Here is a 72089-nt window from a genome sequence, read left to right on the forward strand (position 1 = left end):
CTTCTGCAATTGAGTGCTTTACCAAGTAGCATCAGATTTGCATGCTCAATTGGTGTCTGTTGATGTTGGAGTCCTCCATCTCAAGTGTTGTGACTTGAGAAAATATACCAAGTGGTATTAAAGGAGGAGAAATAATTCTATCAGTGATTGGTAAATACAAGGAGGAATGATATCTTGACAGTGCCCTTTGCCATTGTTATCAAAGGGGAAGAAAGATTGTGTAGTATATTGCATACTACATGAGTGTGAATCTATTGGATCATACAAAGGGGGAGATAGATTATGTAGTATGTTGGATACTACATGCGTTGACATCAATGCCAAAGGGGGATATTGTTGGCATTGTGTTGTCATTGATGTCAACCGATATGGGATGACTACTAGTATGAGATATGTATGTGCAACATTGTCATGGAGGAGTACAGGTTAAGATATCTTTGATATCACTTTGTGTTGTAGGACACTGGTAAGGTAAGGGTGAAGGACACCTATAAGGTAAGGAAGAGAATGTCATTTAGATGGATGACCACTTGTGTTGCCGATACATAAGTTAGTGCCCGACTTATGTGGATGAGATGGATAGGTTATCGGTACAACATTTTCATCGACAAGGAAAGGATGTCAACTAGTAAGTGACGTGTTGACATGGAGAAGATAGATCAACTAAGTGAGTAGCTACCAACCGACAAAGGTCATGACTAGTGTACAAGCAGGTTGAGCAAGGTGCTTGGATGTTGTTTGTGATGAAGAGGTAGAATGTTACCTAAATCACATCAACACTAGAGGAGAAGAATGAATAGGTCACCGATATGTTGTGAGTTTGCAGAACAACAAGACTCCCACTAGATGAAGATGCAATAATCATGAGAAGCAATGACTGACAGTGAATGTGCCCACACCAGATTACATGTGCCTATTTGAAGATATGTTGTACAAATAGGGAAGTCACATGAGTGCATTGCAGGATGTAGATGACAAGGTATCACTCCATCAGTAAGTGGAACTTATCTACTATGATGCATAGTGTGCATCATAGTTCCATGAGAAAAGGAAGATGAGGTAAAGGTAGGTGTTTGAAATCTCACACCAGATCTAAAAGTGAATCAAAGGAATGCCTCAAGTCATGAAATTAGGGATATGCACTAGACTAACTGAGAAGGAATGTTGAGATGCTGGTACAGATGGAGAGTGATGATTTTATCACTTTGATAAACTGGTGGAGATATGGTCTGAGCTTATCAAAAGGAAGACAAGGTTGAGCAGATGCAGATAGAGGAAAATGGCCTAATTGAAGATGGAGTCTGCGCAAGGTTGATGACATGGTGTCATCAAGAGTGATTACTAGTATGTAAGTCCACTTGTGATATGGAAAAGGTGTAGATACAAAAGACTCTCCATCTAATGAAGTTGTGCATAAGGCAGGTTAGCAAGAGTGATGACCAATTGTGTAGTCCACCAAAAGGGAAGCAGAGTACAAGGTTGATGACAAACCGGTTTGAGGGTTTAACCGAAAGGGTTATGTTAGATACTTGATCAGTCCCAAAGACATTGAGAGGGAAGGGTGAATTAGTGTCTAATCGGTAAATGAAATATTTAAACTTGTTTGCAACTTTACAACCCAAACTAATGTACCGGTAAACAAGCAATAAGGCAATAAAGAGAAATAAGAATATAACCATCAATGCACACCATAACATAGATATTTTTGGCGAGGAAACCTGGTAGGGGAAAAACCTCAGTGGGATTTGTGACCCACAATATTTACTCACTGGCCAATATGAATAAATATTACTTATACAATAGGGGCCTGCACATGTAGGAATTTCAACAACCTAGAGCTCACTGCTCAATCACAAAAAGGAGTCACACTAACTACAAAATTGGATAATTAAAATCTAATGACAATGTACTACTCAAAATAGAATTTGCAATGCTGGATTCAGTACTGGTTTAAGTTGTGTCAAATACCTCTGCCATAAATCTTTCTTCACTCTGCTCTACTCTTATTTGCTCATCAAAATTATTACATCAAAATTCATATACATATATTCACACTCTTTTACCACTTGCATTAATTACCTATACATATTTCACATACCTTTCACCTTTTTTCTCACTAACTAAATGACCTATAAGATCTCATACATATATGATTCTTTACAATACATCAGGTCAGCTATGCTATATAATTACAATACAAAACAATATAATTTCCATGTCGGCTGGGGTGGCAGTAAGATCTTTTGTCACTGTAGACTGGGTCCCAGTGAGAATAATCTATAGTGTCTGTCAATGTCGGTAGATGATGTCTATTTCCCGTGTAAGTTGTGAACCATGTTACCAATTGGTTGCCATCAATGACAACATCAACTATTATCATCTGAGTGTATAATTCCAATAATATCCCCCTTTGGCATTGATGGCAACACTCATGAGAAAAATCCAAAAACTGATATCCAAAAATGAAGTTCAAAATTGATCCAAAAATAGGAGTGCTCCCCCTAAGCAAATGATCTCTTCTGTGCATTTTTCTCCATGCTACTACTCCCCCTTTGACATCAATGATAGAGGATGTCAAAAAGAATCAAAGAATTCAAAATTCTACCTCATAGCCTATATCCGATTATGTAGAATTTGAGATATATCCACCAAAATCAGATTAAGACTGCATAAATTTGGTGTTGTCTGAGATAATGGTTTCAGTCTATTGGATCATACTAGTCAGATAATGCATTTGTTGCTCTAGTGATCTTTCTCCTTGAATTGTTGCTTTAGACAACTCAATCCGTTGATTTATAAGGTTGTCCAATCTAGGACCAATTTTATTTTTCAGCTCACGTGTCTTCATTCTTATCCTTGCTTTTTTCTTTTCTAGTTTTTCAATGTTTTCCTCAAAAATTGCCATTTCTTGTTCAAAAACTGAGGTAAGTTCCGAAGAAACTATCATGTTGTCTACTATATCATCAATCTCTTTTTGTGTTTTCTTTATCTCTTCCTCAATGTCTTATGTTAGGTTGTGAGGCTTTCATTCTTCCTTATACAATTCTTTATAATCCAAAATAGTGGAATTAAGTACCGGTAATAAAGAGTCAATATGCTAAGTACAATCCTTGATAGTTTTATCAAAGGATTCACTTTTCTCCTTGTTCACCCTTTCCTTAACAACCTCTTAATTTATTTTATCTACAATTAGAATATTTGAAGCAATGAATTTGGACAATGTGTCCAGTTTACCTAAAGATCCATCAATATGATCTATCTTACATGTCGGTGCAATCATTTTCAAAATAGGTAGAGAATCATCAATGCCCTTAAATGCTAAGGCATTGCAATCTGTGATCCTCTTTATTGAATCCAAAAGTACATCAGTCACATTTGTAGGCCTATAATCCATGGTGGAAGTGCTAGGTGGAGTGTGAAGTTCTGCAATTGGTTTCTTCTCATCTCTGGATGTCTGCACATTAACCACTTCAACTAACTTGTTTCCATCATTTACCTCTTCTTTGTCCACTGTTTCTTCCTTTTCCTCATTCTGTGTTTCAAATTTGTTTTTATCCTTATTGTCATCCTTACTCTCTATCTTGCTTACTGTCAATTTAGCTATACTCTATTCTTATCCTTTTCTGGTTTTAGTTTGTGCTTCTATTTCTGCTTCTACCTGTTTCTCATTGTTAAGCTGAGTAGCATCTAGGATGGTATCTATTTCCTTAACTACAACTAGTATCTCAATTTTATGAGAGTCAACAATGTTGACTGGTGACTCAAAGATTTCAACATTTCTAACTTCAGTTTGCTTTACCTCTGTGGTTTCCTTGACCATGACAATGTTGAAGTCCTGAGTGTCCACATTCATGGTAAAAAGAATGACTCCAGATTAGTATCATCTTGTGTCATCTCTTCTGCCTTCTCTTCTGGTTGACTCTCAGTTTGTACCAGTGCCTCTGTAGTTATTAGTGGGGTGTCCTATGTTGGTGGAGGAAGGTTATCCCTGACCATTATATCAGGTACACTACCAATTTTACTTTTACATTTATCCTTCTTTTAGACATCCATTTTCTATCTATCCTTTTTTTCTTTCTTCTCTTTTTCCACAAAGAATATATCCCATTTGTCTTCCATTTCATCTACAATTTCCTTTACTCGGCTTTCCATAAGGCTAACCTGCTGGTGACCACTCACAAAAATTGTTATGTTTACCTCTGAAATTAAGTCATCAATTTCCTGTTTGGAGTTAACAGGATGTACAACAAGTAGAGCCTCTACTTTTAATTTCTTATCTAATTCCATTACCGACATCCTTTTAGCTTCTAACCTCAAATACAAATCATTAGGTAGATCATCTACAACCTCAATGAGAACTTTATTGTAGATATCAAGGTGCAAAATAATGCTTTCCTCTATAGTGTTTTTATCTAAATCTTTGAAAGAATGATAAACTTTATTCACATTGCTAAGGTTACCTTCTTGTGTGATTTCACTTATCAACTCTTCCAGTGTAAGAGTATCTGGTGCCTTACATTCTGATTTCTTCTTTGGAGTTACCTTCTTCTTTGGACCACTAGGCTCTCTTATAGCTTGTTGCTTCTTTCTTTGAGTTCTTGTCTTCTTTGGAGATGGAGCAGGTGTCGGTGAAGGTTTCCTTTTCTTTCTTTCTACTCTTTTAAATTCAGCTGCTTTACCACTTTCCATCTCAGATGAAGTAACAACTGGGGAAAATGAGCTATTGGTGTTTGCTCTGATTGAATTTCTTTCATACTAGCAGAAATACCACCAAGACTCATCAACCCTTCTTTAACTTCTTTTACCATTTTAGAAGCATCTTTCATGAATTTGTCTCTTTTATTTCTCTGCTTCATCATGGCTACATCACTTTCAATTGTTTCAACACTACCAAATATTTTCTCTGATGGTTCCGGTGGAGCATCTAGAAGTATTTTTGCATATGACTCCAAAATGTGAGAGTCCGCCTCGTATCCCATTTTAGTAATCCATATAGTTATGGGTCTAAATGCTTCCATCCAGATTTCATCTCTCTTCACTACAAAGCATATATGTTTATCATAATTATCTACGATGCTTTGGGAGATCCTTTCCCTCTGTTTCATTTTGGTTTGAAAATTCTTAGAGTAATCTTTAACCAACTCGTCACTGTTAGCTCCCATAATGGTGATTGCCTCCTTTATCTATTTTCCAATAGAAATATCATAGGCAAAATCCTTATGACCCATACTGGGTATCTCCTTTGAAAAGTAAAGCATTAAACATACTAACAAATTTCCAAATTGAATGTTCCTTTCTTATCACCTTTTATCTTATCCAAATTTTCTAGCAATTCATCCTTCAACCATTCACAAATATCAATCTTTACATTGTTTACAATCATCTCATGTGCACTATGAATGCATGAACTAGACACAAAATTCAACCTATTTGTATGACCAACTTTATATCCAATTATCATGCTAGAAAATTTAACATTTTTATCCTTTATATCATTCACCCTAAGTGACCGGTTGTCATATGTAGCTCTGGTTAATCTTATAACTTCCTTGTTAGGGATTTTATTCTCCTTGTCAGGTCTAGAACTGGTGGAGGGTAAACTAGTAACAACTTTAATAGCTTCTTTGGTAATCTTGAATACTGAGTCCAACCACATAAATTCTCCGTGAACCCTGCTAAGAACATAGCGAACAACTTCATCTAAGAATTCTGGCATATGGAGGATGTATGTGAAACCTAAATCCTGAACTACCTTATGTTTCGGTTTCACTACCCCATCCTTGTCAGTAATTATATTCATGTACATGTTCATCAAATCTTCAAATCCTAAACTTTCTATGTTGCAATGTATGTATGCCCTAGGGTGTTCAATGAATGCGACTCCCTTTGGGATTTTGGAGAATGCACCAATAGAATCATCATATTTTTCTATCTTAGGAATGATCTTAAAAATGGGTCTAGGTCATTTGATGTTTTCCACAATAGTAGGGTTTGCTATGAATTCAGGAACAGAAGATGAAGATGCCATTGCAAAAAATAAATACCTTTTAACTGTGAAATTCTTGAATGCTCTGAAAAGACCTTTGTTGCTTCGCCTTTAGAATGCCTTTTCTTAATTTCACTCTCTTCAAATTCTTGGATGCTTGGTGAATTGAAATGAGAGGTTACAATATCTTTATAACCAAAATTTGACTTACAACCGCAATAAATGCTTCATCGGTGAAGGAAAAACTCCACATATCTATTGGTAAAGAAGAAATATAACTTCTTACCATCAACCAAGGGTAAATGCATGATTTTCAATTTGTAGCCTTACCCCTAAGGATTATTCCTTAGTTGGATGAAGAATCTCCTGCCAGTGCAGGATTACCCTATTCTGTTGGTGCAGTGACAGATTCATCACCTCTTTGATCTCTCTTTTTAATCCATTGTTTTGAAAATTCTTGCTTGATTTTAGTCACCTTCTCTTTGCCTTTATTATTAGATCCTTTATTGTTCTCCTGTACATTCTTGCTTCTACAAAATTTTGCAATATGCCTAATCTTGTTACATGCATAACAAGTTACATTGTTTCTCTAAATAGCCTTTCCATAACCTTGACTGGTTTGAGTTTTGCATTGATTAGATAAGTGTCCAAATCTACCACAAACATATCATTTCACATTCATTCTGCAATTGTCTAAGTTATGACCATTTTTATTGCATTTGGAACATTGACTAGTGGGTAAGTTTGTATTCTGATTATTTCTAAATCTATACTGATTTGCTCTATGACCAAATTTGTTGCAATTAAAACATTTTCATTTAAATTTATAAGAATTAGGTTGCCTTACCGGTTTTCTATGATCACGATTCTTTGTAGTCCCAAAACTTTTTCCATGTTCAAATCCAAGTCCAGTTGTTTCTCCATTAGGTTTCTGACTTTTCAACATATCATCAAGATTATCTGAACTTTTATTGAATTTGTCTTTGTATTCATTTGCAGTGATCAACTAACTTTCCAAGGTGCTAACTTGTCTCAAAATTTCCTCTTTGTCATGTTACATGTGAATCAAATCTGTTTTAAGCATATCATTTTCATAACTAAGCCTTTGAGATTCATCTGATCTTTCATTTAGTCTTCTAGCCAAATCTTCTTCATTCCTCTTTCTATCTTCAATATCCTTGCATAGTCTCATGGTTAAATCTTGCATCTCATTCTTCGTGTTACTGTTCTCTTGTCTTAATTTGTTTGCAATATCTCTAAGAGTTTCTTTTTCTTCATTATCTTGATTTTGCAATTGCACATGTAATTTTTTTCTCTTATTCTTTGCTATAACTAGGTTATCTTGAAGTATTTGATAAATTCCTGAGCAATTCTGAGTTCATCTTCCAGTTTGATATTCTTCAATTTTTCTGCATCAAAATCTTTAAGAGCTCCTCCAACTGTTGTCTCAAACTTTCCATTGGTACTGGTTTCAGAATCTTCCTCACGCTGTTAGGCTTCTGCAAATAGAGGACTAGGCTCTGATACCAATTGTTAGATACTTGATCAGTCCCAAAGACACTGAGAGGTGGGGGGGGGTGAATCAGTGTCTAACCAGTAAATGAAATATTTAAACATGTTTGCAACTTTACAACCTAAATTAATGTACTAGTAAACAAGCAATAAAGCATTAAAGAGAAATAACACTATAACCATCAATGCACACCATAACACAGATATTTTTAGCGAGGAAACCCTATAGGGGAAAAACCTCGATGGGATTTCTGACCCATAATATTTACTCATTGGCCAATATGAATAAATATTACTTATACAATAGGGGCATGCACATGCAGGAAGGCCAACAGCCTAGAGCTCACTGTTCAATCACAAAAAGAAGTCACACTGACTACAAAATTGGATAATTAAATCCAATAACAATGTACTGCTCAAAATAGCATTTGTAATGATGGATCGGTATTGGTTTAAGCTCTGTCAAATACCTCTTCCATAAACCTTTCTTTGCTCTGCTCTTATTCACTCATCAAAATTCATATACAGATATTTGCTCTCTTTTACCGCTTGCATTAATTACCTATACATATTTCACATACCTTTCATCTTTTTTCTCACTAACTAAATGACCTATAAGATCTCATACATATATGAGTCTTTACAATACATCATGTCAGATGTACAATATAATTACAATACAAAACAATATAATTTCCATGTTGGCTGGGGTGGCGGTAAGATCTTCTATCAGTGTAGACTAGGTGTCGGTGAGAATAATCTATAGTGCCTATCGGTTCTAGTAGATGATGTATATTGCCAGTGTAAGTTGTGAACCGTGTTACCAGTTGGATGTCATCAATGACAAAATAAAGTATTCTCATCTGAGTGTATAATGCCAATAGGTTAGTATACCTATAGATGAACCCAGTAATGGAGTTGGTCAGTGATCCAATCCATACCCACATAGTGGCTCAAGTAGAGGTGGATACCATGAAGAGATGAGGTGGCAAGCATGTAGAGGTCAGTAGAGTGCCATGTAGAGATATATGTCTCTACTGTTGTACATTTAATATGGATCCCATGATTTGTGGATCGGATCAGAAGTGTACGGCTCAAGGAAGAATGAGCGACAAAGAAAAATTAGGGAGTTGTTGGTGCCTAGATTTAAGCAAGAAGATCAGATTGTGAGAAGACCTCTATAAGGAAATAATAGAAATATTGATGGCATCTTGATAGAGGTAGGTTGAGAGACGAGGTCATGGTTGCTAAGATTAGAAGATGTGTATTGGAAGACACATTAATGACAAAGATGTACACTTGGCTATTTGGGAGATCATATCATACATGATCTGATTGAATTTGGTTTGCCTCGAGGTTGATGAGGAAACCCTAACCACCTAAGATTTGAATTGGCTTTTGGCAAGAAAATTAGGCTATAAATATGCAAGCCAAAGATATTGTTAAGTGCTTCTCAATAGAAGAAGATAATTCTACTACGAAGTGATTGAGTGTTACTTCTGCATGTGAGAGAAAATTAGTTAAGTACTCAACAAGTATCTGAGAAATGACTGAGTGTGAGGGAGACCCAAATTGAAGTGTTCAACTAGAAGCAGTGCAAAATTGGTAGTCTCCATACCAACAGAGTAGAAGTGAAGGAAGTTGCAGAGAAGGCAAACATAGAACCGATAGAGTATAGTACTAGTAAAGAGAAAAGTAGTGAGGAGGAGATCTAGTAGAGTAGAATAGAGGAGAGGTGAACCATTAGATTTTACTGGCAATACAATAGCATATGAGAGCAACAGAAGAGTGAACAAGTGTAGTAGAGAAGGTGTCTCACTAGTAGAAGGTAGTTGTATCCAAAGGTTGCAAAATGATTTTGTAACTAGGATATTACTTTTGTATTTTAATGTTCATTGTGGTCACTGAGTTATAGCTCGGTGCAGGGGTTGTAGCTCCTTTGGGTTGTAACCCATAAACAAGTAAGGGGTTGGTGCCCTAAATCAGGGGTTGGTTCTCCTTGGGTTGGTGCCCTAAACATTGTAACAGAGTTTTGATTATGAAGCTAGATTGGAGCAATAGACTCTAGCAACATTGCTCACCGAGGTTTTTCCCATCTTGGGTTTTCCTCATACATCTTGGTGTTATGTGATGACCCTTTTTGTGTGATTGCATTTGTGATTAAGTCTCCCCACCAACCGGTAAGTCTATATTGTGTTAGATCTCATAACTAGTATACACACATAAGTTAGTTAAAGAGATAACGATTAAGAACCACTAATTCACCCCCCTCTCGATGGTGCATTGTGTCTAACACTTATTACATGCAAAACATTTAAAAGGTGATTTTCCTTCCTACTTACTTCCTACCAATCCTTTAGGTACTCTTATAGCAGATAGTGCTTCAAGTTTCTCAAACTCATCATATTCTCTCTTTATATCTTCCAATTCCTTTTCATATAAAGCTTTCCAATCTTTCTTACCAGCTGCAGATGTAGATGCATGAAAAGTAGGTTCAGACTTCATAGCTCTAGAAGGTCCAAATTCTTCAAGCTCAAAAGTAGATAGTTTTCCAACCAAGGTATCTTTATTAACAAATGTATTATCCATTGTTCTCAACTCATTAATAGCAGTAGCCTTCATTTTGTAAGCCGGCGGTAGGGCTCTTAGAACTTTAGAAACAATTTCATCTTCACTCAAAGTTCCACCACAACTTTGAATTCTCATAACAATCTCATTTACCCTTTCCATGAATTCAGTAATCCTTTCATCTTCTTCTATAAGGCCTTCCCCAAACCCAGCTTTGATTAACTTAGTTGACCATGTTTGACCCTATTAATAAATTCTTTATAATTCAATAGAATGGACTGTGTTAGACAAATAGATTGGTGAGAAAAGTAATTGAACCAAGTTATAGAGTTATTGCACCTTGTGGTGTACATTTTGATGTGTTATGAATTTGAAATCCTAAAAGATCCATTGACTAGATAATCTTGATTTAATGTATGTCAGTTATGTCTAGATGTAGAACTTATATGATTCCATGATTGGATAACATTGATGGATGTTGATGCTTCATTTATATGCTTTATGATATAGAACTCTATATGATTCTAGAATAGGATAAATTTGGAGATGATGTATGTCATTATTGGATTTGCAAGACTTTATTATGATGATAGAATTAGGATGTATGTTTTATGTGTGGACCAAAATTATGAGAATTATGATAATTGCTTATGTGGATTTATTTGGGTATGAGATATAGTGAATTGTTCAAATGTAAATTGTATGCGATGTGTTTGATGTGTATTCTAATCCATGTGCTTAATATTATATGAGGTTATTGGAAATTATTAATGTGTATTTGAGTGGCATAGGAAAACATTACCCATGTGACCATGGAAATATTACGGAGAACCAAACCTAGACCTATGTATGTTCGTAAAACCAGGGTTTGTCTATTTGGGGAGACAACACCCCATTGTGTCGTATTTTATTTGTAATAGTAGATGATGCATGTGTGTTAAATGTTATTTATTTGATTTATTTAAATCTAACAAGAGACAAGATTTCATGTGCAATTTTGTAAAAGTATTTTCTTTGTGTCACTGGACACATGTGTTGATTTATGTTTGAGTTTTTTTAAATTCTTCTATTGGAGGGAATTGTTTAACTATAGCTTTTTCAATTAATGTAATGTGATTCCATAAATGCCTTGGGTAAAGAATCTTTGGGATGGTCAACATAGGTTTGACCCGAAAATAAACTTCAGAGGGGTTTAAAAAGGGTTAAATGGACACCTAGGGGTAGTTTAATAGGGTTTCCTAAAGCCCATAAGGTATACCTAAGGGTTAGGGGTAATTTTAGGCAAGTTTCTACTCCCATGTGACCTTTTAGACACCCTAAAAAGTGACTTTTCTAAGTTGTGCGAAAATTGAAGTTTGAAGACTTGAACTAAGTTGTGAACCTTCCTTTTTGAATGAGAGTTCCCTTTCCCATTTTACCTTACTTTCCTTTTCAGTTTTAGAAACTTGAGAGAACTCACACTAGTGTTTTCTTAAGCAAGGAAGAGATATTTTAGGGGTAATCACCCACTCTCCATTTTTGGAGACAAAAGAATTTTGTAAAGAAAAAGATAGATTTTGGATTGAGAATTTTGGCTAAAGGTAGAAAGAGAAGAACTGTGGAATTGGGCTGCTCATCCTCAACAAAACTAGCATACCTTTGGGCAGTTTAAGGTTGGTTTTTTTAATTTTTCTTATAATATTTTCTTGTTGCATGTTGTTTTGAAAGAAATGCTTGTGTATAAGACTTGTTTTCGTGCATGTATTTCTTGAAAATTTATTTGGTGTTTTATGCTTATGCCATGTATGTGTTTTGGGAGTAATCAAGACCTCCTACTCTTGGGAGAGAGGAGGGTCTTGTGGGTGGTAGAAGTGAAAGCCCTTGAGTGAGAGGCTCTTATCATAAGAGTGATCACAAGGGATTCTATATGACCCTTTCTGCATGGCTTGTTTATGCATTGGGGTTCATAAGGAGGGAAATAAGGCATGAATGCCTTGGGGGCATAAAGAATGTGGGGTTGTTACACTTGATGTATTTGGTTTTCCATGAGGTGGCTATATTTTTTGGTTTTCCATGAGGTGGCTATATGTTTTACCATACTTGTAGTCTCCTCAAGGTACTTGGTCCACTACCACCCTTGAAAAGACATCACATTGTGTGGTGTAGTGTAGCTTGGGTTGGGAATGTGATTGTGGTTGTTTTCTCTTGTTTATTTGAGTTTGCATGTGTGTTACCTGTCTATGGCTTGGTTCTCCAAGCTTGGGGGTGGCTACTAGTTAGCCTAGGCTGGGAGGTGAGCACTCCATGGTCATAGAATTGATTTATTTGTAGGTTGTTGAAAGGAAAAAAAAAAAGACAAGTAGAAGTTGTTGTTTTAATTGTTTGCAGAAAAAGATTTCACCCATTTAGGAAAGAAGATGTAAAAGGAAACTATATGTTGTACCCATTTAGGAAAGAAGATGTATCTAATTTAATTGAAGTTCTCATTCAATAGGAATGAGGGACTAGTTTAGGTATTTCACCCTCTTGTAATAATGTCTATATTGGATTCTAAGAATGCCTTAAATAACTGCATTATTTTTGTTAATTTAATATTGCATAAATGAAAAGATTCTGTTGAATATCAGTTTACATTGTTCTTAAAATTTTAATGCTTGCATGCATGTTTATTCTAAAAATAAAAATCAGACTATTTTCTATACATATCTCTAAGTTTTAAATTAATTAATAAAGCATTTACTTGTTAAAATTATTGAATTCCACCATTTATATAAATGTTGTTTAAATTATTGAATACTGTAAATTACTTAATTACAGAAAATAAAATCTAATGATTAAATGGACTAATTGATTTAAAATAATTTCATATTTCTATAGTTGCTGCTTATTTCATTAAAATTTGTCATTTGGATAGTTGCTATAAAATTATCAGACTCTGACATTTATTTAATGTAGAAATAAATTCTATAGTTAATCAGATTTAATGGGAATGAATAAATTCTAAAAATGTCGTTCTAAGTATATCTAATGCTGTTAATTTCTTATTTTTACAAAAAGAAAACCTATATTTAGTTAGCCTATTTATTTCCTTTAGAAACTAAAAATTAATGAGAATTCCAAAACATAAGCATATAAATAAATATACATTTGTTGTAGACATCTAAAAATGGTCAACACTTGCGGAGTCATACTTTAACATCTGCACATTGCCTTATTTTTAGGGTTCTTGCGTCGCATTAACATTTCTTCTATGTTGCGCACTTGGTCTTTATCATTTGCAAGCATCGAGTCCTTCTTCTACATTCCTCATTTTTCTCGCTTTCGAATTAGGTCTTGTCGATAACAAATCTTCAGTCATGATTTTGGTCGATCCTAGTCCTTGTTTATATCATCATTTTTGCGATCGATTTGTCATCAATCCTTGTCCTTGTCAAACCATGTCATTGTTGCGATCGATTCATCATTGATACTTGTCCTTGTCAATCATGTCATTTTGTGATCGATTTGTCATCAATCCTTGTCCTTGTCAATCTTGTCATTTTGCGATCGATTCGTCATCGATCCTAGTCTTCTTTAATCATGTCAATTGGCACCTATCAATTTGGTCTCTTTATCAATCTTGGTCAATTTGTCAACCAATCTTAATCATTTATCAACATTGGTCCTTTGTTAGTTAGAATCATGATCAAATCGACCCTACATCAATTATCTTTTGTCAAGACCTAATTGTCATCCTTGCATTTCTAATTCATCTTCTAGGGTTTTATGATTTATTCATTTAATCTTGTTTGTCATTTTCCCTTTAGGTTAAATAATTTATTTATTTATCCTAAGTCTTCTTGTCACAGTTAAATATTTATTTAATTGGCTAATTAATTCCCTCTCTTTTTGTGAATTAATTAATGAATGAAAAATTATTAATTAATTTACCTAATTTTCATCTAATTTCTTAATTTCCAATTCATCATTTCTAACCTAATTTTCTAATTTCTCCTAATTTCTATTTCTATTTTCAAATTTTTGTCATAACATCTTGCATAGCAATCTTGTCATAATTTTGTCATAATTTGTCAATCAATCAATCTTGCATAGAAAGTGTCAATTTTGTCATAATTTGTCAATCAATCAATTTTGCATAGAAAATGTCAATTTTGTCATAATTTGTCATATTTGTCATTCTTGATTTGAAATTTCCTTTCAAATCTCTTCATGCTAATCTTGTCATCTCTCCAATTTGTCTATAAATTGGATGAATTTCTTGAATCAAAGGATCTGATCAATCAATCACACTTCTAGTATCCTTATGCTGTCTTGTCAATCTTGCTTTCATATTATGCTTATGCACTTGTAGGTGAGATCCACAAACAAAGCAATTTGAAGGAGAAAGAAGGACAATGGAGAATTCTGGAGAAGACATTCACATTTGCGATGGTTTGCATTTGGTTTAAATGTTTTATTTTTAGTATCTCTATTGAATGTTTTTAGGATTGTTATCACTGCAATTGAGTTTTCGTGATTGAACTAGTCTAATTTGCTACTTGCTTTGATGATTTCCAAATTCCTATCTACATTTGTATATATATTTATTTATAAATTTAAGTTTAAATATATTAACATATTTAATATATTGGTACATATATATGTATAAATATATAAATACATACATATATATCTAAATATAAATATATTAATTTAATTTTAAATTAAAAAAAAAAATATAACAAAAAAAATAAAACAAAAAAAAATAGGGCTCAGTCGAGCCACTGTGCTAAGCACAGTGGTCGGAGGAAGGGCTGAACCACTCTGCTTAACACAGTGGACGGTGCGGCCAGGAGCCACCACTGTGGGCGACCACAGTGGGCTACGCCACTGTGGTGTCCCATAGTGGACGGCCCAAGGGCCGCCACTATGGGTGTCCACAGTGGTCGCCGCCACTGTGGGAGTCCACAGTGAGCGGTGCCCCCGGGGTCGCCATCTCTTGCCTTCCCCGTGCCCTTCATAAAACCCCATCTACGTGCCATGGCTGCCGCTCACTCGTAGCCCCCTGCACAATCCAAGTTTCAAATAAAATAAAAATATATAAAACCCTAGCCAGTTAAGGCTAGGGTAATATGGACAATAAGAAAAAAAAAATGAATAAAATTAAGAGTGCTCTATTTTTATAGTAATAAAATTAGGGTATCCATGGTTGTTTTATATAATGTGAAACATATTTAAAGTTTTTTTATATATATGTATTTAGGTATATATATGTGTATATATATGTATATAGATATATATATTTATATACACATATATATAACATATATATAGATTTAGAGCGAGATAAAATTATATGAGCGAATTGGGTATATTGTACCAACATTTGTTAAGGAAAAATATAAATAATTTAATTATATATATATGAGACTTCTTTTTATATAGTTTATTATATAATAATGTTTACCTTACCTTAGAATTTAATGATAATGTTGTTTAAGGATAAATGGTAGATCTGATATTTTATTAGGTGTTTATTTGTTAGACTTAAGGGTATGAAACAGAAGGATGTATTTAGATTTTATTACTACTTTGGAGTTTATTCTAAATACAGGTTTGTGAGATTAAACCTTACAGGATGAATATCATTATGAATTTAATCAATTCTTCAGTTGGTTAAAATTAATCATAATTTAATTAATGACAGACATCTATAAGCTAAGAGCTAGGACTAAATTTAATTAGTTCCTTAAAGCAATAAATGATTATTGGAAACAAATCATACCTTATCAATTTGTTTAGGGAGTGGATTAGAATAAAGTTATGGTTAAAATGGAGGAAATAAAATAATAATAATAATTCTTTTAATATTCCACATTTAAATTAAAATATTAAGAAAGGATGTATTAATAGGATGGAGGAAATTTGATATGTAATAAATAATTAATGATGAACCAAGTAATTATGTTAATGTCTAATTAGAAGAGATGGATTTAATTATGTACTAATAATTGCAACCGAAATAAAAAGGGGACTTTTGAGTGAATTTATTATTACTCTTATAAATTTTATTCGAACCGCTTGATAATAGGAGTTATCGTAATTAGTATCATTTAAAAATTCACTTGGAACATCTTGTTAAGTTGTCACAACTATTTAAGTGATGGTTGCATGTAATTAAGTGTTTCAAAAAAAAAAAATTGTTGGTTGTGTTTTGCCCAAAAGTTTGGGCATGACATCTTCCATCTTTAGGTTTTCATATCTCACCCAGAACCATCAAGTTTAGCAATCTTAACTATAGGATCACCTTCATTAAGAGTCTCCAAATTATCCCATATAGCCTTTCCAGATGATTTGTCGATTAATCCCATTATTTGTTGATCAGAAAGTGCACACAAGAGGGCTTATCTTTCTCTACAATAATTCTCAAGCTCCTTGTCCAAGTTTTCTAGAGGAGGATTTCCAGATGCTAGATTATGAGGTGTGACACCATTATGTGTGATCTCCCAAATCTCCTTCAAAGACATCTCAGATGAGTCTCCATCAGAATCTTACATACTGTGTAATTTGTTCCATCAAGCCTCTATTGGATTCAATGACAATCCCAAATACACTAAGAAGGGGTGGTGAATCAGTGTCTAACCAGTTGGATGAATATTTAAACTTATTTATTGTTAGGGTTCCCACAGATACTGAGAGAGCAGGGGGGGGGGGGTGAATCATTATCTGACCGGTTATGAAATTTTCTTAAAATTGAATATGCAGAATATAAAGTAACAGTATACCGGTATGCAAGAATTAATGCAAATAACAAAATCAAAAGCATCCACATGAAAAGAACACCATAACACAAGATGTTTTACGAGGAAACCTGGTGTGGGAAAAACCTCAGTGGGATTTGTGACCCACAATATTCACTTACTGGCCAATAAGAGAATATTACTTACAATAGGGGCCTGCACATGCAGGAAGGCCAACTGCCTAGAGCTCACTATTCAACAAGAAGTCACACTGACTTACAATGAGGATTTACATAAATCCAATATTCTGTACTACTTTACAATAGCATCTTCAATGTCAGATTCAGTACCGGTTCTTGCTTTGTTCTTTACATATACCCTTGACCTACAATTCGCACATTAGGTCTGCCTTATAATTTTTTTTTTTTCTATCTATGTCCTCCAAATGCCTACAATGATCTCTTTTATATACAAGAGTCATTTTACAATTTTCCAAGTCGGCTTACAATGATAAACAAAATATTACATATCAAAAATCCTGTCAGCCTCTGTGCCGGTATGCATATTTCCTTCTATGCCGATGCCGGTGTAGGTTGATTTTGTTGATGCCGGAGCACTATTGTTTGAGTAATGCTTTGCCAGTATAATGTCTTGCCGGTGCCATAAGATTGCAAGGTTGCCTGTGTAATGCTTTTCCAGTATAATGTCTTGCCGATGCCATAGGATTGCAAGGTTGCCTGTGTAATGCTTTGCCGGTATAATGTCTTGCCGGTGCCATAGGATTGCAAGGTTGCCTGTGTAATGCTTTGCCGGTATAATGTCTTGCCGGTGCCATAGGATTGCAAGGTTGCCATCAATGACAAAACCTTCAATCACACACAATGTCTCATTGGAGTGTCCATATGCCAACAATCTCCCCCTTTGGCATTGATGGCAACACTCATGAGAAATTTCAAAAATATATCCAAAAATGTGTATACCAAAAAAATGTTACCAAAAATATGAGGGCTCTCCCTGAGCATGTGATCCCTATGTTTTGAATTTTCTCATCTACTACTCCCCCTTTGGCATCAATGACAAAGTTTAGTAGATTTGTAGTTGTACCAATTCATAACCTCAACCTTGTAGTTGGGTAGTTATTATCTGAAGAATATCTCTCAAAATTAAGTTTATACCATCCATAAACTTCTTGCTCTCCTTTATTGCTATCTCAGTTCTGTGTGCTGTACCGGTGAGATGCTGCAAGTTCTCTACCGGTGTTTTGCGACCCTGTGTTAGTGCCTCTGAGATTTCCTTATGCAGAGATGCTAAATAGTCCAATCTTGGACTTAGTTTAGATCTCAAAAATTTTGCCTTGTTTATTATTTTCTCTTTTTCTCTTTCTAATTTGAGCAATTCTTCCTCAAAATTTGTTATCTTTTCCTCAAAAACTGATAATGTATTGGGTGAGTTAACAAAATTATTAGCAAGTTTATTAATCTCTTCCTATACCTTGCTCATCTTTTTGTCTACATCCATGGTCAAAAAGTTTATCTTACAGGTGTCTTTATACAAAGTTTTGTACTCTTTCAATAAATTGCACAATTCCGGTAGAAGTGTGTCAAATTCCTTGTTACACTTCTTTATTCCTTCCTCAAAGAATTTCTATTTCTCTTTTTTTACACTTTCCTTTATAGTTTCTACCTTTGTTTGCTCAAAATTTTTAAAAATATATTTACAAAGTGTATCCAACTGGCCTAAAGAATCTTTGTTGGCTATATTACAATTTGGAGCTATTAATTTCAAAATTGGAATTGAATCATCTATTGCTTTATAGGCTTGTGAGCTATAATCAGTTATTTTCTTGATAGATTCGAGCAATACCTCTATTACATTTGATGGTGACCTAGTAAACTGAGTGCTGGTGGAAGGGACCATGCTGGTATTGACCTCTGGTAGGTCTATTTGTGTCTCCATCTCTTTAAGCACAGTTTTTCCTACATCATTTCTTACCGGTGGCATCTATTATGGAGCCTTTAGCTCTGTTGGTTGCTCTATTTGTGTTCTAGATTCCATCTTTTTCTCTGAATCTGCTGCCAGTTGCTCTTGGTTTCCTGTTGTAGGTAGCTCTTTGTTATCAGATTTATTTGTGGTATCCTTATCTACCACTATGTTGATTTTTTGAGTATCAACATTCACAGTATATAGGACTTCAGGATTAGGATTGTTATCCTCTGTGTCCATGCTCTCAGCTGCCGGTTGATATTCTGCAGTTGTTTTTACCGGTGAGGTATTAAAGGAGGTGGGGGTAAGTTGTCTCTAATCTTGATACTTGGCGGTCCACCAACTTTACATTTCCCTTTGTCCTTTTGATATACTAGAATGGGCTTGGGATTCATATATTCTTCTTGTTTTTCTTTTTTAACTAAGAATCTATCTTGGCCATCTTCTATTTTAGTTGAAACTTCAGTAACTCTACTTGCCATTAATGATATTTGCTGGTGTGCAGTGGAAAAGACTGTCTGGTTGGCCTGAGCTATCAAATCATCAATTTCCTTAGGTGAGTTGACCGAGTATACTGCAAGTAATTTTTCTATTTTAATTTTCTTATCCAACTCAATTATTCCTTACCTTCTAGCCTCAAGTCTTTTATATAATTCATTAAGAATTTCATTTAGGACTTGCATCAAAAACTTTTTATACATGTCCATGTGTAGTATAACACTTTCCTCAACTTGTCCTTTCTCATCTTCTGATAGGGTGTCATAGATTTTCCTTATGTTTTTCAATTTACCTTCCTCTGTGATTTCATTCAGTAATATGTCAAAAGGGGCCAAGTTAGTGTCTGTCTTCTTCTTCTTTTTGGGGGTCAGCTTTTTCTTAGGTGTGGCTTTCTTGACTGGAGACCTTACAGCTTGTTGCTTCTGTCTTGTCCTTCTAGGTGAAGGAGTGGATACCGGTGAAGGGTCTTTTTTCCTAACAACTCTTTTGAAAGTTGCTGGCATATCTCCTTCTGAGTAGGTATCTACTGATGATAGATGAGTTTCAGGTTGTTGGGCAGCCAACTCTTCTTCTATTATGCCGGTTTTCTTTAATACATCATCTTTTAAGGCTTTTGCTTCCTGCTTCCTTTCCTCACAGATGCCTCAACTTTCTTTCCTCTCTTTTTAGATTGAATTTGACTTTCAATGTGCTCAGCACTACCAAATACTTCTTCCTTTGGTTCATTGGGGGCTTCCAGAAGTGCTTTGGCATAAGTTTCCACTATGTGGTCATCTGTTTCATACCCCATTTTTGTAACCTAGATTTCTCTTGGGATGACTGCTTCCATCCAGATCTCATCCTTTTTTATTACAAAGCATATATCATCCTTGTATTTGTTGATGATTTCCTATGATAGTCTGATCCTCTTATTCATTTTGACCTTTAGTGCTTGAAAATACTCATGGATATTCTTTTCTTTGTTTTCACCCATGTTGTTGAATAAGTCAGACAATTTTTTTCCTACCGGTATGTCAAATCCAAAATCCTTGTTGCCTATACCGAGAGCCTATTTGGTTATATGTAGCATTAGGCATACAAGTAAATTTCCAAATCTAAAGGTTCCTTTCTTATCCTTCTTGATTTTTTCCAAATTGTCAATTAACTCATCTTTTAACCATTCACATATATCAATTTTCACATTGTCCTTAACCATGTCATAAGCACTCTTTATGCATAAACTGGAAACAGAGTTAAGCCTATTTGCATGAGTTTCTTTGTAACCTAGAATCATGCTAATGAATCTCACATTTGTATCTATCACATCATTAACCCTCAATGATCTTTTGTCAAATGTTGTACCAGTTAGTTTCATTACTAGGTCATTGGAGACCTTCTTGGTTTTGTCGGGTCTGGTACCGGTGGAAGGTAACCCTGTTACTGCTTTCACAGCTACCTTTGTAATTTTTTGCACTAAGTCAAGCCAAAAGAATGAGCCATGTACCCTGCTAAGAACTATCCTAACTACTTCCTTGGGAAATTCAATAATGCAGAGGATTTCAGTGAATCCTAGGGTTTCAACAATTTTATGTTCAGGTTTCACATTTCCGGCATTGTCACATATAACAGATTTATATATCTTTTTCATTTCTTCATCACCTAATTCTTCTATGTTGCAATGAATATACATTCTAGGGTCTTCTGCATAAACAACACCCTTTGGAATTTGGGAAAAAGAACCTGTGTTGTCATCTTTCTTAGCTACCTCGGGAACTAGCTGAAACACGGGCCTAGGTCATTTTATAACCTCGACTAGTGTAGGGTTTGCTATGAATTTAGGTGCAGAGGAAGATGCCATGATGATAAATACCTTTTTCTGCCTTTGGATGGATTGATTGTTGAAGTGCTTTGCCTCTTTGCTCGGAATGCCTTAGCTCAGAAATCTTTGCACTCTTTGAAGGTTTGAATTCATAGTGAAATGAAATGGAGCCAAAAACCTTATTTTATAAAGTCTTTTCTGCCACCTACCACATTAATTGTTTTTCGGCAATGTATTAACTCAACTTTATTTGCCGGTAATGAAGGATTTTCAACTTCTTTTCTCTAACTGAGGGAATAATAGCATATGTGTCATTAAATTGCCAAACCCTCAAGATAATTTTCTTCAATTTGATGAAGAACATCCTGTCGGTGAAGCATTTGTTGGTTCTACCGGTGGAGGAGTAACCCCAATATTTAGATCACCTTTTCTAATCCATTGCTTTGAAAATTCTTGCTTAACCTCTTCAACCTTTTCTTTACCTTTCAAGCTAGTACTTTTGTTATCTACCAGTGTACCTTTACTTCTACAGAATTTAGCAATATGACCAATCTTGTTACATGCATAACAAGTTACATTGTTTTTCTTAATAGCTTTCCCATAACCTATGCTAGTTTGTGTTCTACATTTATTTGATAAATGACCAAATCTTCCACAAACATAACATCTTACATTCATTCTGCAATTTTTAGAGTTATGACCAATTTTGTTGCATTTGGTGCATTGACCGGTGGGAGGATTGATGTTCTGATAATTCCTAGATCTACATTCATTTGCCCTATGACCATATTTATTATATTTAAAACATTTTCCATTGAATTTGTAAGCATTAGAGGGTCTTACCAGTTTGCTTTAATCCTGGGTATTTGCAGTACTGGAGCTTTCTCCAACTTCAAGTCCAACTCCAGAAGTGTCACCTTTGGGTTTTTGATTCTTCAATAAGGTACCAAGTTCTTCTGAGCTTTTCTTGAATTTTTCTTTGTGTTGATTTGCAGTTTCCAATTCCCTTTCCAAGATCTCTTTTTGTCTCATTAGTTCATTCGAGTCATTTTGAGTATGCATCAAATTTGTCTTCAACATATCATTTTCATAGCTAAGTCTTGTGTTCTCATTTGCTGCATCACTTAGTCTTCTGGTCAATTCTTCTTCATTCCTCTTTTTGTCCTCAATCTCTTTGCAGAATCTCATAGTCATATCCTGCATTTCATTTTTTGTTGTCATGATCTCTTGTTTCAATTTGCTTATCATATCATTTAATGATTCCTTTTCATCATTTTCATTTGCAATTTTTCACAAAGTTCTCTTCTCTTGTTTCTTGTAATAGTAAGATTTTCTTGAAGTGCCTGAATAATGTCCTGAGCTGCTGTTAAATCATCTTCTAATTTGATATTTTTCAACTTCTCTACATCATAGTCAGTAAGAACTCCTTCAAGTTGCTTCATCAGATTTTCCATCTTTACCGGTGTCAAGATCTTCCTCAAGCTGTTAGGCTTTTGAAAATAGAGGACCAGGCTCTGATACCAATTGTTAGGGTTCCCACACATACTGAAAGGGGGGGGTGAATCAGTATCTGACCGGTTATGAAATTTTCTTAAAACTGAATATGCAAAATATAAAGTAACAGTATACCGATATGCAAGAATTAATGCAAATAACAGAATCAAAAGCATCCACATGAAAAGAACACCATAACACAAGATGTTTTACGAGGAAACCCGGTGTGGGAAAAAGCTTGGTGGGATTTGTGACCCACAATATTCACTTACTGGCCAATAAGAGAATATTACTTACAATAGGGGCCTGCACATGCAGGAAGGCCAACTACCTAGAGCTCGCTGCTCAACAAGAAGTCAGACTGACTTACAATGAGGATTTACATAAATCCAATATTTTGTACTGCTTTACAATAGAATCTTCAATGCCAGATTCAGTACCGGTTCTTGCTCTGTTCTTTACATATACCCTTGACCTACAATTCGCACATTAGGTCTGCCTTATAATTTATTTATTTTCTATCCATGTCCTCCAAATGCCTACAATGATCTCTTTTATATACAAGAGTCATTTTACAATTTTCCAAGTTGTCTTACAATGATAAACAAAATATTACATATCAAAAATCCTGTCGACCTCTGTGCTGGTATACATATTTCCTTCTGTGTCGGTGCTGGTGTAGATTGATTTTGTTGATGCCAGAGCACTGTTGTTTGAGTAATGCTTTGCCAGTATAATGTCTTGCTGGTGCCATAGGATTGCAAGGTTGCCTATGTAATGCTTTTCTAGTATAATGTCTTGCCGGTGCCATAGGATTGCAAGGTTGCCTGTGTAATGCTTTATCGGTATAATGTCTTGTCGGTGCCATAGGATTGCAAGGTTGCCTGTGTAATGCTTTGCAGGTATAATGTCTTGCCGATGCCATAGGATTGCAAGGTTGCCATCAATGACAAAACCTTCAATAACAAACAATGTCTCTTTGGAGTGTCCATATGCCAACATTTATAACTTTACAACCCAAAATAGTGTACCGATAAATAAGAATAAATGTAGTAAACACAAATAACAGAGACAACATAGAAACACATCGTAACACAAGATATTTTAATGAGGAAACCCAATGTGGGAAAAACCTCGATGGGATTTATGACCCACAATATTTACTCACTAACCAATGAATAAATACTACTTACAATAAAGGGGCCTGCACATGCAAGGAGGCCAACATCCTAGAGCTCATTGCTCAAAGAAGAGTCTCACTGACTACAAGATGGATAATTAAATCCAATAAAATGTACTGCTTAAAATAGCATCTCTAATGTCAAGTTTAGTACTAGTTTAAGCTCAGATAGATACCTTAACCAAAAACCTTTGTTGCCACTAAACATTTATCTTCTACCATACATTCCTATATCTCTATCAAAATGATCTATAAGATCTCATACATATATGAGTCTTTTACAATATACCATGTCGGCTTACAAAAGATAATTATATTACAATAAACAAAAGTTCATCCCATGTCGGCTGGAGTGTCGGTATGCTTTGTTGCTGATGTAATATGAATGCAGGTGTAAGCGCCTACCGGTGCCAATGTCTACCGGTACATGTAGAAATCTATTGCCGGTTGGTTACCAGTTGGTTGCCATCAATGACAAAATCAACTATTCTCATTAGAGTGTAGAATGCCAACAATCTCCCCCTTTGGCATTGATGGCAACACTCATGACAAAATTCCAAAACTGTTATTCCAAAACTGAAATCCAAAAAGATGTGTTCCCCTTGAGCAAGTGATCTCCTTTGTACATGCATTTTTCTCTCCACTACTCCCCCTTTGACATCAATGACAAAGGATGTCATAAATAATCAAAAGAGTACAAAAATGCTACCTCAAGGTCTGTAACCGGTTGGTTACTATCTGAAAAATATCCGTCAAAACTAGATTCAAACTCTACATAAACTTGTTGTTGTCCGTTAGAGTTGCCTCAGTTTGTTGGATCATACTGGTGAGATAGTGCATTTTCTTCTCTGGTGATCGCTCTCCTTGTACTATTGCCTTAAATAATTCAACTCTTTGAGTAATAAGATTGTCCAATTTTGGACCAAGTTTACTTTTGAGTTCCCGGGCATTGGACCTAATCCTTGCCTTCTCTTTCTCAAGTTTCGCCAACTTTTCCTCAAAAACTCCCATGTTGCTCAAAAACTGATATAAGTCCAGATGAGCCTATCATATTATCTGCAATGTCATCAATTTCTTTTTGTGTCTTCTTAATCTCCTCATCAATGTCCTCTGTCAAATAGTGAGGTTTACATGCTTCTCTATATAACTCCTTATACTCCAAAATTATAGAATTAAGTACTGGTAAAAGTGTGTTCAAGTGATCGGTACATTTCTTTATGGTGTTGATTAAGCACCTCTGTAATTGTTGGTTTCCCAAACTCAACATGAACCTTTGCCTCATATTGGATTTTAGTCTGTACAAATATCGGTTTCTCTGATTTTGGTTGCCCTGTATTAGTTCCCTTATCCTCTGTTGGTTTCTCAGTCTCCGGTTGCTCTGCTTGAGCCGGTATCTTAGTTTCCTAAGAGTCTACTATGTGTGTCAGTATCTCAAGACCTTGATGTCTTTGAGATCATCTGCCTTAACCTCTACAGTTTCTTTGTCCACCACAATGTTTATATTCTGTGTATCCACATTCATGGTAAAGAGTATCTCTGACTCTGGGTTAGTATCATCATGAGTTATACCTTCAGTAGCCATATCCAGTGGATTAGCTGTATGAAGCGATGATGTTGAAGTTAATGGAGGGTTGTCCTGAGCCAGTGGAGGGATGTTATCTGTTACTTTTATAGAAGTTACACCACCTATTTTACCTTTTCCCTTGTCTTTCTGATATACCTTGAATGTCTTTTCCACTTTCGGTCTGTTTCTTTCCTCTTGCTTTTCCTTCTCAACAAAAAATATGTCCCATTTATCTGTAGTCTCATCTGCAATTTCCTTAACCCTTCCACCTATCAAGCTTACTTGCCGGTATCCACTAACAAATACTGACTGGTTAGCTTTAGATATAAGCTCATCTATGTCTTAGAATTTACCAAATGTATAGCCAAGAGTGCTTCAACTTTCAACTTCTTATCCAGTTCCATCACAGATAGCCTTTTAGCTTATAATCTTAAGTATAAATCATTGGGTAAATCATCAATTACTTCTATCAAAACTTTCTTGTATATATCCAAATGTAGGATAATTCTTTCTTCAATGGTTTGTTTGTCAAAGTTCTTAAAATAATTATACCATTTATTTACATTTACTAGATTACCTTCTTGTGTAATCTCATTCAGTAGATCATCCAGTGTAGGGGTAACCAGTGTCTATTTCTTCTTTGGTGTAAGCTTCTTCTGCGATTCCCTAACTGCCTATTGCTTTTTCCTTAGTGTCCTCATTTTCTTAGGAGGAGGAGAAGTTACCAGTGGGGTTTTCCTTTTCCTTTCCACTCTCTTAAACTCAACAGCCTTGCCACTATCAGTATCAGAAGATGTTACAACTGGTGAAACATGTGCTTCTGGTTGCAGTCCTTTAAGCTCACTAGCTAATATACCAGTGATGTTCATGACATTTTCCTTAATTTCACTGGCCTTTTTAGAGGCATCTTTGATAAACTTGTCTCTTTTCTTCCTTTCTTTCTGCATAGATACATTACTTGCAATAGTTTATGCATTACCAAATATTCCTTCGGATGGCTCCCTAGGTGCATCAAGTAGGGATTTTGCATATGTTTCCAGAACAGGTAGGTCTACCTCATAACCCATCTTAGTAACCCAAACATTTCTAGGGCTTACTGCTTCCATCCATGTCTCATATCGCTTAATGACAAAAAAAAATTTCTTGTCATATTTATCAACTATGCTCTGCGGTAATCTCTCTCTTGTTCTCATCTTAGTTTGAAATGTTTTGAAGTAATCTACAATGTTCTTATCATAGTCAGTGCCCATACCAGTGAAAGCTTCCTGTATCTATTTTCCTATCGGGATGTCATAACCAAAATCCTTGTGACCTATGTCGGGTATCTCTTTGGTGAAGTATAACATCAAGCATACTAGAAGGTTCTCAAAATGGAAAGTACCTTTCTTATCTCCCTTAATCTTCTTCAAATTGGCAATCAGTTCATTTTTAAGCCATTCACAAACATCAATCTTAGCATTATTGTTCACCATTTCATATGCACTGTGAATACAAAGGCTAGAAACCAAATTCAGTCTATTGGCATGTGTTGCTTTATATCCAAGTATCATACTAATATATCTCACATTTGTATCCTTGACATCATTGACTCTAAGTGACCTGCTATCAGATGTGGCTCTGGTTAACTCCATAACTCCTTTGTTAGGTATTTTCTTGGTTTTATCAGGCCTACTACCGGTTGAAGGTAAACCAAGGACTACATTAATTGCTTCCTTGGTTATCTTGCAAATAGATTCTAACCATATGAATTCTCCATGGACTCTTCTTAATACAAGTTGTACAAAATCCTTTGGAAACTCGGGAATGTTCAGAACTTCTACAAAACCTAAGTCTTCCACAATCTTATGTCTAGATTTAATTGCACGTTGTTCATCGATAATAACCTCATTAAATATTTTCTTCAAATCCTCAATCCCTTGATTTTCTATGTTGCAATGTATGTAGATTCTAGGGTATTCAGAAAATGCTACACCCTTCAGAATTTTTGAAAAAGCTCCAACATAATCATCCTGCTTTGCAATCTCAAGGATAATCTTAAACATGGGTCTAGGGCATTTGATGTTTTCAATAATGACAATTTTTTCAATAAACTTAGGAACAGAAGATGAGGTTGCTATTTCAAAATATAAATACCTCTTAACGCTTGAAAATTACTTCACAGCTTCACCTTAGGATGCGCTTGCTCAGTTTCGTGCTCTTTGATTGTTTGAATGCTTGGTTAGTCTAAATGAGGGTTTTTCGGTGCTTTATAGACAAAGAGGTTCTTCAAAACCGCATTAAATGCTCGCCGGTTAAGTGAAAAATTAACACATCTGTTGGTAAAGAAGAAATGTATCTTCTCACCATCAACCGAGGGTAGAATGCATGATTTTAAACTTTCTGCAATATCCCCTAAGGATTATTCCTCAATTGGATGAAGAATCTCCTACCGGTGGAGGGTTACTCTATTCTACCTATGCAAAGATAGATTCATCAACTTTCTTATCACTCTTATTAATCCATTGTTTTGGAAATTCTTGCTTTACTTTATTTACCTTTTCTTTGCCCTTCAAACTAGATCCTTTATTGTTTGCCAATATAGTCTTGCTTCTACAAAAGTTTGCAATATGTCCAATCTTGTTACATGCATAACAAGTTACATTATTCCTCTTAACAGCCTTTCCATATCCTTGACTAGTTTGTGATCTGCATTGATTAGATAAATGACTAAATTTACCACAAACATAGCATTTCACATTCATTTTGCAATTTTCTGAATTATAACCAACTTTGTTGCATTTGGAACATTGACCGGTGGGTGAGTTTGTATTCTGGTTATTTTTAAATCTACATTGATTTTCTCAATGACCATATTTGTTGCAATTGAAAAATTTCCCAATCAAATTTATAAGCATTAGGTTGTCTTACCAATTTGTTCTGATCTTGATTATTTGCAGTACCAGAACTTTCTCCATGTTCAAATCCAAGTCCATTTGTATCTCCATCAGGTTTTTGTCTTTTCAGCATGTCATCAAGACTCTCTGAACTTTTCTTGAATGTCTTTGTGTTCATTTGTAGTGACCAACTCATTTTCCAGAATTCCAACTTGTCTTGTAAGCTCCTCCTTATCATGTTGTATGTGAATCAAATCTGTCTTTAGCATATCATTTTCATGACCAAGTCTCAAATTTTCATTTCCTGCATCATTAAGTCTCCTAGTCAAGTCTTCTTCATTCTTCTTCCTATCTTCAATATCCTTACATAACCTCATAGTCATATCTTGCATTTCATTCTTCATATTCGTGTCCTCTTGTCTCAACTTATTTGCAATGTCTCTAAGAGTTTCCTTTTCATCATCATCATTTTGCATCTTCTCATGAAGTTCCTTTCTCTTATTTTGTGCTATAACCAGGTTCTCTTGAAGTCCTTTAATGAATTCCTTATCAGTCCTCAGATCATCTTCAAGTTTGATATTCTTCAATTTTTCTACATCAAAATCTTCAAGAACTCCTTCCAGCTATTTTCTTAAGTTCTCCATCTATACCAGTTTCAGAATCTTCCTCAAGCTATTAGGATTTTGCAAAAGAGGACCAGGCTCTGATACCAATTGTTAGATTCAATGACAGTCCCAAAGACACTTTGAGGGGAGGGGGGGGTGAATCAATGTCTAACTGGTTGGATGAATATTTAAACTTATTTATAACTTTGCAACCCAAAATAGTGCACCAGTAAATAAGAATAAATGCAATAAACGAAAATAATAGAGACAACATAGAAAGACACCATAACACAAGATATTTTAATGAGGAAACTCAGTTTGGGAAAAACCTAGGTGGGATTTGTGACCCACAATATTTAATGGCCAATGAATAAATACTACTTACAATAAAGGGGCCTGCACATGCAAGGAGGCCAACAACCTAGAGCTCACTGCTCAAAGAAGAGTCTCACTGACTACAAAATGGATAATTAAATCCAATACAATGTACTTCTCAAAACAACATCTCTAATACCAGGTTTAGTACCGGTTTAAGATCAGATAGATAACTTAACCAAAAACCTTCACTGGCACTAAACAATTATCTTCTACCATACATTCCTATATCTCTATCAAAATGATCTATAAGATCTCATACATATATGAGTCTTTTACAATATACCAAGTCGGATTAAAAAAGATAATTATATTATAATAAACAAAAGTTCATCCCATGTCGGCCTGAGTGTTGGTATGCTTTGTTACCGATGTAATCTGAATGTCGGTGTAAGCACCTGTCGGTGCTGGTGTTTGCCAGTGCATGTAGAAACCTATTGCTGGTTGGTTGCCAATTGGTTGCTATCAATGACAACATCAACTATTCACATTAGAGTGTAGAATGCTAGCAACCTCAGAATATCTCTCTAAAAGATAGCTCCAGATGAACTGGATGAACTTGAACTATTAGTCACCATAGGATCTTCCTCAAGTAGTTAATCTTTCTATAGAGAGGACCAAAGCTCTGATACCAATTGTTAGGTAGTTCAAATAACCAGAAAATAACTGAGAGGGGGGGTGAATCAGTCATCACAAGTTACTAGAACCATTAGCAATTAAAACTTTAATACTGGAATGCTTAAACCAAATATCGAAATAGCAGTTAAACCAATTAAGCATAAACAATTATCATAGAATAAATACCATCCACATGACACCAAGATTTATATGTGGAAAACCTGATAAAAGGAAAAACCATGGTGGGAAGCCTACCCACAGTTAGATAATACTTCTGCAGTAAGTATATAAATTACAATTGAGGGGCCTGCACTTGCAGGAAGGCCAATAGCCTAGAGCACGCTTCTCATCACAGAAGGAGTCTCACTGACTACATAGAAATCTAGACTATAATCTGGAGAAGTGTTGAACTACAAAAGATAGCATATCCTATGCCTGAGTACAATTTCAATTAATCTCAATATCGAAGGACTAAATCATCTTAAATAAACCCAATTTGATTTCCAGTGATCAACCAATTCCTCTGCCTGAATGATTTTACATTATTCGCACACTACATATCCATTTCTCATTTCCATATATCCGATCTACAATGACATCTTACATTATATATACAAATGCTCAACCATAAACAATCAGGTTGGCCACCTGACAATAAACCAATTACATAATTACAAAACATGTTGGCCTTAGACCAAACAAATAATATTCAACACATAAGTCATCCTGGAAACACATCGAGAGATCCAATCCACATGCTTCATTAAACCGATCCATAACCTAGACCAACCGTGACCCAGTATAGGTCCACATGCTATAGAAAGGATCTTCATCTGCCAAGTCTGAAACATGATCACCAACAACATCTTGAAAATCCACCAAAAGATGCACCAACACCCCTTATGTAGTTCATCAAAGATCTTTATCAAAAGCTATGTCGGTGAAACCCTCATCAGAACCAGAAGCCAAGATTCTAAGCAAACAGGATAGCATCTGATCACCAGACAAAAACTAACTTACTCAATATGAGAAGGAGTATCATGAACAAGCCAATTCCATAACAAAACTATACCAGAGCCTACTGGATCATGTCAGATCCAAATCAACCAGAAACCACTCAACCTACTGGGACCAGAAGGGTATCGGTAAAGTATTCAAACATCTAGTGTTGCAATCAATGACAAAACATCAATGCAACACATAATCAATTCCTCCAAATGGCCAACATCCCACATTAGCTTCTCCTCATACATTTGGTGTTATGTTTTGTATCTTCATGTGTGTGTTGTATTAATCTTTTAGATATTTCTTCTACACACCTTGTTTGCATTGCTTTGGTAACCGGTCTTCATTTTGGTTATTTCTTATTGAATTGATATAGCTCTAATTAAGTAAAAAATATTTAAATCATTGATTAACCCCCTCTCACTGATCTATTGTGTCCAACAAGGATTGGATAGGGAAGACTATTAGTTGATTGTCACCGGTATGATTTGGATGATGGAATAAGTTTGTATGAATGGTTCATATGCTTTTGAAGTATGTCTCAGTCAATTGGTATTGACTTGATGATTGGGTGCTATCTTATGTTCTAGTAAGCCTACTTTATAGGTCCAATTAGGGTTTCGCCGACAGAGCTTTATTGAAGATCTTTGATGAAATGCATAAGTGGTGTTGGTGCAACTTCTCGAAGGGATTCAGGATGCTGATGGTGATTGTGTTTGTGTCTTGATTGATTGGTGTCATTGCTTTGGCATGTGTGGATCTAATTTAGGTACAGTGTTATGTAGGTTATGGACCGATTTCATGTAATGTGTTGGTGGATCCTCCGATGTGCTTCTAGGATGTTTTATTGATTGGATGATGTTTTTTTGGACTTAGGCTGACATGTTTTATGATTATGTAATGGATCTATTTAATTATCATTTGAGTGGCTGACCTAATTGGTTAGGTCTCGGGTTGGTATGAATATATGTAAGATCTCATTGTAGATCATGGGCAAGGAGAGAATAATGTAATAATCATTTGTACAAAGGATTTGGTTGATCATAGGTGATCGAGTTGGGTTTATGCAAGGGGTTTTATACCTCTGGTATTGAGCTCAATCGAAACTATAATCTAGCATGTTTTGTGCTATCACGAGCAGTTCTTCTTTTTGGATTGTTGTCCAAATATTTTGAGGTGGTTGAACTCTCTATAGTTAGTGAGACTCCATTGTGATGAGCAATGCACTCTAGGCAATGTGCCTTCCTACATGTGGAGTCCCCTATTGTAATCATATACTTTCTATAGAAGAACAATGCACTCTAGGCAATGTGCCTTCCTACATGTGCAGTCCCCTATTGTAATCATATACTTTCTACAGAAGTATCATCTGACTATGGGTAGGGTTTCCCACCATGGTTTTTCCCTTTATCGGGTTTCCCACGTATAAATGATGGTGTTATGTGTTATGGTTGCATGATATTTATTCTCTAGTTTTGTTAGTAAATAGATTTGTCACTACGGTCATTTATCTAAAACTGACCCTGTTTGCCCGATGAGTAGTGACAAACATATCAATAGTTGGAGAGATCATTCTATGAAACACAATCTTCCTCTATGTTTGAGAGGGGCAACTCCCTCGTATGATAGGGGTATTTAGGTTTTTCGTGTACTTTTAACCTGAAAGTACATAAAGGAGAAAACATAGAACTTAAAAAAGATTAATAACAAAAACCCTACTAGAAGACATATGAACACCAAGTAGGATTCCATAAATGATAACAATCACAAAAGGGGTTACCACCAAAAATGTTAGTCATGCAACAATGATGAAATAAGTACAATAAACCTCGACACATGAAGAGATAGGTTGTACCAGCACATGCAAGTCAAGATACCATGAAATGATGTGTTTCATCAATGGATTTCACCAATACATAAGGGATTACTAATTCAACATATGAGAAATTAGCAACAATAACTCATGAATACATTCAAGGCACATGAACTCAATGCATTCTTCATTATTCTTTTTGAAAATATACAAGTTCAAAAACCCCTTAGTACAAAGGTCTGATTATCAAAACATCTCGCTTAGTTTCTCTACAAAATTCTGCAAAGTTTTCCCCCTTTGTCAGAGTCTCCTCCATACATTACAAATAGCCTTGTATTTATAGGCTTCCTAGAATAACCACCTTAGTAACTAACATTATTCCTAGGTTAATAACTAACTCTTTTCTGCATGAATTTCAAAGAGTTAATAACTTACACACTTAAGCGCAGAAAAAGTCAACTTCCTAACCTTTAGTTACAATAAGTGAGTTAAATCACTTTTACAAATGAGAATTTGAAACTTTTAGCTTTGATGAATAACCAAGTAATAAGTTATGTTGAGGTACTTCTTTGTTGACATCCACTTCATTTGGACTTTCAATATGTATTTCCATTATTGTGTGTTATGTAGTATACTATCCAATGCTCCACATAATGCCATGTTTCTATCAAACAAATATGCACAGTTCCTATGCATTGCAATCTGCATCTATGAGTACCAAAGTAGTTGCAATTATAACCATGCTCTAATAAATCGCCATTCACCAATCATGGAATTCAGGTTTACACTTGCCACTACATATCTTTGGAGCATCCTGTCATATAATTTCATGTGCCTTGTGTGAACTTACGGATTTGCAACCTCATCTACTAGAGCGGCTGTGACCACAACACCTACACAATTCTTCCATTATTATGCGTAGATGGATGTCTATTGGAAACTTGGGTATATCCTATGATTATTGTATTTGGAGAGATCTCATTTATTCCCCTCACGTGCTATGTTAATGCCTCCATGGTCTGCATTCACTGGGAGATAGAGTTCTTTGAGGTGGATTGTCAAACATTTCATGTCCATTGTCTATTCTTCCATGGTGCATTCATGTCTACCATGATATTCTGTCAAACAGTTCACATGCCATGTCAAGGCTTCCATGGTTTGCATTTATCGAGGGACACATTTCCTTGAGGTGGTTTGTTGAATTGTTAAACACCTTGTCTATGCCATTCACTACTGCCAAACACTCTATGTGTATTGTCTTTTGATGGATGTAATACCCCATTCCATTTTGTGGATAGCCTACAACCATCACATTTCCAAAGACCACATTGATGGAAGCAACGCATGTTAGGAAAGAACATTTTTGAAGAATTTAGTCATGTGCATTGCTTGTCACTTGATTTGCATTCCTTGGAGTAATTCTGTCGAACAATTCACATGTGTTGTCTGTGCATCACCACATGTCATAAGACCACATCCCTATGATTAATGCCTACCAAAGAGATGTTTCTTTAAGAGATTCTATCAAATAGTTTACATGTGTTTTCTATGCATCCATAATCTATAGCATACGTGGTATTCTTGTCAAGCATCTCATTGATATTGTCTATTCTTCCACATTCTGCAACATTCAAACATGTTACGTGTATTGTCTATTAGAGTCATTTCTCTTTGACAAAACAACTAACGTCTTTATCATACATTTACGGTTTGCATCTATTCAAACATATGATTCGAGGCAAATCATGACTTGAGCTATGGTTCCATGGTTTGCATTCATAAGCACGCCGTGTATTGTTTACCAGAGTAGCCGCGACTACAAAATCTGATGCGATTCCTTTATCCTCTTATGCCTTGATGAATATTGCGTCAGATTAACTCAACCTCAACTAAAGGCATTCATTCATTTTGACAATCTACGCCTTCCACACTTCACATCCATACTCCATTTTAGGTATGTCCATGCTTCTTTTAGTGCATTGATGATGTTCATAATCCTGCTATTTGAAGCTTTCTTTTCCTCTCTTTTTTTTAAATTCTTATGAAAAAGGGTTAAGAATGCTCATTTTTTGAGCATTTCTAAAAGTGGGACCCAAAAAGTTAAGAAATGAGGTTATAAATGCTCAAAAAGTAAGCATTTCTAACCTTTTCATTAAAAGTTAGAAATGCTCCAAAAGTGAGCATTTCTAACCTTGTGCTTCAACGAGCTATCCTTTACAATTTGGAAACCATTTTTCATTGAGAATGAATCAAGGAAGAATGCCACCGATTTCTGAAGAAGATTTTCTTATCGCAAATTACCAAACATATTGAAATACTTTAAAATATTAAATTATCATTTGAGAAAAAATTTAAATATTTTAAATATATCGCTTTGGCTGGAGAAAAATGGCATAACTTTCAAAGGGTAGGGAGTAAGGTCCTGAAATTTGAACTACATGTCAATGGAAGGGAAATAGGTCCATACAATTATTTACACCTCATGAATAAATTCTTAAATGAGATATTTTAATCATTTGGGAGCAACAGACACCAAAAATTGAAAGTTTAAAATATGACAAAGTATGATCTGGGTTCAGGTGAAAGTTGGACATGTGATACAAAATGACTTAGATCCTGATTGTCAAATTATTTCCCTCAATTTGTTGTAATTCTCAAAATTATTCCATTTGTCATATTTTGACTGGTAAGGACCTTGGATTGCGTGTTCACTGTTTACGCAAAAACACCTATTCGACATTGAGATAAATTTGAAATTAAAATTTTAGATATGCCAAATGTGGGGGCAACAAGTTTTCAATTATTCTTTAATTCTTTATCAGTTATTCCAGTAAAAGGTTTTAATTTTTTTAATTCACATAATTTGTTAACAACTCATTCACCCCCCCCTCTCTCAGTTGTTCACCGGTTATCGTAACACTCATATATCACATGTTCACCATCAAGTTTAGCAATTTTCACAGTAGGGTCACCTTCATTTAGAGTCTCCAATTTATTCCATATAGCCTTTGCAATTGATTTGTTAGATAGTCACATAATTTGTTGATCAAAAAGTGCACACAAAAGGGCTTCTCTAGCTCTACACTCATTTTCAATGTCCTTATCCAAGCCTGGAGGAGGAGGATTGCCATATGTTGGATTATGAGGTGTATAGCCATCCTCAATGATCTCCCAAATCTCCTTGCCAAGACATCTTAGATGAGTCTCCATCTAAATCTTCCATATTGTAATTTGTTCCATCAAGCCTACAAATTTCTCTCTGGAAAACAGCAATAGATGAACATGATGAACTTGCACTATTAGATGCCATAGGATCTTCCTCAAGTGGTTAAGCTTCTGCAAAGAGGACCATGCTCTGATACCAATTGTTAGACAACTCAGATAATCAGAGGACAACTAAGAGGGGGGTGAATCAACTGTGAATAGATTATAGAACTTTAAGCATTAAAACCTTATTACTAGAAAACATAAACCAAATATCGGAATAGTAGATATAATAGTTAAGCACAAATATAAACCATGGAACATTTAAAAAACCATCCACAAAAGATAACACCAAAATTTGTATGTGGAAAACTTGATAAAGGGAAAAACCATGGTGGGAAGCCTACTCACAGTCAGATAATACTTCTGCAGTAAGTATGTGATTACAGTAAGAGGGGCATGCACATGCATGAAGGCCAATAGCCTAGAGTGCACTGCTCATCACAAACAGAGCCTCACTGACTACAAAATAAATCCAGACTATAATCTAGAAGAAGAATGAACTTCAAGAATAACATCTCCTATGCCTAAGTACAATTATGGTTAAGCTCAGTACCGGAGGTCTTAAACCTCTTTCACCAACCCAATTTGATCACCTATGATCAACCAAATCCTCTGCATATGATTATAACTTTATTCACACACATATAATCCCATAACCTATGACCAATATCTACAGAGAGATCTTACATCATATTTATACCAACCTGGGACCTAAACAATTAGGTCAGCCACCTAACAGATAATACAATAAATTCATAACTTAAACCCACAATCTAATGATCAACCAAGCTGGTTTGAGATTGAAACAACATAATCCAATCAATAAACTCAATTGGTAATGCATTAGGATCATCTACCAATAGGTTACATAAACTGGTCCATAACCTAGATGAATAAGATAGCATTAGGTCTGGACCCAAATCCAACACCACCGACCAACAAGAATGCAAACAAGATAACCAACACCATCCCAAAAGCCATCTAGAAGCCATGCCAACACCACTTATCACATGCATCAAAAGGTCTTCAACAAAGCTCTGCCGGCATAACCCCTTATCAGTGACCAAAAGGCTTACTAGAATGATAGCTCCTGAGTCATCAAATCCTGAACCAAGTGATCATGATACCCATATGAATAGCATGAATGGTGGATCTAAACCAAATCCACAAGCTAAAGCATACCAGAGCATACCAGATCAATATCATAAACCAACCACTCTACCAGAACCTATCAAAAGCTGGTAAACAACCAAAACAATTGGGGTTGCCATCAATGACAAAACATCAATGCAACACATAATCAATTCCTCCAATTGCCAACATGAAGAAGGAAAGGTAGTAAGAAACAAGGCAAGACTAGTGTGCAAGGGTTATTCTCAAGTAGAGGGCATATATTTTGAGGAAACATTTGCACCAGTTGCAAGACTTAAAGTCATAAGGATGTTCTTGGCATTCTTAGCCCATAATGGATATAAAGTATATCAAATGGATGTCAAATCTGCATTCTTGAATGGCAATATTTAAGAAGATGTCTATATTGAGCAACCTGAAGGATTTCAGCTACATGAAGATGAGAACTTAGTATGCAGATTAAGAAAATCTTTGTATGGTCTAGAGCAGGCACCCAGAGTATGGTATTCTAGGTTGGATAAGTACCTCCATTAGCAAGGTTTTAGAAAAGGAAATGCTAACAACAACCTATACATCAAGGTAGATGGAGACTACATGATCATAGTTGTGGTATATGTCGATGACATCATCTTTGGAGGTAACAAGGACATCTTATGCAAAGAGTTTGCTGACCAAATGTAGTCCGAGTTTGAGATGTCAATGCTTGGAGAGTTGTCATATTTCCTTGGTTTACAGATTTCTTATTTAGATAAAGGATTATTTATATCAAACCAAGTATGCAAAGGACATGTTAAAGAAGTTTCAAATAGAGGAAAACAAACCAGTTGGTACTCCTATGGTGATAGGATGCAAATTAAGTAAGGATGATGAGTCACCTAATGTAGATCAGACCTTGTATAGATCCATGATTGGCAGTCTAATGTATCTTATAGAAACAAGACTTGATTTAGTTCAAGTTGTATACATGGTTGCAATATTTCAAGTTTCTCCAAAACAATCACATGTAAGTGCAGTTAGAAGAATATTCAGATGTCTACAAGGAACACTTAGTTATGGCTTATGGTATTCAAAGAAAGGAAACTTTACTTTACAAGCCTATACTAATGTTGATTGGGCAAGATGCATCAATAATAGGAAGAGAACCAGTGGTGGAGCTTTATTCCTTGGAGACAGATTGGTTTTGTGTAACAACAAGAAGCAAGATTCTATTTATTTATCCATGGCTCAAGCAGAGTATATAGCTCCTGCTACATGTTGCTCATAGGTTTTGTGGATGAAACATACCTTAAAGGATATTCAGGTATCATTTTCAGATCCTATTTCTATTATGTGTGACAATTCAAGTGTCATTAACATTTCTAAGAACCTTGTTATGCACTCAAGGACAAAGCACATTGCAATTAAATATTATTTTCTCAGGGAGAAGGTTGCAGAGAAGGAGGTAAAGGTTGAATATATTCCCACAAGTCGGCAAGTTGCTGACATTTTCACAAAGCCTCTTCCAAAGGACACATTTGAGTATCTAAGATACAAATTGGGTGTTGTTCCACCATCCTTTAGTACTTAAACATATTGTTGAGGTCTCTGGTTCAAGGGGAGTGTACTATTTTTTACTACTTTTCATCCTTGAACCTCATGTTTGTCTCAAGGGGAGTTTTAAAGTTTTTGTGAGCAGTATTAACACTGTTGTTTATATTATAATAATTATTCATCTAATGGCATTTTCCAGGATGAACATCTTAGGGGGAGAAAGAGAAAACAACATGTTTGCAGGTCGTGTGCAGGTCCCTTTTCCATTGTTGTCAAAGGGGGACACATTTATATGCCTGTTTTGACATCAAAGGATGAGAAAGAGTTGTCTGTGTGAGAAAGAGTTGCCTATGTGAATTTATACTATGTGTTGACATTAATGACAAAGGGGGAGATTGTTGGCATTATTGTCATTGACATCAACAAGTAGTTGCAGAGTGATCATGCAGAGAAACAAGTGTTGGAGATTATGAAGTGATCATATCAGGATAGCAATACCGATCAAGTGTTGTGCAAGTGAAATATCATATAAGGATAGCAATAATGATCAAGTGGTATGCAATGAATTTTTCAGATCAAGATAGCAATGCTAAAAAAAGAGGCAGAGCCACTTATCAGGATTGTATTTTATAGGCGGAGTAGCTATATTGTGTTATACCGATAGTGTTAACTATCCTGACAATCTCTGTGTTAGAATAACTATGTCGACTAAGTGACCAAGGATTACCTATCAGAGTATCTTTTGAAGGTGGAATAAGAGCCTACCACTATGTCGATAGTGTAAACTATTCTAATGGAGGTTCTCATCAGTATAATCTATGCTGATGAAGTTAGTCACCATTGAGTTTTCTTATCGAAATACCTATGCTGATGTATCCTATCACCCTGGAGTTTTGCAGAGTTGTGAGTTCAGAATACCTATGCCGATATACCTTGTCACCATGGATTTGTGCTTTTAGGATAGTTATGTTGATAAAGGGAGGTAGACAGTGTGACATCAGAATAACTTATCATGTCACCCTAGCACATTTTCCCTATGTCGATAGACCAAGCTTATGCTGACGAAAGGTACCAAAGATTCAAATAGTCATCGAAATAGGTTATAAAAGAAGAATTAATGCAAAATGTTAACCGATAGTTAATGCTATACTGATGAGGCCTTGAGAATCTAACTTCATGATAGCTATATCAATGAACATGTTTGCAAACCGCATAACACGAAGGTTAGTCAAAGCATGGAAACTGACTGATCTGTGTAGCACGATTGTACACATGGATCTTGACCGACCTTGACCATCTGAACTAGATGAAGAATAAGATGACATGTGGCTCCTTGGTGGATAGAACAAATCAGATATGATGTAGGCAGTAACTGTGGATCTCTTATAGTCGTCAAACATGTCTGGGTAGATCGATAAGATGATAGTAATCTCAATAATGGTGAACCTTTTGTAGTCTATTGATGAGCGTGAGATGCTTGACAGAGGAAGGATTATATTTTCATTACAAATCAATTTTTCTAAAAATAGAAACCCTATCACAGAAAGAGAATCAAACATAACCCCAAAGGGTAGGGTTATTCAATGTAGATGGATGATCAAAAGAGAAAAATCAAATCTACTGCATACCATATTCTTGAAGATCAGATTTAGTTTACTAAGTTTAGTAATCTATGTTCAGACCGATCTAAAGTTAGATGAAACACATTTAATGTATGCATCTAGTCTAAAACCATTCTGTAGACAAAGGATAAGATCTTGTTGAAAAAGATAGTTGACAGTAAGTAGAGCAATATGATATTATTCGATGGGAGTAGATGAGAAATACATATTTTGTGATACAAAAGAAAAATCTTGTAGCTGATGGTATGAGAGACATGATGTACTGAAGTGAAATGCACTGTCGTAAAGTATATATATATATAGAGAGAGAGAGAGTTAGAGTGTGAGTAGTTGTAGAAATAGAGTAGTGAGGGCTATTGTAGTAGTAAAAGATTGAGGATAGAGAGTAGTCTGAGATAGGTGAAGATGAGGTAGAGTAAATAAGAAAAAAGAGTATATAACAGAGAAGAAGAATAGAGAACTATTTGTAGAGAATTGTGTTGTCCTATCATTAAGCCCTCACAACAAGAGTAAGTCACCTTACCAAAAATTTATTTGAGTCTTTATCTTTTCAGAAATTCCTTGGTTCAATCCTTAATTCGCTAGTAAATTGTCTCTTAATCCATAGCGTCAAGTTTCAATGGTCGGTTTGAACCTCATGAACCCCTTGAACCTTTTTGAAAAGAGTTCATAATGTTCATTTAGGTTCCCCAGGTTCTAAGTTGTGTCTAATATACTTTTAGGCTAGCATTCACTCAAGTTTTTTGTAGTAGTTCTACTTCACGGTCATGGGTGATGTTTCATTTTCTCTTCCTCCAAGCTGTGAACCCTTTGAACCTAGTTCAAATAGTTCAGTGGTGTTCAAAATGTTCAATGAAGTTCAAAAGACCAATGACACTTAACAGAGATAATCTTTTCAAAGAGAATTTTCTTGGCGCAGCATACACTTTGAACTACCTGAACCCTCATGAAGTCAGTTCAAATTGTTCATGCGTGTTCAAATTAGGTGTGTCCCATGGACTAAAAGATATGTGGTGCATTTATTGATAAGTATGATGAAGATTGAACCGTATCTCGGGTGATGTCAATAGGCTAATTATTAACAGGCAAGTAATCATTTTCGAGAATTGGCGGTTACTCCAAAAATGTCACCATGCATTCAATGTACGCATGTGATGTCAAATCCCAATGCTCGGCACATTTGAGTTGATGGCCGAAATCAATGCACTAAATAAGTTTGTATCACTTCTTTTTCTATAAGGTATGAAGTGATTAATTTCTGAAACTTGTTCTTCATTGTTGTGGAGTGTTTGATAGAAGGTTTGTTTGCTGGTAGTCGTTTGATTGGTCTCAACTGTGAAGGTGAGTTTTGTTTCCTATCTTCTCCAGTGATTTTTAGTTGCTTTTCTCTCTTGTAATAAAATTTGTTGGGGGAAATAAGGGTTGTTGTTTATGAATTATGAAGTCCACTCTGCACCTTTTCGGAAATATTTTCAGTCTTGCCTGCACAGAACCCATTGTCAGTGATATAGACCTGAAAGGAGAAAATTTGGAAGTTTTGAAAGAAAGGGTGTTTAAAGGAATTGACGGTTCATTTGGTTTAGAAATTTTAAGTAGTGGTCTTGTAGAAGTGGCAGCCTTTCCACCTACTATCGCTTGCCCAAAATTAGTTAGGGAGTGCATTGCGAGGTATGATCCTATTTCTGAAACTATCAAGAGAGATAATGGTGAAATCCTCCTCGTGATTAATAGGGAAGTTATTTCCTCTATTTTCAAATTTCCTGATTATCGCCTGAATTGAGTGGATGACGTTAATTGGTAATGATCAGTTACCTAGGCATGCCAAGAAAATGATGAAACATAGATGGGAGAAAGAAGCTGCAAAAGCAAAGATCAATGCCATGAAAAATCCGAGTCACTCTATAATTCAGGAGCTTACAACCACCCACGATGCCCAGAAAAGTGGAGGAGAGGATGACGATGGAGAAGAGGCATAGCATGATGCTAATGCTTTGTTTTTATTTTATATATTTTTCATGATCTTGCAATGACTTCGGGACATCTGTTCCCTAAATACTCTGTTTGTTTTTATAACTATCTCAAAGGAGGTCGAGTTTTCAAGGAGACCTCCTCTGTTCTTTAAAAAGCTACTATAAATTAGATGAAGAAGGATAGAGAAGGGGTTAGAATGGTAGACTTAGATTTTAGAAGTTTTGATTTTTGTTGAAAAGAAGTGATCAAGTCTTTCAGAATCTGAACTTGGAAAGAACTTATGTGTGTGTTGTTATGTCTTTGTTGCATGAAATATACATATAAGGTCATATGCATTTTGAGGTGGAAAATATTTGGGTTCGAATCTATGGAGTGGTATTTCTTTGCAAATATTAGTCTAATCAAAATGTATGTGATTACCTTTCTAATGGTGGATGTTCATATTAGTATGGAGCTTCTTTTCGTGTTGTTTAGAAATATTTTTAGTTGAAGAGAGACTTTGCTTCTCTTGTCTATTATGAAGAAGTGCAGAAATCAATGTTATTAAACTTTTCTTTGATTTCTTCTGATATTCATAGTAAAGCATCTTGTAGGAAGTTTTTCTTAATTATTTTACATATTACCTAGCCTCTCATCTAAGAATGAAGTAGGCAGCCTTATGTGCTTTCAGGTTTAAAGCATATCAGTTTATTTAGTTAGATTATTCGTTGAATAAGGAGCTGTACCTATCTAAAATTCAGAGGGAAGTTATGTATGTCACACTTACCCAATTGTTTAGATGAACTTTTGTCTTTCAAAGGGGGTAACAGAGCTTAGAATCAATTCAATTTAAAGAAAGACAAAATCTGTTTCTCTAACAGATTTTTTGGCTACTCTGTTCGGGAAACATCAACATTCAATAGATCAGTATGTTACATATGTGTTAGAATTGAAACTCATAACCAATAGTATCAACAAGATTGCTTTGTTAAAAAAAAAGGTGAATGGTTGAGAGAAATTCACATAACCCAAAAGCATTGTTGTGGTTGAAAGAGTCGTTTAGAGACCCTACAAGGAATAGCACTGGATTCCCATCCTTATACCAGATCACAAAGGAGAGAGGGAGTTGTTGATAGTTGTTTTGAAGAACTAAAAGGGTTATCATTTTCCACCAATTTCACTCCCAAGAGGAATGTTAAAAGTAGAACTTCTTCTCCTACTAAAAATGCTCCCAAATTACCTCTCTCTTCTAGCCAGTGGAAAGCATTAACTCTCTCTGGAATCCAAGCACCCCCTCTTGTAACTATTTACCCTATTTTCATCATGGCCCAACCATGGGGTGTTGTAGTCGGGCCTCTTTCTCTCGGTGCTCATAATTCTCTTTCAAAAGGGGATAGGGATGTTTTACCTAAGTTCAATGGAGATGGGAAAATATCGGTTGAAGAACATTTGAATGCCTTTAACGTAACTACTAGGATACTAGTAGTGCAGCATGAGGATGTGGTTGTCAGGATTTTTGCTCAAACCCTTGCCGAGGGAGCAACAGATTGGTTTAGTCATCTGCAAGCAGGATCAGTAACTGATTGGAAAACAATGAAAACGGCTTTTGAGAAATGGTTTAAGAGTGCTAATGATGAATGCTCACTTTTAGCTCAACTCACACAAATGAAGAAGGAGATCCATGAGCCAATGAGAGATTATGTAGCTAGGTATAATAAGATTATTTATAAAATACCCTAGGCTAAAAGACCAACTACTGATAACCAACAATGTTTCTTTATCAACTCTATGCCTCCTGGTGTTGGTTTCCATCTCAGAAGGAATAGACCAGCTGATCTTGATACTGCACAAAACCAGACTATAGAGCTTGAAGATGATCTAATAACAACTGGAAAATGGAGAAAAGATGTGCAAAATCCTCAAGGTCAATCTCAAGCTTCCACCTCTTTGAATGATCCAGTTGTTCAAAGACTAGTCAATGATATGATTGCCTTGAAAAGGCAAATCCTGAAAAATAGAGGTTCTTGCCCACAACCATATCAAGATATAAGTAGAAAACAACCAAACCAGTTTAATTATTGGAGAACTTTGCAACTTCCCACTGCCCCGCAAAGATTGCAAATAGAGGCTCCTCCTGATAAAGGTGCTATGTGCTCTTTTCACCTTACCTCAGATCATGATGGGAATTCTTCTCCTAATATGATAAGGCATGTCCAAATGGGAAGCACTAAGGATGAACTCAGAGAATTCATTGGAGCAGAGAAGATTCAAAAAGTACCTGGCAACTCTGGATCCTTTTACCTTGAATATGAATCAGATTCACAAAGAGGTGGAAATATTTTCGTAACTCTTGAAGACCCTACATGTGCAATCCTTACAAGGAATCAACAACCCTCCCAGCCTGCTCCCTTTGCGAACTCTATTGGAACCAATTTTAGGGGTAAGGATCCCACAAGTAATGATTCTTCCTTTCATACAAAGACTCCTGAAGTTAAGATTTTACAAAGGAATATTGAAAATAAAAATAATTCTTCTCTTTCTTCCTCCTTTGACATATTTGAATTTTGCAAAGCCTCAACTGTTCAAATTTCCACTGCCAAATATTTAAAATTGAACCCGAGGGAATTAGACAAGTTGGTCAAATATGTAAAGGGAGATCCTATCTCAGAGTCCTCAGTACATAAGTGTGGGGTTGATAATGATTTGTTTTCTATTGAAAAATCTACATTTGCTTCTTTCCCTCCCACTGATTCGATTAACCCCTATTCCTTTCACAATGTTGAAGATAAGCTTGACACTAAAGTTCTAAAGCCCGAACCTTTTTATATCTCCCTTCTCCTGAATGGTCAGAAGCTTAGTAATTGTATTATAGATTCAGGGGCGTCAGATAACATAATGCCATCATCTATTGCTAGAGCTTTAGGTTTAACACTTACTAAAACATTTGGGAGATGTTACTCGATGGATGGGAAGCAGGTCCCTCTCATTGGGTAGGTAAAGGATACTCAGGTAGTGCTTACAACATGTCTGGATAAAAGGGTAAAACTGACCATTTTGGTTGTTGATATTCCTACGAGTTATGAAATGCTTTTAAGTAGGACTTTTTGTAAAAATCTTGGAGGAGAAATTAAAATGGATTGGTCAGAAGCTATCATTCCACTAGGGAAACAAAAGGTCAAACTTGAACCTGAACCAAAAAACAAATATATAGTCTTTCCTTCTGATAGCCCCAAAGCCCAGATTCTGTTCCAAGAGTGTGAATTTGGAAATTATCTCATTCTTGCACTTGATAAAGAAGAATTAGAAGAAGCAGTTGATAAACAAGATGAATTGTGGCAAATGGAATTTGATGGAAGTTGTGCCAACTCTGGTTCAAGAGTAGGTGTAGTTCTGCTTTCCCCTAATGGTAATGTTTGCCCTTTTTCCTTTAAATTAGATTTCAAGAATACAAATAACACAACGGAATATGAGGCATTACTTTTAGGGTTGAATGAAGCCAAATATAAGTGTATAAAATTTCTTAGAGTTAAAGGTGATGCAGAATTGATTGTTAAATAGGTAAGAAATGTTTATTCTATTAAGAGTGATAGACTAAAACATTAGAGAAACAGAGTTTGGGATGAGATAGAGTTTTTTGATACTTTCTTGATTGAAGCCATACCAAGAGAGCAAAACTCAAGGGTAGATTCATTGGTCATTTCAGCTTCTCTCTTGTTACCACACCCAAATTTTAAGAATGATTCTTATAGGATTGAGGTGATCTATAGGCCTAGTGTCCCTGACAATGTGAATCATTGGAAAGTATTTGATACAGATGCTTAGATTAAAGATTTCATGGAGTGTACCCATTCCTTTGTCCAATCATATTTTGAGGGTTTTGAAGATATGTGTAAAGAATTTTGCCCGGAGCTTGGTATTGATTCTGATAAGAGTTTCATTTAGCTTAAGGGAAACAAAATCCCAAAAGGTTTGGTGACTCTAGAGAGGTTTTTCACCCATAATTATGTGCTCACTGGAAAGAAAATTCTTGATAATGACAGTAAGGTGGGTTGTGAAAAGATTAATTTGGGAGATGAATCTAACCCTAGATTGGTAACCATTGGCAAATGTTGTTCTTCTAAAGAAAAATGAATTCTCAGTGAGTTAAAGAATAAATTGATGTATTCGCTTGGTCATGTGATGATTTGAAGGAATTTAGGAATGGATAGTTTCAACATCAAATTTCGTTGAAGCCTGGTGTTTCTCCTTTTAGACAAAAACTCAGAAATTTCAATCCCATGATGGCAAACACAATTTTCAAGGAGGTAGATAAAATACTTAAAGCCAGAATTATATATCCAATCCATCACTCTACTTGGGTGGCCAACATAGTACCTGTGAGGAAGAAAAATGGGGAAATTCAGATTTGTGTAGACTTTCGCAATCTGAACCAGGCAAGTCTTAAGGATAACTATGCTTTACCCAATATGGACCATATTTTGCAGATAGTAGCTAGGTCGGAAATGATGTCAATGTTAGACAGTTTTTCTATTTACAATCAAATTGGTGTTGCAGAGAATGAACAACACAAGACAACATTCATCACTCCATGGGGAACGTTTGCATATAATCGTATGCCTTTTGGTTTGATTAATGTCGGAGCGACTTTTCAAAGGGCCATGGAATCTTCTTTTAGGTTTCTCCATGATAGAATTATTATCGTTTACCTAGATGACTTGACCATGTTTTCTAAAGATAGGAAAAATCATCTCAAAGATCTGAGGGCAGTTCTACAATGTTGTCGAGAACATGGTATCTCCTTGAATCCAAAAAAGTCAATTTTCTGTGTAACTGAGGGCAAATTATTGGAGCATATCATTTTGAAGGAGGGTGTCAAGATTGATCTAGAAAGAGTCAATGCAATCCAACACCTCAGCTTGCCTTCAAACCAGACTAGAGTAAGGTCATTTTTTGGTCAGGTAAATTTCTTGAGAAGGTTTGTACCTAAATTTGCAGAAACTACTAAGCACATCATCAGCTTGCTGAGTGAGAAGTTTCCTTTTAAATGGACTGGTGAAGCCAAAGAAGCATTTGAAAAGATCAAGAGTTTAGTTGCCAATGCGCCAACCCTCATCAACCCAGATTTTAAAAAGAATTTTGTCATATATTGTTATGCCTCAGAACATACAATGTCAGGAATGTTATTACAGGTAGATAAATTTGGGACTGAAGTGCCTATAACATTCATGAGTGTCCCTCTTAAGAAACATGATCTTAAGTATTCACTCTTAGAAAAACAAGCCTTTGTCATGGTTAAAGCAGTTAAACAATTCAGGTATTACATTCTGCATTCTCACACTGTGGTGTTTGTTCTAGATTCTGCAATGAAAAGTATTTTGACTCAGTAGGAAGTTGGACTCAATAAAAGAGCAACATGGGTAACCAAAATTTTGGAATATGATCTATATATTCATCCTACAAATATGGTTAAAGGACAAGGCTTATGCAAATTAATAGTAGAAAATAAGATGGAGATAGAAAAAGAGCCACCATTAACTCTGTTCATTGGGTTGCAAGATACATGGTTTTCTGATGTAGCTTATTATTTGACCTATGGCAATTGCCCGAGTCATTTGTCAACTAAAGAACAAAGAAATCTCAAATTGAAAGTAGCTAAGTATGTTATTTGGCAAGACATTTTGTACAAAAAAGGCTTGGATGGTACCTATTTGAGGTGTGTAGATAAGCCTCAACAACAAAAGCTTCTGGAAGTTTATCATGATGAAGCCTGTAGTGGACATTTCTCATCCTCAGTAACTACTTTTAAGATTTTAAGAAATTGCTTTTATTGGCCTGGTATGCTTCATGATGCATATACTTATGTTAAGGGATGTGAAGAATGTCAACTCTTTTCTGGAAAACCACATTTAGCTGCTCTACCTTTAAAGCCAATGGTAGTGGATGAACCCTTCAAACAATGGGGTATTGATTTCATTGGTCCAATAAATCCTCATTCCAGTGCTGGTCATATGTATATTCTAATAGCAATGGACTATTTTACTAAGTGGGTGGAGGTTGTCCCCACTAAGAAGGCGAACTCAGAGGTAGTGTCTAATTTTCTCAAAGATTGCATTTTAGTCCATTTTGGGGTTCCTCAGAAGATTGTTGCATATAGTGCATCATATTTCTCTTCTAAAGAATTGACTATGTTCTGTTATGAACATCAAATCTCTCTTTCACATTCCTCCAATTACTTTTTGCAAGGTAATGGGTTAGCAGAATCAAGCAACAAGAACCTGGTAGCCATCATGAAGAAGTTAGTTGATGATAATGCCCATAACTAGCATAAAAAGGTATATGAATCCTTATGGGCAGATAGAATCACTCCTAAAAGAGAAATTAGAATGGCACGGTATGAACTGGTGTATGGGATTGGCGCGAAGGTTTCTTTACCTTTGGAATTGGCAGCAGGGAGACTTCAAACCGTAATTGAGGACTCCTTCCAAAATGCTCTGGAGAAGAGAGTCATGCATTTGATGAAGTTGGAAGAGGAAAGAGAAATGTTAGTGGATAGAATTACTGAGCATCAGAATAGGGTGAAGAAAATATTTGATATGAGAGATCGACCAAGAGGTTTCCTAAAAGGAGATGAAGTACTGTTGTGGGACAAGAGAAGAGAACCAAAGGGTGCCCATGGAAAATTTGATTTATTGTGGAAAGGTCCATTCAAGATCCATGAAGTAGTAGGACCAAATGCATTCAGACTGAATTATTCTGATGGGATGGTTATGCACTATACCTATAATGGGCAGGACCTCAAGCTTTATAAACTTTGAAATCTATGATCAAGGGTTCTTGTACATAGTAGATTAGTTGTTTGTTTTGTGTCTATTTGGTTTGTGTCCTCTTTGTCCCCTTTCTATTTTTTTTGTGCGAAACTAGAGATTTAGAGTTCTTTGCATTTTTCACAAAATGCAATCCCCAGTTAGAGCCAATGTTATCCTGTCATTCATCCCTCATAACAAGAGTAAGTCACCTAACCAAAATTTTATTTGGGTCTTTATCTTTTCAGAAATTCCTTGGTTCAATCCTTAATTTGCTGGTAAATTGTCTCTTAATCCATAGCGTTAAGTTTCAATGGCCGGTTTGAACCTCATGAACCCCTTGAACCTTTTTCAAAAGAGTTCATAATGTTCATTTAGGTTCCCCAGGTTCTAAGTTGTGTCTAAGATGTTTTCAGGCTAACGTTCACTCAATTTTTTTGCAGCAGTTCTACTTCACAGTCGCAGGTGATGTTTCATTTTCTCTTCCCCTAGGCTATGAACCCTTTGAACCTAGTTCAAACAGTTCAGTGGTGTTCAACATGTCCAATGAAGTTCAAAATACTAGTGACACTTAACAGAGTTAATATTTTCAAAGAGAATTTTCTTGGCACAGCGTACGCTTTGAACTACTTGAACCCTCATGAAGTCAGTTCAAATTGTTCATGTGTGTTCAAATCAGGTGGGTCCCATGGACTAAAAGACATGATGGTGCATTTATTGCTAAGTATGATGAAGATTGAGCCGTATCTCGGGTGACGTCAACAGGCCAATTTTTGAAGGCAAGTAATCATTTTTGGGAATTGGGGGTTACTCCAAAAACGCCGCCATGCATTCAATGTACGCGTGTGATGTCAAAATCCCAATGCTCAACACATTTGAGTTGATGGCCAAAATCAATGCACTAAATAAGTTTGTATCACTTCTTTTTCTATAAGGTATGAAGTGATTAATTTCTGAAACTTGTTCTTCATTGTTGCAGAGTGTTTGGTAGAAGGTTTGTTTGCTGGTAGTCATTCGATTGGTCTCAACTATGAAGGTGAGTTTTGTTTCCTATCTTCTCCAGTGATTTTTAGTTGCTTTTCTCTCTTGTAATAAAATTTTCTTGGGGAAATAAGGGTTGTTGTTTATGAATTATGAAGTCCACTCTACACCTTTTTGGAAATATTTTCAGTCTTGCCTGCATAGAACCCATTGTCAGTGATATAGACCTGAAAGGAGAAAATTTGGAAGTTTTGAAAGAAAGGGTGTTTAAAGGAATTGATGGTTCATTTGGTGTAGAAATTTTAAGTAGTGGTCTTGTAGAAGCAGCAACCTTTCCTCCTACTATCCCTTGCCTAGAATTAGTTAGGGAGTGCATTGCGAGGTATGATCCTATTTCCGAAACTATCAAGAGAGATAATGGTGAAATCCTCCTCATGATTAACAGGGAAGTTATTTCCTCTGTTTTCAAATTGTCTGATTATCAGTTCTCAAATTTTTCTCCTACCCAATCAGTCACCGAGTTCAATGCAGATAAAATAGGACACCAAAATAATATAGAGAAGCATTGGTTGAAGTTCCTCAAAGGAGTGGCTCTAGGTTACCTAAGTATCCCAACAAGAATCACATGCTTCCCCAAATCCATGATGTTATGTTACTATTACACTGAGTTAGAGGTTCAGCTAAGGCCTACAGCTACGATGATTGGATTTACTATTATGTACAATTGGTGTTGGAAGGAAAGCAGTATCTTGATTGGGTGGAACTTATTGCCGACTCCATGAGGGAACAGCTGACCATGGCGAAGAAGTTCAAGTAGAATTTCTTTATGTCCTCATATTTGATATATTCTCTAGCATGCGTTAAAGAAATAGTGGGAATACCTAGGCAGCTTGCTGAGGGAGATGTTTCTATGTATGACTTTTACCCCATGTTACAAAAAGATAATGCATCGCAAGATTTTAGGAGAGTACATAATGCTTTCTTGGGAGATTTGTGTTATGGGTTAAAGAACATGAAATCCAAGAGGATGTCTGAAGATGCCCAAGCATTAGTGAAAAGATATGGTAGTTTCTTTGTTCAGTTTTCTCATTTCTGTTATATAAGGATAGGTGGTTTTGAAAAAGATCCTTTCAGACTTCCTCGTTTTTGTTCAGTTTTTTTGTTCTTGTTGAGATCTATCACTAGTTATCTATTGTAATTAAGAAATCTCAACCCAGAGATAGGTGGGAGGATCATTTTCCTATTCAATTGGGCATTTTATCTTATAGTTCAATGTCAGATGTGTTGAGCATAGGAGCTGACTTGAAGAATTTCAATTTTCCACTATATCATGAAAGAAAGTGCTTTGACAATAAAGGTTTCTCATGGAGTCTTGGTTTGATGCCGCACCTTCCAATCCCACACCTAGAGGACTTTTGGGAAGATTGCAATTATGAGGTTGAAGTCTACAAAAGAGAAATCATGAGAATGGTTCTGGAACAAGTAGTTTCACTATAGGTGAAACTTGATATAAGTGGGATCGAAGAGGATTATCTAGAGCTCTTTGAACCTAGATATCTAGACCAAGTTGAACCCAAAACATCCTACATTAATTGGGATGTGGAAGAAGAGGATGATATATAGCTTAAAAAAAAGAGAGTCTTGGAAAGAACCGTAGATCGGGTTAATAAGAGAAGAGCAATGAAAATAGGCATCAAGATTGATCCTGCAAGAGATACTGAGGTTGCTCTACATCCCCCAAAATGTTTTTCTAGCCCCACTTCTATGTTTGTTCATATAGGTAAAAATAAGAAGTCATCTCATACCAAGCACAAGCCTAATCCGGCTCTGAACTTTTCTGCTCCTCGATATACAAGGTCATGGAGTGTTGTGCAGAAGAAAATGGACCAGGTCAAAGACATAGAGGTAAAAGACAAGATCCTTGATACTCAGATTTTTGAAGTCGATGACCTCCATAGTGACATTGTCAACACCATGGATTCTCATGTGATCACTATAGCCATGGCGCTGCCCCCTAAAGTGCCGAGAGGAACAACAAGTTCAAGTGTAACTCCTAAATGGCTAACCACTTCAGTAAACAAGAAACGCAGTTTCATTCTGGTGTCCATCCCAATTCAAGACATGGTGGTTAAATACATGGAGAAGGCTCCCAAATAGAAGAAGTTCAAAACAACTACCAAATTGGATGCTGATGAAAATATTGAGAGGTGGGTTGCCGAAATCACTTCCTATAAGCCCAAAGATGAGAATAAGGAAGTATATGCAGAGGATTTTGAGGTCACCAAAGTGGATCTTGGGAACATGAGTAGGGATTCTTATAATCACCTTTTCCAAGTATCATCTAAGAAGATTCTCACCAGGTCAGAAAAAGATGGGCAAGAGAAAAGAGAACTGAAATGGCATATCAAGATTCTAGCTCAGTTCATTGATAGCATAGGCTGTTTTGGAGCACTTCCCATATCGCATGCTTCAGAAAATTTTGATCCCACTTCACCAGAGAACAAGAAACTGATGAATCAAGTTCAGCGAGCTAAGAGCATCATAGGGGCCATAGAGAAATGGATTGAAGGAGTGACTAGAGATGGTGAAAAATATATCACAAGCTTCAGGAAGCTATGCAATGAGATGCAAAACCTCACTATAGAGATTCAGAATTACATTGTGCCATGGGAAAAAGAAGAGCATAAATGGGAAAATGTATTACCCATGCTCACCAAGATAGAGGAATACGGAGCCACAAAGTTTTTAGCAGGAAACTCAGTTAAATTGGTAACTGATGAGTGCCAACTCTTTGTGTTGAAGAAAACTATAGCATGGTGGGTAAGTACATTCAAGTCTATGATTTTTGATGCACGAACTTCTATTTACGAGCTTCAAGATCTTCAAAGTAGTTTGGTCAATGACAATAAAGTGGTTAACCCAGACCATGATTGGCAACTGGGACTTTTTGGGATGAATACGCAGGACATGATAAAGGCATTTAGGCTACACATGGAGAAAGTTAAGGCCAAAGGCAACTTCACTCCCGAAGATATAACACGCATCACCTGAATTGAGTCCATGACGTTCATTGGTAACGATCAGTTACCTAAGCATGCCGAGAAAATTGTGAAACATAGATGGGAGAAAGAAGCCACAAAAGAAAAGATTAATGCCATAAAAATCCGAGTCACTCTATAATTCAAGAGCTTACAACCGCCCACGATGCCTAGAAAAGTGGAGGAGAGGATGACGATGGAGAAGAGGCATAGCATTATGCTAATGCTTTTTTTTTATTTTATATATTTTTCATGATCTTGCAATGACTTTAGGACATTTGTTCCCTAAATACTCTGTTGGTTTTTATAACTATCTCAGAGGAGGTCGAGTTTTCAGGGAGACCTCCTTTGCTCTTTAAAAAGCTACTATAAATTAGATGAAGAAGGATAGAGAAGGGGTTAGAATGGTAGACTTAGATTTTAGAAGTTTTGAATTTTGTTGGAAAGAAGTGATCAAGTCTTTCAGAATCTGAACTTGGAAAGAACTTATGTGTTTATTGTTATGTCTTTGTTGCATGAAATATATATATATATATAAGGTCATAAGCATTTTGAGGTGGAAAATCTTTGGGTTTGAATCCATGGAGTGTTATTTCTTTGCAAATATTAGTCTATTAAAACGTCTATGATTACTTTTATGATGGTGGATGTTCATATTAGTATGGAGTTTCTTTCCGTGTTGTTTAGAAAGATTTTTAGTTGAAGAGAGACTTTGCTTCTCTTGTCTATTTTGAAGAAGTGCAGAAATCAGTGTTATTAAACTTTGCTTTGATTTCTTCTGATATTCGCGGTAAAGAATCTTGTAAGAAATTTTTCTTAATTATTTTACATATTACCTGGGCTCTCATCTAAGAATGAAGTAGGCAGCCTTATGTGCTTTCAGGTTAAAAGCATATCAGTTTATTTAGTTAGATTATTCCTTGAATAACTAATGGAGGGAGTTGTACCTATCTAAAATTTAGAGGGAAGTGATGTATGTCACAATTGCCCAATTGTTTAGATGAACTTTTGTCTTTCAAAGGGAGTAACAAAGATTAGAATCAGTTCAATTTAAAGAAAGACAAAATTTGTTCACTAACAAACTGATAAGTGTAATCCTCAGAAACTGAGAGAGTCATTCTCAAGATATGAAAATTTTGTAGTGTTACAAAATTCATTTGTAACTTGGCTTTATCATTGTAAACCTGAATCTTATTGTATTTCCTCTGAGTGGGTGCTCAAAGAAGGGGTTGGTGTAAAACTAGGCTTTGGTGCTCCTTAAGTTGGTGCTCAGCATATCAGGGGTTGATGCTCCTTGGGTTGGTTCCCTAAACATATTTTAAACAATTATTTCCTATGAGGCTGGATTGGATCAGTAGACTCTAGTAGCTATTCTTACTGAGATTTTTCCCACATTGGGTTTTCCTTGTACATCTAGTGTCATGTGATGTGCTCTTATGTGTGTGTATTTATGTTTGCATTGCATCCTTAGGATTTATACACTGAACTTAAAGTTTTAAAATACACAGACTCACCCCCCCTCTATGTGTCCATTTATATTCAAAAATTTCTCATTTACCATGTCTCTATGGTCCTTCTGCAACCATTCAATTTGATATGGAGGTGGATGACACCTTCTCTCTAATTGCAATTTGTTAACTAGCTCCTTTGAAGCAATATTATCCATGTGACCACTAACAATGATAACATTATAAAATTTTCCTTCACATTTGCACCTTGTGTGAAATAAACTTTTTCTTTGAACTAGATCTTTCTACTTATTTAGCAAGACTTTCCTTGTGACAAGAACTACTTGGTGCAGTCATAGTGAGGAGGATCCTGAATGAGGAAAATACAGACCATGAAGCAATTATGAAACAACACTATGAAACATAGGAGAGAGAGAATTCTATATCAAGAAGGGATCATGTTATTAAATCAATTACAACTGTTGGCAATATGCAAGCTTACATGCAAGCGAAATGCCTTATTACAGAATTACATCCACATGCATCAATCTAGAATCACTCATCGAATCTAAATGAAAATATAATGATTTGTCTATCAAATTCTACCATCCTAAGATCAGAAGAAAAAAAAATATATCGTCTGGAATCATTTGGGTCAGTCAAGAAAGATCTCATTCCCCAAAGTGGGAAAATGAAACATGCAAATAGGTCAGCCCCAAAATATGAAATGAGATCCTTCAAAAAAGAATCACCATGAAGCACCAACCAATAGGAAAGGTTGAATAAGCATCAAATATCATCGAACAAAGGATCAGTCAACTCCACACATCAAGGAATTGCTCTGCAAGACTCGAGAATGCCAACTAGCCATTAAACTCAAACAAGTCCAAAAACATAAAACTGCTAGCCAAACCGGTAGCGATAACTTGCTAGAAAGAGATCCAAATGAGATGTGGATCAAGAACAAGGTAGAAGAAATGGAATGAAAGCCAAAACTAGCTCCACACAAGAGATAATCAAATCCAAGGAATTAGGGAAAATCTCAGAAACTTAACTACTGAAATGAACAAAGGACAAAATTGAAAATAAAATATTTTTGGTTGATGCAAGATTGCCAAGAACCGAGGATTCTCATGCATCACACATCTAGGGGTAATGAAAAAAATGAGTCCCTCACTTTGATGGGGCTAAATGAAAAATAATATGGTCCACATCAACCTGAGAAATCTAAGAAGAATCTTCAACTGGTTAGTCTTTCCACTTCACAATATATTCTCTATATTGTCTGCTACACGTGCCCTTACTAAATTTGCTATCCAAAATTTCTTCAATCTCATCTAGTTTCTTTTGAAGGAACTGCTTCTCCAAATATATTCCACTATCATCATAGGGTTCGGTTTCATAATATTTCCACTTCATGTTGATAATGGATGATTATTCTAGAATGATGTGGATGAATTTTCCAAGGGAGAAGTCTGAAGCTTTTGAGAAATTCAAGATCTTTAAAGAAAAGGTGGAAATAGAATCTGGATTGAAAATCAAATGTCTGAGATTAGATCAAGACGGTGAGTTCACTTCTCATGAATTTAATAGTTATTGTGAGACAAATGGAATTAGGAGATAATTATTTGCACCCCGGACTCCTTAGCATAATGGAGTAGTGGAAAGGAAGAATAGAACCATTTTGGATGCAACAAGAACCATGATGATGGAAGCCAAATTTCCTCCCATCTATTGGAGAGAAGCAGTGAGTATAGTAGTCTACACATTCAATAGAGTTCATATCAAAGGTGAAACCGGTAAGACCCCTTATGAATTATTGTTTGGACATACACCTACTATTAAATATTTCAAAATTTTTGAAAGTAAATGTTATATCAAAAGGGATGATTCAATTGGGAAGTTTGATCCTAGATGTGATGAAGGGATATTTCTTGGATATTCAATTCAGAGAAAAGCATATAGATGTTATAATAAAATATTGCAAAAAATTATGGACAATGCTAATGTGAAAGTGGATGAGCAATACATAGATCAATTTATATCATATGATAGGGAACCATTAGTGGAAATGATCATAACTGAACCAACAATGCCTCAACTAATATAAGACATTGAGACAGTTACACTAGTACAATCATAAAATTAAATTGTGACTGATGATCAGGATAGTGAACTTGAAGTTCAGAAGACACCAAGGTATGTAAGGTTAAATCATTCTGAAGTTGAAATCATTGGAGATAGAACAAAGGAGTTATGACAAGAAGAAGACTCGCAAATGAAGAGGTATGTCTTATTTCTCAAATTTAATCAACATCTATTATTGAAGCTTGTAAAGATAAACATTGGTTAAAGGCTATGGAAGATGAATTATATTAGACAAAGAAGAATAACACTTGGACTTTAGTTCCCCAGCCTAAAAACAAGAATGTTATTGGAACTAAATGGGTTTTAAGAAATAAACTAAATGAGGTTGGTTAAGTTGTAAGAAGCAAGGCTAGATTGGTTTGTAAAGGATATTATCAAATGGAAGGAATTGATTATGGTGAGACATTTGCACCTATAGCTAGAATTGAAGTTGTTAGACTATTTCTTGCCTATACAACATATACGAACTATAAGGTCTATCAAATAGATGTTAAATGTGCATTTTTGAATGGTGAACTTGAGGAAGAGGCATACATTGACCAGCTTGATGGATTTTCACTAATAGATGAAAAAGATATGGTTTGCAAGTTAAGGAAAGCATTATATGGATTGAAACAAGCTCCTAGAGCTTGGTATGCAAGGTTGGATAAATATATTTTGAAGCTTGGTTTTACTAAAGGTAGTGCTGATAGTAATTTATATTACAAGATCATTGATGATGATATTTTGATTATTGAAGTATTTGTTGATGATATCATTTTTGGAGGTGAAGATAAATTGTGCATGGAATTCTCTAATAATATGAAGAGTGAATTTGAAATGTCCATGATTGGTGAAATAAGATTTTTCTTAGGTTTACAGATTACTCAAACTGACAAAGGCATTTTTATCTGTCAAACTAAGTATCTAAGGGAATTGTTGAAGAAGTTTGGTATGGATAATTCCAAACCGGTAAGTACTCCTATGGTGATAAGTGAGAAATTATCTATCAAAGACACATTTGCACCAATAAATTTGACAAGGTATAAGTCTATGATTGGTGGCTTGTTATATCTAACTCAGACTAGACGAGATATTATGAATGCAGTAAGTATTGTTTCAAGATATCAAAGTAATCCTAAAGAAAATCATGAATGTGCAGTAAAGAGGATATTCCGATATCTGCAAGGAACAATAGAATATGGCTTATGGTATTCTAGAGATGATAACTTCACTTTATGTGCATATACAGATTCAGATTGGGTAGGAGATACTAATGATAGGAAGAGCACTTCTGGTGGAGCTTTCTTTCTTGGAAAGAAATTGGTTTCATGGATCAGCAAAAAATAGTCACGTATTTCTTTATCTACTACAGAAGCCGAATATGTTGCAGCAGCAACAAATTGCACTCAAGTCTTGTTGATGAAGCAAATGTTGAAGGATATCAAGGTAGATTATAGTGAATCGGTAGTTATCTATTGTGATAACTCTATAGCTATTGACATGTCTAAGAATCCAATCTTTCACTCTAAGACTAAGCACATATCAATAAAATATAACTTTCTGAAGGACAAGGTGGAAGAAAAGGAAGTCAAATTGGTTTATGTGAACACTAAAGAACAGATTGCAGATATATGCACTAAACCATTGTCTAAGGAATAATTTGAGTATTTGAGAGATGGGTTAGGGGTATCTACCCCTTTGGTAGAAACTTAATTGATGGAGTAGACCATCAGTCTAGTATGCATCATCATCTTTATCTTTGCTCTGGGTTGATGTAGCGGTGCTACTACTCAGGGGGAGTAGTCAGCTTTGAGATTCACAAAATTTTGATATCTATGTCATATCTTTGGCATTGATGTCAAAGGGGGAGAGTTATATGTGAAAAATAATGTTTATGGGATTTAGATCAGTTTCATATTGGACTGCACTCCTCTGTTGGTATTATGGATGTGTTGCATTGGTTTTGTCATTGATGTCAACACTTGTCAACACTTATTAGCACCTATCTTTCTAGAGATCTTTGGTTATGTTCATCGGCATGTTCAGTGACTTATGCATAGTCACCAGTATTTGGTTCACCGATAGGGTATATTGTTCACCGCCATAGAGGATGACTTGTTATCATTTGGAGATTACTTGGTTATGTCAAAGACATGGTTTGGACACTTGGTTTTGGTGATTTGGTTATTGGTCTAATTGAGTTGGCATATTTGTTGTTACCGGCATATTGGTCTAGGTTATGGACCGGTATGCGTTATCTATTTCAGATCAGCATGAAACGTTATGAAGATAATTTATTGATTTGTTATTATTGTAAATGCATTAAGCTGACATGATGCATCACATATTGATTCATTTATAAATATAATATTCTTAGTGAGCCGACCTACACATTTGGTCATTAGGTTTTGGTATATATGTAAGATCTCATTTGTGAGATTAACATGATAGTGGTAGAGGAATGTAATAAGGTATATGCAAATATAAGCAGAGCTACTCACACAAACATCATTTGAAGTTTCAAGGAAGGTATGAAGGAGATAATCTGAGCCTAACCGATACTGAATCTAGCATATGAAGATGCTATTTTGAGCAGTACATTATCTAGGATTTAACCATCCTATTGTAGTCAGTGTGACTCTCATTTTGTGATTGAGCAGTGAGCTCTAGGTAGATGGCCTTTCTGCATGTCCAGACCCCATTTGTACACACATACTATCTGCAGTAGTATCATCTGATTGTGGGTAAGGTTTCCCATCATGGTTTTTCCCTGTGTGGGGGAAAAAGCGAGACTAGGCTAACATGTCCTAATCCTACCTTTTGACACACATTACAGAATACGAAAGAGCCTAGAGGTATCACACAATTGGCTACTTCTTTTTGGTGAAAGAGAGAGCCACGGGCTACCTATTAGGGTTTCTATTCCTTTGTTGTAATTGAAAGGTAAGATTATGCAAGTTCAATTCCTAACCCCAAAATGCAAGTATGAACTAATAACAAGATTGCATAATTGAACTTCAATAATGGAAAGCTGCAAACACAAGGACAAGACAAGAATGAAGATGCATACCCGGAGTCAAATCTAAGTGAAAATGTTCAGGACAGAGGCGCGGGCGCCACTGTCTTGATTCAGTTCCTGAAACTGCACCTGAAACTGCCACTTTGCAACCTGGAAAACTATCGGAAATGCTTAAAGATTGCTATCTATCAGGAGGACCAGGGTGCCCAGCGCCCCTGTCCCAGGGACCAGGGCGCCCCATGCCCCTATCACGGTCTTCTGCTTTGAAACTTGGTGTATGGTTCAATCTCCGTCTGCTTCTTTCGGATCTGTAACTTGCGGCGTCGTCTGAATCCTAAAATCTGCACTTATATCTGAAAAGGTGTTTGGACGGCTATATAGGGTTTTGCCTTAGTCAAACCCCCACTTCGGTGATTTCCACCTCCATGAATAGCCAAGTTGTATTGTAAAAGTAGTGTGTGTGCAGACCTTGTGTGTGTGCAGACCTTGTGTGTGTGCGAGATCTAAAATGCAAGTAAGAAAACTAGAGCAACCTAGAAAGTAAACCCTAATTGCTTGTAAATGACAATGTAAATGCTCCAAATCAAGATGTAGAGTGATCTAAAGCATGAATACAAATGATGTAAGGAAGCTTATGCAAAGACATGAAAACAACATGAAATCATACCCAACCCCAAGGGGGGGGTACAAGCCAATCTTCAGTCAGTGATCCCTTATTGCTCTTCAATGCCTTCAAAGCCCTAAATGGATGAATGAAATTGATGGATGCTTGATGGATGGATGTTGAATGTTGTTGAAGTCTTCAAAGATCTGCTCTTTCGTTGCATAGAAGGTCCTGAAAATAAAAATTCTGATCCTTTCCAATGAAGAAAGAGAGCTCTTATGTATAAAACCCTAGGTCTTAATTCCAACTTTTGGCCGACCTAGAGATTGAATATCCCACCAATTTCTTGGGGTTAAGCTTTATTTTATGATTGGATCGCGCTCCTAAAATTTTGGGAAAAATGTCTGGGACCGTGTGCACTTCGGGTACCATGGTCCCGGCAACTTTTCACCAAATTTTCAGGGCCATCGGATATGATGATTTTAGAGAGAATCCCGAAGTTATAGGTGATTTCGAGATGTTTTGACCCTCGAAATCAAGCCCCCAAGTTCAAAATAGGACCTAATTAGGGTTTTTGATTAAATGATGTATTGGAGGAATAAAATGAAAAGGGGCACACTTTAATGAAAGGGCCCAACTTTATGATGTGGAGGACGATGAAATAGGACCTTAGACCTAATTAATTTGATTAATTAAGTGCTAAAGGAGAAATGCAATGCAAAATGCAAACGGCGCCAAGGCGGGTGCTAAACTAGGTGTGAAATTGTACTGCTTTAGCAAGTGCGTACAATTTACGAAGCTACATTCCCCTTACAGGGTTTCCACGTACAAATATTCGTGTTATGTGTTGTGGATGTTATTTCTCTTTCTGTTTCATACATTAAGCTTCACCGGTATTGTTATTAACTGTAAAACTATCAACCGACATTAAGTTTGGTTTACTGGTATTATGCATCAAGTTTGATTAAGTTATATATAGTTGAAATTAATAGACAACTGATTCACCCCCCCCTCTCAGTTGCCTTCGGATCCTAACATCCTTAGGGGGAGTTTCTGAAAACATATAAATAATGTTTATGGGATTCATATCAGTTTCAGATTAGATTGCACTCCTCAGGGGGAGTTGATAGGATTTTTTCATCTTTTTATTGTTATATCTTCTATGAAAATTTTTGGTACTTCTTGGCACTTAGATGTGTTCTTTTTCACATATAGTGTTGCCATCAATGCCAAAGGGGGAGATTGTTGGTAATATGGAGGAATTGATTATGTTTTGCATTGATGTTTTGTCATTGATGTCAACACTAGCTGTTATAGTTGGTTACTGATAGACAGGTTTTGGTTACCGATAAGGGTTTAAGGTTTTATCAGCAGAGATTTTACTGAGAACCTTTGACAGGATGCATAAGTGGTGTTGGTGCAGCTTCTAGATGGAGTTCAGGATGCAGAAGGTGATCCTTGATCATGCCCTGACTGATTAATGACATCACTTCGGCATGGAGAATATATTTAGGTCCAATACCTATCTAGATTATGGACCGGTATCATGTTAACATGTTCTCTACACATTATCGAGATGTTTTATGGATTGGTTAATGTTGTTTTGGTCTTAAGACGACATGGAATATCATTGTAATATGGATGTATGTAATGACCTTATTGTAATATCTTTTAGGTGGCCGACCTAATTGGTTTAGGCCTTAGAGTTTGTATAAATTGATGTAAGATCTCATTGTAGACTGGTGTGGCAATGTTCATGGCCATGGAATGAAATATCATATGCAAAGGAGATTTGGTCGATCATAGGTGATCAAATTGGGTTTAAGTAAGAGGTCAAAGGCCTCTGGTATTGAGCTTAACCAGGACTATAATTAGGCATGGTAGATGCTATCTCTGGCAGTTCATTCTTCTGGATTGTTGTCCAATTATATTGAGGTGGTTGTAACCTCTCTGTAGTCAGTGAAACTCCTTTGTAATAAGCAATATGCTCTAGGCAGTGTGCCTTCCTGCATGTGCAAGCCCCTTATTGTATCACATACTTTCTGCAGAAGTATCATCTGACTGTGGATAGGCTTCCAACTGTGGTTTTCCCTTTACTGGGTTTTCCATGTACAAATCATGGTGTTATGTGGTATGGTTGCATTGTGTTAATTCTCTGTTTCATTTTTAAGTTTTATTGCTTACCGGTATCTGTTTCTGATATTCCGGTATTCAATGTTTATGTGCTCTTGTTAAAGGTTATAAAGTGGTTTAATTAATATAATCTGTTGACAACTGATTCACCCCCCCCTTTCAGTTGTCCACCGATTATCCTAACAGTTTTTGGATTTTTATGATTTTTAAGGGATTTTCTAGGATATTTTATGATTTTTATGATTTTTTTAAGACATTTTATGATTCTTTATATTTTTTTCAAGCCATTTTATGATTTTTATGATTTTTTCAAGACATTTTATGATTTTTAGAAATTTTCAGGGCATTTAATGAATTTTATGATTTTTTCAAAGCATTTAATGAATTTTATGATTTTTTTCAGAGCATTTTACCATTTTTATGATTTTTTCATGACATTTTATGATTTTTAAGATTTTTTAAATATTTGTCCCTAGTGTCTAGCAAGGCAAAATGGATTTTGAGCGGATGAATGAATGGACATGATATGAATGGATAAGTGAATGATGGAGAAATCTTATGTGATTGTCAAGGACTATCTCACAATAGGGTAACATGTTAATCCAAGCTCAAGGACCAGATATAGAAATATAAAGCAAGGGTGTGGTGTAACTAATGTCATATGGTCCAAAGAAATGACCATGTCAAGAGGTTTGTTACATTTTATGTCCTTACTTTGGATCAAGATCAAGGGATAGATTTGGCTAGGAGGTAGATAGGATACACAAGATCAAAGGGTGATAATCAAGGATAGGAGTTGAAGGGTGTGGATCAAGTACAATAGATAGGATAGACAAAACCTACAAAGGTCCTTAACCTTGTAAAGATCAAAGGTGGAAACATGGATATGTATGAATATAGAGTGAATGAGGGATAATGGAGGATGAGGGATAATAGATGGATATGGCAGATAGGATAGAATGGATGGAACTTACCCCTAGTGAATAGTGAAAGAAAATAAAGGATTACACATGATGCATGTTTTCCAGGTTTAATCATGGTACTTTCCTAAGGCACCACAAGAAGTGGTTTTCACACATGGATGAAATTATTTCTCTTTACTTCTTTCTAATTTTTCACTTTTTTATTTTCTTTTTAGTTTTTTGGTTTCATTTTATTTTTTCTTTTCTTTTCTCTTTTTTTCCTTTATTTCATTTTTTTTTTCTTTTCATTTTTTTTTTCTTTTCATTTTTTTTTTCTTTTTGAATTTTTGGAAGATAAGGGATGCATGATAAGAGATGGAAGAAGGACTCAAGCATCTCACTTCTTTGGATGATACCCTTGAAATATGTGTTGCAATAGCCCATTGCTACGAAGTTGTTCTCAAAGACATTAGTAGGATAACAAAATGAAACTAGGGTAGAGTTTTATGCAAAGGATTGGATAAGAGGGATGGAAGGGTGAAAAAGAGGCATTGGATAATGGATCAAATATTGAAAGGCTGGTGCATGAGTGAATGTAAATGTTGGCAAGATCAACATTGGCACACACCTTGAGGGGTGGTGGAGGGATGGAGGAAAAATGTATTTTGGATTTTTATATTTTGATGGAGGGATGGAAATGGAGGTTGGAACATGAGAGGCCAAAATGGATTTGAAAGGTTTGAGAGGTTTAGAAGTAGGGATAACAATCTTGGGTGCCAGCTCTAATTTTTTCTTAGTATGTTGTGCTTCAAGGAGCCACTTGGGAATCCATATGGTTTTTGACTTTTCTTTCATTTGCAATTCCTCAAAATGCATTGCTTCTACAAGAACCTTAGGAACCCATATGGCTTTTGAATTTTCTTTCTTTTGTAGTTCCTTAGAACACATTTCTTCTACAGGTGACTTAGGAACCCATATGGATTTTTAAATTTCATTCTTTTACTCAGTGGGCCTTTGTGGCCTTTGTGGCCTTTTGGATTTTTCTTTTTCTTTTTGGATCATATTTTTCTTTGTTTTGAAATGTTGATTAGATGGGACATGTTGATCCTTGAATACATGTGAATTGCTTGACTTATGACTTTTATGCTTGGCATACAAATTTCTTGGAGAAGGAAAAGAATGTGTGGATGGATAGGAATGATATGGAGGTTTGGATGAATGGAAGGTGCTTGAAGATGTGTGCCTTTGTTGATCTTGCATAAGGAATGGAGGGATATAGGGACCTAAAATAGATGGAAGAGATGAAGGGGAAGGCATATGTTTGGACTTAGATGGAAAACTGTGGGATTTAGTAGGGATACCAACATCATGAAAGTACTTTTTTTTGTGGGACCATGAGTATCTTAATTTGCTTTAATATGGTGGGATTTTGATGTATCTTTTTCATGGAGGTCTAACCCTTTTCTTTGATAATGCATGCTTTGGATGATCTTTTTAACAAAGGGTTTCTTGAAAGGAATGATAGGAACATGAGAGGGATTTATAGGCATGATGGATTCTTGAGGTAAACATGGAGAATTATGACAAGGGAATAAAGGGATACTTTGATCTTGACATGGAAGAGGACCATTGGATAGAGTAGGAAGGGTGTTTGACTCTTCATTTTGAATACGATCATTTGAAAAGGTGGAAGAGGTATCATGATCTTGCTTAGGAAGTGGATTAGGAATGGGATTTGGAAGGATGCTTTGTTCTTGAGATGGAAGGGGGTCATCTTGGAAGAAATGGAAAGGTATAAGAGGATCATCATGGGATTCTAGGGAAATAGGATTTTGGTCAGCCATTGGATAGGATAGGGGAATTTTGGTGTCTTGATCTTGATTTATGATAGGACTTGTTTCTTCATTCTTTGGATTATCCTCTTGACATTGAGCCACTTCTAAGGGATGGATATGATTTTGAATATGCATGGGGGATTCTTGTAAGGTGTTCATGGTTTGGCATGATGGGAAGCATTTTGGATGGGGCCTTCTAGAGTGCATATAATTGGAATTGGGGTGTATGATTGCATAAGATCTAAGATATCCAAATTATATAAAGGATTTGTATGAAAACATGGATTAGCTTGGATTTGTACTATTGATAGCCCTTGAGGGTCAACATGAAAAGTTTCATCATTAGATTCATTGTTTGAGGGATATGATATAGATTATTGTTCAAAAGACTTAGGAGATGGAGGCATCATGGAAGAGATGGAGGCTAGGTTCATAATTTTCATTATTTTGGTTATGATTGGTAATGACACCTAGCTTCTCCTTATGTGAATTATTAGGATCTTCAATTTCAATAACACCATTATCAAGGAGGTCTTGAATTTTATGTTTTAATTCCATGCACATTGAAGTCTTGTGTCTATTATGTCTATGATATGCATAATAATTACTCAAAAATTAACATGCCCATGTGGTCTTGTTAGGAAATATGATAAGGTTATGCTCAAGAAGCTCTTGAAAATCTAAATCAATAGATTGGCCCAAAGGCATAAATTGTCTATGTTAGGGTTCCCACAGATACTAAGAGGGGGGGGGTGAATCAGTATCTAACCGGTAATAAGAATTTCTTAAGTTGAAACATGCAGAACATAATATAACAGTGTACTGGTATGCAAGAAATAATGCAATAAATAAAATCAAGAATATCCACATGAAAAGTACACCATAACACAAGATGTTTAACGAGGAAACCCGATGTGGGAAAAACCACGGTGGGATTTGTGACCCACAATATTCACTCACTGGCCAATAAGAGAATATTACTTACAATAGGGGCCTGCACATGCAGGAAGGCCAATTACCTAGAGCTCACTGCTCAATGGGAAGTCACACTGACTTACAATAAGGATTATATTAATCCAATGACTTGTACTGCTTTATAATAGTATCTTCAATGCCAGATTTAGTACCGGTTCTTGCTCTGTTCTTTACATAAACCCTTGACCTATAATTCGCACATTAGGTCTGCCTAATATTTTCCTTTATGCTTCTTACATCACTTTTGCAAATGTCTATAATGATCTCCTTTATATATAAGAGTTATTTTACAATTTTCCAAGTCGGCTTACAATAATAAACAAAATATTACATAACAAAAATCTTGTCGGCCTCTGTGCTGATATACATCTTTTCTTTTGTGCGGTGTTGGTATCCTTGTTGATGCCGATGCACTATCTTGCCTGTGTAATACTTTCCGGTATGATGTCTTGTCGGTGTCATAGGTTTGCAAGGTTGCCATCAATGAAAAAACCTTCAATCACATACAATGTCTCATTGGAGTGTCCATATGCTAATAGTCTATCTAGAGGATACCTGGAGGAATTGTCTTTTTGTTTTGGTGAAGGTGTCTTGTGATCTTGTTCGAGATTTGGCTTTTTATTTTCAATCACTTGTTGTTCCAAATCATATAGTCGTTTTAGCATTCTTTGAAGTTTTTTGTTCTTGATGTCTTGAATTTGTCTCTGAACAGGTGTGATTGATTCATTTTGTTGGATTTGAATGCCATATATTATTCTCTTGAAATCTTTAATTTGAGCCAAGGTAGCCATGAAAATATATGATAGTTCTGATCATTGACCTATGACAATGTATGAGAGTCTAGATGGAATGCAAAGCCTGAAACAAATGCAGACTCAACTATATGATATGAGTGAGATTAGGATGTAACTAAGGATCAATGCAAAGATACAATCTATGTGATATGATTACTAAATGATTGATGAAAAAATATGATCTATGGGTAGCTAAACTATAAATTGGATATGAGAATAAATGATGTTTGATGCAAGGACTAAGGATACTCTAGGTCTTAAAATATTTCTAATGTGAGGTTTGACTTGTGCTATGATGGATAGACACAAAGATAAGTGATCAAAGAGAGGGCATGCTATGATAGGAGATGATGAACTCCAAGTGAAATACCAACTCAAATCCACTGATAGGTTTCCTAACTCAAGGAAGATGCACCTCAATTGATAATGGTTATTGATGATCAAAATTTGATGTCATACCTAAGATAAGAAATCCTAAGTGCAAGCAATGTTTTTGGGTTTTTTGGATTTTTTTGGATTTTTATTTTTTTATTTTTTATTTTTTGGATTTTCATATGCAAATAATAATGAAATTCTAGAACCAATGATGAACTGACCTAAGGAACTTATGCAAGGTTCAAGGTTATGTCATGAAGGAATGATGGAAGGCTATGCAAAGATTATGGGTATTGATCTAAGGGAATTATGCAAGGGTATAACCTAATGGTGGTATGTAAAGGTTTGATCTAAGGGTGTTATGAAAATTTTTGATCTAGGGGTGATATGCAAAGACTAGGTATAATTAAATGAGATATGCAAGGATGAAAAGGAGAAACTAGGTGAAGACTATGCAAGGACCTTAAAGGTATGACATGCTAGAATAAAGTGACTATGCAAGGACCTAAAAGATCACAACTCCAAAAGTAATGTCTCAAGATATTTGAAATGATTGTTTTGAGAACACAGGTTTGATGTTTCAAGGACAATGTTGTTTTGAAATGTTTTTGTTTTACAACATGGATGGATACTTGAAAGTTTAGACCAAGGCTTTTGTAAAATGTTTCAATTTCAATTGTGGTGTTGATTGTGAAATTTTATCATTTATTTTTCACATAGTCAGAAAACATAGTAGACAAAATGTTCATTCAATTTTGCAATAAAAACACATTCAAGCACAATCCTAAGGCTGACCAAGACAATAGTTGTTGAATCTCACTTGAGCGGTTACCCTGAGCTACACAATTCAGAGCAGATACTTAGGTGCTTGACCCCACTATCTCCACCCTCGACACTCACTTCTCTAGGGGAGCCAAGCACCAGTCCCCATGAAAACTCCCTATGGAAAACTTTGTATCTCTACTAAGAACTGTAAGAATGTGAGCTTCTTAAGAGGTCCGACCTCATGTGTCAACAAATAGAAGGTTTTTGGCTTGTAACACAAAATATGTCTAGTAAGGGAATCCATTCGAGTGGCCATACATGTGGCAACGTACGCTCCATTAAGGAAGGCTTCTAGCCTATAGAGTTTGCGCTCTATAGGGTTTATGGGGAGACATGTCATCAGTATGAACTAATTAGCACTCGTTGCTTGCAACTTTTGTCACAAACACATTTAAATATAGTGGCTCGAAACAGCTTGGCTTTAGCATGTTGCCACTTTGGTTGTTCCCTCTCACCAAGCCTTAAGGGCTTCCTGAGAGGCAAGCCCTCTAAAAGGTTAAAAAAAAAGAGCCTATTGCTCAAGACACAAAATACATTGGTCAATTTTTAAAGCGCCAATTTGAAATGTGATCTAAGCTAAATATCAGACAATCAGTTTCAAATCACCATTTCTTCGACATGCGTCTTGCATCAAAATGACATTAGTAGTTTCAAGAGTTTATCTTCAACACACGAGAGTGGATGACACAAGATGAAACCTTTTCCATTATTGCTTCTATAGTATAAAAAATGTGGGAGCATAAGAAAGGCATGTGAACTTTTTATATCACTGAAAGCACATAAACCATTTAAGGATACACATCCATGACCTACAAAGTATAAACAAACTACTTTCATCAGATGAAAACTAGATCAACAAAAGGACATGGGTATTCCCACTGGGCATTCCAATTGTAGATGGAGGAAATGGATTGAATAAAAGATTCAATCTTCCAACATCTAACAATGAAGTTTTTCCTGCAAAACACACACATGCAAATTGAAATCTGAACTAGAAACACACATGCATGCTATCAAACTCTACTCCATTGCACTCCTATTCCTCAAGATTTCAAATTTAATATATTTTCTCTCAAAAGCACTTATGCAAAAAGCTATGAGGAAATGGATATTTGAGAATGCAAAGATAGCAAATAAGATGTCAAGATAATGGGATGCAAACTGACATAAGTTTGGTGCATAAAGATGAGATATTTAAATAAGAGAGGAGGGCTTGTTTAAATTGATTTTTTCTGTGCGAGTTTATGTTGTAGGATGAATATGGGATAATGCAAGATGAGTGGTAAATAAGAAATGGTAAGTGGTAGGAGGGGATATTAAAGGGTTTTATTAAATAAATAGAGAAATGTATATAAGGTGAATGCATGGAGGCATATAAATGAATCTGATATAATGTTTTATTTAATAAATTTAATAGATAAATGATGATATATTAATAATAGTATAATGAAAGATGGAAATTATGAATAATGAATTATGGAGAAATAATAGTGTAATAATAAGGATTCACCCGATGCTTAGAGAAATTTGAAATTAAATGAGGACAAATTAATGGAAATTTTTATGTGTCTACACTTACATCTCATATCATACATCTCATTTTCAATAAACATCTCATATCATACATCTCATTTTCAAGATACATCTCATCATCATCATCTAGTCACATTCATCATTGCATCCATCACATACATATCTATCACATCATCATGAAATATTTCTTCACTTTCATATCTTCATCATCCATCTATCAACATCAAATTCAACATGTCTTATACAGGATGTATCTTTCCTGAAACCAGATGTTTTGATCAAGTCTTATACAGGATATATCATTCCTGAAACCAGACATTTTGTTCATCTTTGTCTTATGCAGGAGGTGTCATTCCTAAAATTATACTTAATCTCAATCTAATAAATCTTATCAATCCAAACAATCTGATCAATCTTATCAAACCCATGCATGTCATCAACTATCCACTCTTCTATCTTTCAAATAACATTCCACTTCTTTCAAGAGATCATTCATGCCTTTAGTGCACGAACGATCTCCGGAGGGGGCATTATCATATCGAATATCCATATCATTTTCATATTAGTTTCATATTGATATTGGATGTTAGGCCCAATATGGAAAGCTAATGTACTGAGAGGGGAGGGGTGAATCAGTACTTCAAATCTTTTCTTCAACAATAACTTTACTGTTAAGCATAAACCGAATATTGCTAAAACATAATATAATACTAAAACAAATAAATAACAATCATACATGATTCACTCCATAACACATATATTTTGGTTATGTAGAAACTCCTTGTTAGAGAGAAAAACTGCGGTGGGGATGGCACCCACAACTTCACTACTACAATAATAAAGGTTGCTTGGCTAGAGCTACATGTTTAGCTATTTCTGATAGCTTACCCCATTAGGAGTATCAAGATCTTTAGATCTACCTTGCTAAAGGATTTTACAACACTTATACTAAAATTTTGCACCTAGTTAAAGGCTTTACAATTTATAGACTTTGTTAGAGTCTTTTACCCTGTTAAAGGTTTCTCTTACAACTCAAAATATTACAATCAAAATCTTACAAAATATCTGCAACTTCACATCTAAAATGTTATAGTAGATTCTATGTGCTCAAAATGAAATTACCTTGCTTATAGCATACCTCGATAAATCATAAAATAACTCGGTAAACCTTTCTGTTTACTCTGTTCCTTGACTATTCTCTAAAATCCTTCTCGGTGACCTCTATGTATCTCTGTCAATCATAACAGTCATAACACTTAGTGCTTTCCCATGATTTTTGCTTTTCACATATGTCTTGCTTCACACTCATATTTGATCCTCAATTCATGTTGTATAAATAGATCTCTTATGATGGTGATCTTGTTCATGCTTCGATCTTACAAACATGATTCATCAAATGAATAACCATACAAAATTATTTCATTGGATAGATGTCCTCAAAATCATACAAAATCTTAAGTGCAATTTCCAATGTGTTAACGGTTTCTTGTTCCTCGATCTTTGTAACACGTTTCCACATATGTGTCCAGGTTCAATGAATCTTGTAACACATTTCACTCGGTGTGTATCAACTCGGTATACCATCTTTGCTACTCAGTAGTCATAGAACGTTACTTGGTAGGCAACTTGGTGTATACTAAACTTTGTGACTTGTAACTTTTGTAACCGACTGCTCTGTGCTTACCGACTAAATATTTTGGTAGTAATAACCGACTAGAGTATATAGAATGACTTTGGACATAAAACTAATGACAACTTAGTAAATAGTAACAATCTCCCCTTTTGACATTAGTTTTGAAATGTTTGACAAAACTTCTTTCAAAGTCATAACTCAAAAAAAAAATCTATATACTTACAAAATTTTGACTAAACTGACAGTATATACAATTGTCAATAAAATAGTATACTCAAATATACTCCCCTTATCAATATATTGTTCATAACTCTGATTATGCATGCGTTGTGATCAATATTCTATATTCACTGCTTGGTTCACTACTTCCCTTGTCAAATTTATCTGTATAATCAAATATGTTGATCTGCTCATATACTTCTCTTGTATACACTATACTCCCCCTTTTTGACAAACATCAAAACTAGTTACCATTCAGTGGAGGCAACTGGTCAAAAATGGTTTTATACTTTGTTCTGGCATCGGTGAGAGCAGAAGAGAGTGCATCCTTGACACTATCCATGAGTGAATTCTGAGCTGTTATATCAACTAACAGTGAAATCAAACCATCTAAAGTGCTTCCCTCTTGTTGAGTGGATAAGGAGGTAGCCTTGTTGATCTGTTCCTGGATGGAGGACAAGTGTGGAATGAATAAAGTTTGAAGAGTCATAATGTCCATCCTTATTTTGTGCTCTTCATTCCTAAGTTCCAATTGTTGAGCCATGAGCATTTGTAACTTGGTATAGAAATTCTGAATAGAATTTAGCTTAGTGGTCAATTTATTGGAGAGATCAGCGATCTCTTTCTCAATCACTTATGTTTTATTCTTGATATCTTTAATGAATAAACAAAATGTATAGAGTTTTTGAAATAAATAAAGAATGTGCTTGAGTTGAGGGGACAACTTAGCAATAAATTTGACAAGTTTTACTTTACCGATAGCAATGGCTTT

The sequence above is a fragment of the Cryptomeria japonica genome, chromosome 3 (assembly GCF_030272615.1).
Source record: "Cryptomeria japonica chromosome 3, Sugi_1.0, whole genome shotgun sequence".
NCBI lineage: Eukaryota > Viridiplantae > Streptophyta > Pinopsida > Cupressales > Cupressaceae > Cryptomeria > Cryptomeria japonica.